Here is a 72,089-nt window from a genome sequence, read left to right on the forward strand (position 1 = left end):
GTAAAAAAGGGAGCACATCGGATTGTCCACAATAAGTAGTAGACATCTTACTTTTGCTAGTAGATGGTCTATCTTCAGCAGATGATAATGGAGCTTTGGCACCTTCCCCACTGACAAAACCTTTTTTGCCTTTTCCACCACGCCTCTTCCCCTTTCCACCAGCATCTGTCATTTTGCCACTCATGTTGATTGCGACAAGATTGTGGACTGAAAATGTGGTAGTAAAAATTGAGAGGTGGTGAAGATTGCAGTGGTGGTCTAGCTTTATTAACAGCAGAATAATAAAGAATAAATATCCCTGACAATGTAACTTAGTTATAATTCGTTGGAGTGTGCAACGCAGGCAGACGTGCTGCAAATGTCTTGGCACTAGTGGGACTATAGCAAAGTCCAATAGCCACGTATAGGATGCCACTAGGTACACTGAGTGTGTGCTAGTATAATGGCTTAGTTATAATTAGTTGGAGTGTGCAACGCAGGCAGACGTGCTGCAAATGTCTTGGCACTAGTGGGACTATAGCAAAGTCCAATAGCCACGTATAGGATGCCACTAGGTACACTGAGTGTGTGCTAGTATAATGGCTTAGTTATAATTAGTTGGAGTGTGCAACGCAGGCAGACGTGCTGCAAATGTCTTGGCACTAGTGGGACTATAGCAAAGTCCAATAGCCACGTATAGGATGCCACTAGGTACACTGAGTGTGTGCTAGTATAATGGCTTAGTTATAATTAGTTGGAGTGTGCAACGCAGGCAGACGTGCTGCAAATGTCTTGGCACTAGTGGGACTATAGCAAAGTCCAATAGCCACGTATAGGATGCCACTAGGTACACTGAGTGTGTGCTAGTATAATGGCTTAGTTATAATTAGTTGGAGTGTGCAACGCAGGCAGACGTGCTGCAAATGTCTTGGCACTAGTGGGACTATAGCAAAGTCCAATAGCCACGTATAGGATGCCACTAGGTACACTGAGTGTGTGCTAGTATAATGGCTTACTTATAATTAGTTGGAGTGTGCAACGCAGGCAGACGTGCTGCAAATGTCTTGGCACTAGTGGGACTATAGCAAAGTCCAATAGCCACGTATAGGATGCCACTAGGTACACTGAGTGTGTGCTAGTATAATGGCTTAGTTATAATTAGTTGGAGTGTGCAACGCAGGCAGACGTGCTGAAAATGTCTTGGCACTAGTGGGACTATAGCAAAGTCCAATAGCCACGTATAGGATGCCACTAGGTACACTGAGTGTGTGCTAGTATAATGGCTTAGTTATAATTAGTTGGAGTGTGCAACGCAGGCAGACGTGCTGCAAATGTCTTGGCACTAGTGGGACTATAGCAAAGTCCAATAGCCACGTATAGGATGCCACTAGGTACACTGAGTGTGTGCTAGTATAATGGCTTAGTTATAATTAGTTGGAGTGTGCAACGCAGGCAGACGTGCTGCAAATGTCTTGGCACTAGTGGGACTATAGCAAAGTCCAATAGCCACGTATAGGATGCCACTAGGTACACTGAGTGTGTGCTAGTATAATGGCTTAGTTATAATTAGTTGGAGTGTGCAACGCAGGCAGACGTGCTGCAAATGTCTTGGCACTAGTGGGACTATAGCAAAGTCCAATAGCCACGTATAGGATGCCACTAGGTACACTGAGTGTGTGCTAGTATAATGGCTTAGTTATAATTAGTTGGAGTGTGCAACGCAGGCAGACGTGCTGCAAATGTCTTGGCACTAGTGGGACTATAGCAAAGTCCAATAGCCACGTATAGGATGCCACTAGGTACACTGAGTGTGTGCTAGTATAATGGCTTAGTTATAATTAGTTGGAGTGTGCAACGCAGGCAGACGTGCTGCAAATGTCTTGGCACTAGTGGGACTATAGCAAAGTCCAATAGCCACGTATAGGATGCCACTAGGTACACTGAGTGTGTGCTAGTATAATGGCTTAGTTATAATTAGTTGGAGTGTGCAACGCAGGCAGACGTGCTGCAAATGTCTTGGCACTAGTGGGACTATAGCAAAGTCCAATAGCCACGTAAAGGATGCCACTAGGTACACTGAGTGTGTGCTAGTATAATGGCTTAGTTATAATTAGTTGGAGTGTGCAACGCAGGCAGACGTGCTGCAAATGTCTTGGCACTAGTGGGACTATAGCAAAGTCCAATAGCCACGTATAGGATGCCACTAGGTACACTGAGTGTGTGCTAGTATAATGGCTTAGTTATAATTAGTTGGAGTGTGCAACGCAGGCAGACGTGCTGCAAATGTCTTGGCACTAGTGGGACTATAGCAAAGTCCAATAGCCACGTATAGGATGCCACTAGGTACACTGAGTGTGTGCTAGTATAATGGCTTAGTTATAATTAGTTGGAGTGTGCAACGCAGGCAGACGTGCTGCAAATGTCTTGGCACTAGTGGGACTATAGCAAAGTCCAATAGCCACGTATAGGATGCCACTAGGTACACTGAGTGTGTGCTAGTATAATGGCTTAGTTATAATTAGTTGGAGTGTGCAACGCAGGCAGACGTGCTGCAAATGTCTTGGCACTAGTGGGACTATAGCAAAGTCCAATAGCCACGTATAGGATGCCACTAGGTACACTGAGTGTGTGCTAGTATAATGGCTTAGTTATAATTAGTTGGAGTGTGCAACGCAGGCAGACGTGCTGCAAATGTCTTGGCACTAGTGGGACTATAGCAAAGTCCAATAGCCACGTATAGGATGCCACTAGGTACACTGAGTGTGTGCTAGTATAATGGCTTAGTTATAATTAGTTGGAGTGTGCAACGCAGGCAGACGTGCTGCAAATGTCTTGGCACTAGTGGGACTATAGCAAAGTCCAATAGCCACGTATAGGATGCCACTAGGTACACTGAGTGTGTGCTAGTATAATGGCTTAGTTATAATTAGTTGGAGTGTGCAACGCAGGCAGACGTGCTGCAAATGTCTTGGCACTAGTGGGACTATAGCAAAGTCCAATAGCCACGTATAGGATGCCACTAGGTACACTGAGTGTGTGCTAGTATAATGGCTTAGTTATAATTAGTTGGAGTGTGCAACGCAGGCAGACGTGCTGCAAATGTCTTGGCACTAGTGGGACTATAGCAAAGTCCAATACCCACGTATAGGATGCCACTAGGTACACTGAGTGTGTGCTAGTATAATGGCTTAGTTATAATTAGTTGGAGTGTGCAACGCAGGCAGACGTGCTGCAAATGTCTTGGCACTAGTGGGACTATAGCAAAGTCCAATAGCCACGTATAGGATGCCACTAGGTACACTGAGTGTGTGCTAGTATAATGGCTTAGTTATAATTAGTTGGAGTGTGCAACGCAGGCAGACGTGCTGCAAATGTCTTGGCACTAGTGGGACTATAGCAAAGTCCAATAGCCACGTATAGGATGCCACTAGGTACACTGAGTGTGTGCTAGTATAATGGCTTAGTTATAATTAGTTGGAGTGTGCAACGCAGGCAGACGTGCTGCAAATGTCTTGGCACTAGTGGGACTATAGCAAAGTCCAATAGCCACGTATAGGATGCCACTAGGTACACTGAGTGTGTGCTAGTATAATGGCTTAGTTATAATTAGTTGGAGTGTGCAACGCAGGCAGATGTGCTGCAAATGTCTTGGCACTAGTGGGACTATAGCAAAGTCCAATAGCCACGTATAGGATGCCACTAGGTACACTGAGTGTGTGCTAGTATAATGGCTTAGTTATAATTAGTTGGAGTGTGCAACGCAGGCAGACGTGCTGCAAATGTCTTGGCACTAGTGGGACTATAGCAAAGTCCAATAGCCACGTATAGGATGCCACTAGGTACACTGAGTGTGTGCTAGTATAATGGCTTAGTTATAATTAGTTGGAGTGTGCAACGCAGGCAGATGCGCTCTGCAAATGTCTTGGCACTAGTAGGACTATAGCAAAGTCCAATAGCCACGTATAGGATGCCACTAAAAAACACTTAGTGTGTGCAAGTATAATGGCTTAGTTATAATTAGTTGGAGTGTGCAACGCAGGCAGACGTGCTGCAAATGTCTTGGCACTAGTGGGACTATAGCAAAGTCCAATAGCCACGTATAGGATGCCACTAGGTACACTGAGTGTTTGCTAGTAAAATTGCTTAGTTTAAAAAAGTTGTAGTGTGCAATGCAGGCAGACGTGCTCTGCAAATGTCTTTGCACTAGTGGGACTATAGCAAAGTCCAATAGCCACGTATAGGATGCCACTAGGTACACTGAGTGTTTGCTAGTAAAATTGCTTAGTTTAAAAAACTTGGAGTGTGCAATGCAGGCAGATGTGCTCTGCTAATGTCTTTGCACTAGTGGGACTATAGCAAAGTCCAATAGCCACGTATAGGATGCCACTAGGTACACTGAGTGTTTGCTAGTAAAATTGCTTAGTTTAAAAAACTTGGAGTGTGCAATGCAGGCAGATGCGCTCTGCTAATGTCTTTGCACTAGTGGGACTATAGCAAAGTCCAATAGCCACGTATAGGATGCCACTAGGTACACTGAGTGTGTGCTAGTGTAATGGCTTAGTTATAATTCGTTGGAGTGTGCAACGCAGGCAGATGCGCTCTGCAAATGTCTTGGCACTAGTGGGACTATAGCAAAGTCCAATAGCCACGTATAGGATGCCACTAGGTACACTGAGTGTTTGCTAGTAAAATTGCTTAGTTTAAAAAAGTTGTAGTGTGCAATGCAGGCAGACGTGCTCTGCAAATGTCTTTGCACTAGTGGGACTATAGCAAAGTCCAATAGCCACGTATAGGATGCCACTAGGTACACTGAGTGTTTGCTAGTAAAATTGCTTAGTTTAAAAAAGTTGTAGTGTGCAATGCAGGCAGACGCGCTATGCTAATGTCTTTGCACTAGTGGGACTATAGCAAAGTCCAATAGCCACGTTTAGGATGCCACTAGGTACACTGAGTGTTTGCTAGTATAATGGCTTACTTAGAATGAGTTGGAGTGTGCAGAGGACAGGAGGGTACAGTGGCAGGATTGTGGTGCTCTGGGTAGAGGAATGGAAGCCTGCCTTTCTATTCCCTCCTAATGGTGAAATGCAGGGAGTAAATCCCTGACCTGGGCTACACAGACGCTGTTGCTGTTTGCAGGACCTGTCACTTATGGCTCTCTGACCCTGCCGCTTTGAGCCCTTAAAAGGACTGCTAGAAAGTGCTCTCCCTATGCTGTCTAACGCTGTGTATGCAGCGCATACAGCTGTATCGGCTATAGGACTCAGGAGGACGGAGCTGCGACACTGATGTCTGACACCAAAGACGCAGAAGGCAGATAATGGCGTTCGTGAAGAAAATGTCCGGTTTTATAATGCAGGGACATGTGACATGCAGATCCTATCACACATGCCGTTGCTTCTCTGGCTCAAAGTCCACTTAGCTGTGTGTGTGTCTGTGATTGGCTGACATGCTGGCCCGCCCCACAAGACGCGCGCGCTTAGGGAAGGAAGACAAGAAAAAAAAAAAAAAAAATGGCGATCGCCATTATAGAAACAGCAGTGATCTGAAGGCGCTGTTCACGCACACTATACACTGAAATGTGATAATAGTTTGATTCACAGAGTGACTTACACTATTACAGCAGAAACCAAGCTAGGATTTAGCTGTTTTTTGGCTGCTAGAACCGTTCTCGAACGTTTCTAGAACTATCGAGCTTTTGCAAAAAGCTCGAGTTCTAGTTCGATCTAGAACATGCCCCAAAATCACTCGAGCCGCGAACTGGAGAACCACGAACCACGAACCGCGCTCAACTCTAATAGTAAGGACATACAGTACAGACCAAAAGTTTGGACACACCTTCTCATTCAAAGAGTTTTCTTTATTTTCAGGACTCTGAAAATTACAGATTCACATTGAAGGCATCAAAACTATGAATTAACACATGTGGAGTGAAATACTTAAAAAAGCGTGAAACAACTGAAAATATGTCTTATATTCTAGCTTCTTCAAAGTAGCCACCTTTTGCTTTCATTACTACTTTGCACATTCTTGGCATTCTCTTGATGAGCTTCAAGAGGTAGTCATCAGAAATGGTCTTCCAACAGTCTTGAAGGAGTTCCCAGAGATACTTAGCACTTGTTCGCCCTTTTGCCTTCACCCTGCGATCCAGCTCACCCCAAACCATCTCGATTGGGTTCAGGTCTAGTGACTGTGGAGGCCAGGTCATCTGGCGTAGCACCCCATCACTCTCCTTCCTAGTCAAATAGCCCTTACACAGCCTGGAGGTGTGTTTGGGGTCATTGTCCTGTTGAAAAATAAATATTGGTCCAACTAAACGCAAACCAGATGGAATAGCATGCCGCTGGAAGATGCAGTGGTAGCCATGCTGGTTCAGTATGCCTTCAATTTTAAATAAATCCCCAACAGTGTCACCAGCAAAGCACCCCCACACCATTGCACCTCCTCCTCCATGCTTCACGGTGGAAACCAGCCATGTAGAGTCCATCCGATTACTTTTTCTACAAAGACACGGTGGTTGGATCCAAAGATCTCAAATTTGGACTCATCAGACCAAAGCACAGATTTCCACTGGTCTAATGTCCATTCCTTGTGTTCTTTAGCCTAAACAAGTCTCTTCTGCTTCTTACTTGTCCTTAACAGTGGTTTCCTAGCAGCTATTTTACCATGAAGGCTGCTGCACAAACTCTCCTCTTAATAGTTGTTCTACAGATGAGAAGGTGTGTCAAAACTTTTGGTCAAAGTTTTTGGTAAAATCGTTTATGTAACATAGCGCCGGTTGTTCATCGTTCCCGTGGCAGCACACGTCACTCCATGTGACACCACGGGAACGATGGACATCGCTTACCTGCGTCCCGCAGCTCCCGCCGGCTAAGTGGAAGGAAGGAGCTGGGCAGGATGTTTACGTCCCGCTCATCTCCGCCCCTCCGCCTCTAGTGGCCGCCCACCGTGTGACGTCGCAGTGACGCTGAACATCCCTTCCACTCCAGGAAGTGGATGTTCGCCACCCTCAGCGACATCGCACGGTAGGTAAGTACGTGTGACGGGGGGTTAATGACTTTGTGCGCCACGGGCAATCAATTGCCCATGACGCACAAACGACGGGGGCGGCTACGATCGATCGTGAAATCGCATGATTGATCGTACCGTGTAAAGCACCCTTTACTCCGACTAGGCCTCTAATGTCACGGTTCACTTTTTGAAGTCACGGGGCACAATATTAATTCATGTGCTTTACCTACAGTCTTATGAGCACTTTGGGCAATGCACATTAAAGCTTTGTAACGTTCCAATGATGTTATAAAATGTGGATGAAAGGTGAGTGACAGGATGAGTATTATTTTTTTAACCCTTTTTCTGGCTCCCTACAACCCAGCAAAATAGCATCTAGATAGCGACCTGAATTTTCAGGTAGCAATATGAAAAAAATCTAATGCAGTAGAACAATTCAAAGAAAATTAAAATGACCTCAAACATTTTTTTCATCTCTAGTAATGAGAGAGCACTTCCATGTTCAGGTGCATCGTACTCAAAACCAGCTGGTCATCTGCTCCGACGGGCGCACTCAAGTACCGAGTTTAATAGAAGATCTTTCAGAAAAAAAGCCTGAGTTTCCCATTGACTTCCATTATACTCGTTTGAGCATCCGACCCATTTGTTGTGAGTACTGAGCACTCGAGCATGGTAGTGCTCGCTCATCACTTGTTACGAGTACCGAGCACTCGAGCATGGCAGTGCCCGCTCATCACTAGTTACCAGTACTTAGCACCCGAGCATGGTAGTGCCCGCTCATTAGTAGCTACGGGTACCGAGCACCTGAGCATGGTCGTGTCCGCTCATCACTAGTTACGAGTACAGACCACTCGAGCATGGTAGTGCCCGCACATCAGTAGTTACGATTATCGAGCACTCGAGCATGGTAGTGCTCACTCATCACTAGTTACCAGTACTGAGCACCTGAGCATGTTAGTGCCCGCTCATCACTAGTTATGAGTACAGAGCACCCGAGCATGGTAGTGCCTCTAATCACTAAATATGACTCGATAGCTGGATTTTATAAAACTATATATAATTAGATTTTGGCTAAAATAATTATTATAATTCTATTTTCATCTTATTTTATGGACAAGTAAAATTGGTGAGAGATTTAAGATTTATTTCTTGCATGGCTTTCTTAACATCTCTGTTTCTAAAACTGTATATTATGGGATTTATCAGTGGAGTAAGTACAATATATAATAATGATAGAAATTTATTAATGTCAGATGTTTTTCCCCTTTTTGGAAGAATATAGACACTGGAAAGACTCAGGTAGAATATGGAGACCACAGTGAGGTGGGAGCTGCAGGTGGAGAAGGCTTTCTGTCTACTGACATTAGATTGTATCTGTAGGACGGCACGGACAATGTTTATATAAGAAATAATAATTATTAGGTTGGGAATACCCACAAGTGGTATGCTTAATAAATATATCTGTACTTTTATAGGAAAAGTATCAGAACAGGCAATGTCCTGTAAGGGAACAAGATCACAGAACAGATGGTCAATGATATTTGTTCCACAGAACTTTAGACCTGATATTATTATTATTATGTAAATAAATGAAACAAAAAAACTGAGTAACCAGAAGGTGACGACCAACTTCACACACAATGTGCCGGTCATGATAGAGACGTAATGGAGGGGATTACAGATGGCCACATATCGGTCATAGGACATCACTGTGAGAAGAAGAGATTCAGAAGCTTCAGCAATACAGAAGAAATACAACTGGGCCATACAGCCGATAAATGTTATGGTTGCCCCATTATTCAGCAGGATATGGAGCAAGTTGGGGACAATGTCTGTGGGCAACAAGATGTCACTTATGGACAGTTGTGAGATGAAGAAGTACATCGGAGTGTGGAGGTTCTCGCTGGTGGACACCAGGGTAATGATCAGGAGGTTCCCACAGATTGTAACGCTGTAAGCCAGAAGGAGCAAAAAGAACAAAAACTTTCTCACATTCTCGCTGCCTTGAAAGCCTAAGAGAAAAAATTCTTTGACCCCTGTGAGATTGTTCTCCATTATCTAGAGAAAAGCACAAATCAGAAGTGAATTAAATTTAGTCTCCAGTCTGGACGAATTCTTACTCGTTACAGACTGTAGCAGGCTATTGTTTTATTAAACCTTTCCTATCTAACCTTTAGACCAACAACTATTTCTCTTTTGAAGTTCAAATGAAGTTATGAATGATTCTGTATTTTATATCATTCTTAAATTAATTCTGTGACATTTCTAGATTAAATTTGAAATTTGAAACATCTTGTCTTACTATTATTGAGTGGCCTGTGCCTCCTGCTTCCGAATATGTCAAATAAAGTAAAAAAAATAATAAAAATATTTATCCAACCAGAAAAAAACAGAAATCAGTTTTACTTGTTCTTTGGATTCTCATTCATTTGTACTATTTAATATACATCTTAAGCAGAACATTAACACTTATCTCCATCTAAAAAGTTTTGCTTGTTTTACTTAAACTCTATCAATCATTGAAAAATCACTTTACGGCTCTGTTCACACGCAGGGCTGTTGCCACATTTATTTTTCTGCAGCATAAACCTGATCTTTCAACAGTAAAAACCCTTTATTCCAAACACCCGTTTTGTGGAATTTTCACTGCATTTTCGCAGCATTTTTGACAGTTTCTCACTGCTTTCTCTGCGTCAAATAAATCCTGTAAAAATGCTGAAAAAACATTGAAGAATTGACAAGATTCAGAATTCAAATTCCGTCAGGAAAATAAAATCAAGAATATGCATCAGATATCAAAAATCTCACAGCTATTGCTGGTATTGGAAAAATAAGCTTCTCATTTGCGTCAAAAACATGCTGCAATAGCGCTGCATGAGAACAAAAGATATTTACTTAGAATACATTGTCTGTAAAGCAGAAGGGAAAGAAAGAATCATACGAAAAGAAAGTGATATAGTCTATAGCTTTTCATCATCTACCATGTACCCCGCCTCATTAATACATTTCAGTGCTTGTTTGTCCGCTGTCTAATGTCCTGTCTTTGTCCTGTCCTCCTTCAGTGAGGCTCTGGAACTCTCTTCCTAAGGCCCCCTTCACACGTCTGTGAAAAAAACCCCCATTTTTTCACGGACGTATTAAAGGGGTGGTTTGCTCCCCGTGTGCCGTGTTTGTGGCACATGCGTGTTTTCTGTGTGTTATATGTAATAACACACGGAGAACGGAAAGTCCCGCCTTACCTGATTCTTCCAGAGCTATCTGTGGTGCTGAATGACAGTGTCCGGCACAGGCCACGCCCCACTAACGCTGCTTCCAGCCCCCAGTGAAGAAGATGCGTTGTTCAAATTCACTGGGAGTCGGATGCCGGTCACAGCCGCGGCAGGGACTCCAAGGACGATGGAGGTGAGTTTGTGTTTTTTTTATTTTTGACACGTGTGTTTCTCCGGTGCGTGTCATACGGGACCGCTTCCACACTACATCCGTGTGGTACAGGTGCGTGCCATGTGACACCCGTGCTACCGGAGAAAAAAGGACATGCCTCTGTATGGAGCACACGGGCACGCATCTGCTCCACATGGAGGCACGGGCGAATGGCTGAACACGTGCGTGCACATACACCCATTGATTTTATTGGGTAGATGTGTGCCCATGTCTCTGGTACATACAGGAATGGACCTAGCACGTACCGGAGGGATGTGCGTGTGAAGGGGGCTTGAGGAAGTGGTGATGGTCAACTCACTGAATGAGTTTAAGGGAGGAATGGATGCTTTTCTTGAAAGCAACCATATAGAAGATTACGAGTAACAAAATATTACAGGTAGATAGGTGACCCAGCTTAGGAGTCTGGAAAGAATATTTTCCCTATGAAGAAAATTGTCTCCTACTTTGTGCGTTTTTACCTTCCCCTGGTTCAATACTGCAGAACAGCGGCATTAAAATAGGCTGAACTAGATGGACATAATGTCTTCCTTCTGCCTTACAAACGCATGTATGCGAACGCATGTACGCAAATGTATGTTACCTAAAACTGAATTTCTCATGTTTCCTCCCTCGGGTAACTTACCGATGCTTGATAAAACAATTTATTTTGGCGAAGGAACCATTACTCCAAACAGCATGCTCTCTGCATTGGGGTCATTTTTGATATATAAGATTCTTTTATTACCTGAATCCAATTATTCTCACACTCATATCCCCAGCATCTAAACATGTCCAGAATCTGACCTTTTCTCTCCTTTAAATATGCAAAAACTCTTAAGGCCATTTTACACGCAGCGATATTGCTAACGATGTCGCTGCTGATCGCACCCACCCCCGTCATTTGTGCGTCACGTGCAAATCGCTACCTGTGGCGCACAAAATCGCTAACACCCATTACATGTACTTACCTTCCTAGCAACGCTGTGGGCAGCGAACAACCTCTTATTTAAGGGGGACGTTCGTGCATTGTCACACAGCGGGCGACCAATAGAGGGGGAGGGGCGGAGACCAACCGCATGAAGGACACACCCACCTTGTTGCCGGTGGACGCAGGAAGGCTGCTGTTTGTTGTTCCCGGGGTTTCACACGTAGCGATGTGTGCTGCCTCAGGATCGACGAACAACCTGCGTCCAGAAGGAGGAACGACATTTGGGAAATAGACGAGGTGTCAACGATCAACGATTTGGTGAGTATTTTTGCTCGTTAACGGACACTCGTAGGTGTCACATGCAATGACGTCGCTAACGAGGCCGGATGTGCGTCATGAATTCCGTGACCCCAGCGATATCTTGTTAGCGATATCGTTGTGTGTAAATCCCCCTTTACTGTCACTCTTATTTATTCTCCTCTGGAATACTGCAACTTTCTACTGATTGGTCTGCCTCTTACCAAACTTTCTTTGTCCTAAATTCCACCTGAAACCAGATAAAAAGGGGAGATGTTGACTCAATCTATGTATTGTGTGTGTGTGTTCCGCACTAAGCATAGAATACAGAAAGAGGAGGAGCGAACTGTCTGAGGACATATGAGGGGCATTCATTAAAGATTTCCCATGACCCACTTCTATTTATTGCAAGATGCTAAAATTGCCCATTTGTAAATGATAAAAGTCTCTATCGGTTATGTGCCAACTCTGCACTGATAACAGTCTTTCTTTTACAGGTGCTGAAGTGGCGTGAGCTATGATAATGGAGCCAATGGAATAAAGAACAGTCATCAAGTGGAGAGGTGTGAGCAGCCGAATGAACAGAACAAGCAGATACTTTATGCATGTGAAGATGGTCATGGATGATATTTTCCATGGACCTCACACTAATTTTGACATTTAGGGCAAGGTGGCGAATAGCTACTCTGCGATTTTCCAAAATGGCAGCCTCCAGTTGTTGGATGGTGTGTTCATCCATAATGGAATGTGTTCACCTTGGAATTGGAGCCGTTTCCACGGAAGCTTGAACACAATTGAAATGATGATGCCAGTTCTTTACTACATCATATAATGGGGAATCATCACCATAAACCTTTTTCCTCTCATAGAACGTCTCCTTTGGTCTGCGGCCTTTCAAGAAAAGTAGCTTGTTGACTGCTCTGTATTCTACTAGGTCCATAATCACACCTCTCACCACTTCACCACCTGTAAAAGAAAAACCATTATTAGTTGAGTTTTGCATGTAGCCTTTAGAGACTTGCATCATTACACATGTGGAGTTTCAGCATCCTGCGATAAATAAAAGTGGATCAGGGAAAATTTTAATGAACGCGCCTCGTAAGAACCAAAATTGTTGAAAAATATTAACGATCTCAAGATTGCAAGTTCATCTTAAAATTGATTTATTCACAGTGCTCAATGTAATCAAGAAGTTCACAACCCATTGCACTGAAGCTAATATGCCTGGATGTGGACGGCAGAGAAAAATTGATGAATGGTTGCAATGCAGGCTAGTCCAGATAATCAAGTTCCAAAAAAATTCAAGCTGTCTTGTAGGCTCAGGGTGCATCAGTGTCAGCGTGAGCTATCCGTCCACATCTGAATAAAATGAACATATGAGACCAAGATAAAGCTTTTTGCTAGAGCACATCATTTTACTGTTTAGCAAAACATATAAACATTTCTTCATAGAAAAGAACACATCACCTACAGTCAAATATGGTGGAGGTTCAAAGAAATGTTTGGGTTGTTTTGCTGCTTTTGGCACTAGGGTCTTAACTATGTGCAAGGCATCATAAAATCTGAAGATTGCCAAAGGATTTTGGGGGCAATGTAGTGCTCAAAGTTACAAATTTGTGTTTGCATCCTAGATCATAGGTCTTCCAGCAGGACAATGACCCTATACATACTTCAAGAAGCCCCCACAAATGGAAGGATAATTGAATGACAACAAAGTATATTATATGCCAACATATCAAATATTTAGAGAAATTCCTTTTAATGATAATACATAATTATTTATATGCAGCGGTGCACTTGTCTGCATAGCGCAAATCTATCTTACCTCCCGAGCTTGCAGCTAGGACAAGTGATCAATCCCCGCCCCATCTGGGATTTTTCATTGCCTCAATTGCTGTTCGGGTAGAGTCACACTTGCCTATAAAAAACAGTCCGATTCTCATGCTAGAGAGTCACACGATTTCTGTCCGAGTAATAATCTGTGTGCAATTCGAGTGCAATGCAAGTCTGCATTTTTTGGGAAAACTGTGGTCCATGAGCAATCCATATGTAATCTGTATATGATGCAATTTTCCTGCAATTTTGTGATTTGAACAATTAATCAAAAAATCCCCCAAAAGATGCATGTATGCCAATATATATATATATATATATATATATATATATATATATATACATATATATATATATATATATATATATATTCTATATCTCAAAAAGACTCCCTAAGGCCATGTGCGCACTAGAACATGGAATTTTCTTAAGAAAATTGCAGACCCTGTGAAAGGACTCTGCACCCACGGCAGAATTTTTGCAAAATTGCTGCGGAATTCCTGCGGAATTGCTGCGGTTTGTCCGCAGGTTGGTCGCTGTGGGTTTTTACCAATGGTAAATCCGCAGGTACCTTCAGAAAAGAAGTGACATGCACATTAATTCCGCAGTGGAAATTCTGCAGGTAAATTTGCAGGTATAAAAAAGTGCAGTGTGCGCACAGAATTTTTTACTACTCATAGGTTTTTCTGGGGAATGACTGCACAAATGTTAGACACATTTTCTGCTGCAAATCCATGGCAAATCCGCAGTTAAATCCGCAGTAAATCCGCAGCATGCGCACAGGGCCTTAGATATGGTAGGCAAAGGAACCCTGAGTCAAACACTATATACAGTAGCTATAAAAGATATAAATTAATTAAAAGGTGACAATTAAACACAATAAGGGAGCAAAAGATGTAAATAGGGTAAATCTTTGGGACAGTATATGCGAAAAAATACCAGAGGGACTACTACAATAATATAAAAGAGTTCTTCGAGAGATTTGAGCTGCCTCATTGATTGATTTGATTAGATTGTCTAGCATTGCACTCTTGTGAGTCATACGCAAATGTGACTCTGCCCTTAGCGTCGTCGTAGTTGCATTTCAAAACACATATTTTGGCAGAATTTGTCTTTGCCAAAGTTTGGTAAGATCACAAAAACGCAGTAAATACGCATGCATTTTTACCGTGTTTTGACCGCGTTTTGACAGCTTTTTACCTGTTTTTTGGTTTCTTTTAGTCAGATGCATTTTGATTACAAAGACACTGGTAAATTAAGTTTCAATATACAAACACTAAAAAAAAATTGGCAAAAAAAGATAAACAATATCATAATTTAAATCATACACAAATTAGCTAAATTGAATTTAATATTAACTATTTGTTAATATTTATGCTAAAAATAAAGGAAACATATGGAATTTCAATCTTATAATTGTTAGACTATGTGTGTGTGTAAAGGGACTTATCATTCCATTAATATTAAGTTTAAAGAACATGCATTTTCAAAGTCCAAAATGCATGTTTTCAGCATCCAAAAAGCATGTAAAACGCTAGAATTTCGAGATTTGATGCGTTTTGACATTTCTCATTGACTTCAATGTTATCAAAGCGCAGCCAAAATGGCAAAAACAGTTGACATGCTGCTTATTTGAACGCTGCGTTTTTGCCCAAATTTATGCAAAGTAAACGCAGCGTTTAGAAAAGCAAAGTGTGCACAAGAAAGCTCAATGTCCCATTGACTTTGCTGGAAAAGCAGAACGCAGCATGAAAACGCTACAGTTCAAAACGCAGCCGAAACGCAGGTAAAAACGCAAAGTGCAGACATAGCCTTAGTGATAAACTGTCAGTATTCCCCTGATGTTCCTCCTGGAAATGTTGTGACAAGCCGGACTTTGATCTTTTAGGTAAGTCCGGGATCTAAATTGAATCCATGACAAGTTCTGATATGCATTACCTTTAATCTGTGTATCGTACTATCAATTAATTGGACTCTGCATATATTACAGCTAGCTAGGTAGACATTTGTAGAATTGTAATTAATAGAGGGCTTAATTATTATAATGATGGTTGTACCATAATGACAAGCACTTCACCACATACCTATTATGTCCCCCTCAGGCATTTCTTTATAGATTGTAGTTTGCTCCATGCCCCTCGCTCCTCCTGTAACTGCTGAACCATCTGTTACTTTACATTGTCTTTACCTGTCCCTATGTAACTATGAAATGCTGCTGAATATGTTGGGGCTATAGAAATAAAATGATCAAACTTGTTATTATTTGTTCTCCATGACATTGCTGAGCCCTATGTTATACCTTTAACATTAGATTTTTATATCAATGACATTATCAGCTCCAGTTATACACAATAAAATGTCTAATGTGTCCTGCAAAACCAAAGGGAAAGGGTCAGCAACCAAAATAATATCCATTGTAGGATAGAAGTCTACATTGTGAAATTTAGTTTTGGACATAAATCCCCAAACACCCGGGTGATATCAGAATGTTTAGGTAATTACTTACATTAGATACTTTCATGTTTTGCAAAAAAAAATTAAAAATATTTTTTCTGTCCTATTAAAAAAATTCTGTCAGACCGGAGGAAATTAACCAGTGTGATTAATTATGAGGTGCGGATGACACGGACACCATCATTACACACAGATAATGTAATGTGTACAGTATATGAAGAGTATACAGTATATATACACAATCCGAAGCTGGGAAATTGTGTGTAGTCATTCCATGGAGACTGTTATTAATTTTCTCTTGTGTCTCATTTATTTCTGGTCATCGCAGAAAAGATAAAGAAAATTGTGTTTAATAAATGTCACGAGCAGCTTCATTACGGCTGTAAATAAAACGATTTCTCAGAAAGTAAAAAAAGAAATTAAAATACTGAATCAACCAGGATTGGACAACAAAAAATAGGAAAAATATTAATATAAAATATAATATAATATCTCTCTCTCCCTTCTCTCTCTCCTATCAAATTCAAATTCAAATATGCTTTATTGGCAGGACCAAAATACAATTAGTGTTGCCAAAGCAAGAGAAATACAGTAAGTGTGGTAGGAGGGGATCAGAGTTATGGGGAGTTGGGGGCACAATTTGGGCTCTGAAAGTCCATTTAGGGGCCTTATGTTCCCCTCAGCTTATCACATGTGGTGACATATTGAGCGGCGATCTCCACCATTGATTCCTCTTCCCCCAGTAGGATGCTGAGTTTCATCTCCTCGTCCATTGACGGAAAGTCCGGGGTATCAGTTGTAAGTTTCTGGAAGTGGGAGGCCCTCACTGCTGAGTAATTGTCACAGTACAGCAGGAAGTGCACCTCATCCAACAGAGCCCCCTGCTGGCAGTGCTGGCACAGTCTGTTCTCCCGCGGCTTGTATGTCTGTCGGTGCTGCCCTGTTTCCACCTCTAGGCTGTGGGCACTCAATCTGTACAGGCTCAGGGTCTGCCTGTCTTTGGGGTGGCATAGCCTTTCCAGATATGGGGCCAGAGTGTAGTCCCTCCGCAGTGACCGGTAGATGGTGAGTTTCTGGGAGTTCTCTAATTCACTCTTCCAGTTCTCTATGTATTGCATCTTGCAGCTCTCTGAGATCTCTTTTATTTGGGCTTTAGTCAGGGTGTGTTGCTGACTTTGGCTGGACTGCCTGCCGGGGTTCCTGGCTTGCTCTGGACTCTGGCTCAGAGGGGCTTTATGATGGTAGGAGCTGGGGTTGCTGTTCTGTATGTGCGCCTGGTGTGATAGTGCCCTCTTGTGAATACTAAGCCATAAGGGAAATCAGCCCAGCTCTGCCCGACAGGCTATGTTTGAGGTGCTGCGATGGACTTGGAGGAGATATTTACAGAACTCCATGTGGAAGACTTCGGTTGGGCTGGAATCCCACTTTGTGTGGTCTGGGTAGGTCACTGGGCCCCATACCTCGCTGCCATAGAGCAGCATAGGGGTGATGATGCTGTCAAATATCTTGAGCCAGACTCTCACAGGTGGTTTGAGGTGGTACAGTTGTCTTCTGATGGCGTTGAAGGTTCTGCACGCTTTTCCTTTCAGGGCTTCTGCTGCTTGCTTGAGGCTCCCATTGTTGCTTAGCTCCAGACCGAGGTAGGTATAGCTGCTGGTTGTCTCCAGCGTGGAGCCATTTAATGTGATGGAGGGAGTGTTTATTTTATTCTGGTTCCTCTTCTGAAGCACCATGACTTTCGTCTTCTTTTGGTTGATGGGGATCACCCATGTGGTGCTGAATGTTTCCAGTACTGCCAGGCTATCTTGGAGGCCTTTCTCGGTTGGGGAGAGTAGCAGGAGGTTGTCTGCGTACAGCAGGAACTTCACCTCTCATGCAGACTAAGGTCTGGTGTGGCACCTATCTCTCTCTCCTCTCTCTCTCCTCTCTCTCCGCCCTCTCTTGTCGCTCTCTCTCTTATCTCTCTCTTCTCTCTCCTCTCTCACTCTCCTCTCTCTTCTCTCTCTTCTCTCTCCTCTATTTCTCTCTCCTCTCTCTATCTCTCCTCTCTCTCTTCTCTCTTTCTCCTCTCTCTCCTCTCTCTTTCTCCTCTCTCTCCTCTCTCTCTCTCTCTCCTCCCTCCTATCTCTCACCTCTCTTTCTCCTCAGTGGCTCAATGGAAAGAGCTGCTGCCTAAGGAGAATTAGTTCACGAGTTTGAGTTCTGGCCATCCCGGTAAAGAATTTAATTTATTAATAATTTTAAATTATAATTATTATTTATTTATAATTATAATTTAATTATGCACTGAGGGGAGGAGCCGGACATGAGCTGTGAGCCGCGGGACACACCTCTAAAATCAGAGCAGTTCACGGACTGAGGCTGTATTGCTCTCTCCTCTCTCTCTTCTCTCTCTCCCTCTCTCCTCTCTCTTTTCTCTCCTCTCTATCTCCTCTCTCTCTCCTCCCTCTCTCCTCTCTCTTTTCTCTCTCTTCTCTCTCTCCTCTCTCTTCTCTCCTCTCTTCTCTCTCTCTTCTTTCTCTTCTCTCTCTTCTCTCTCTCCCCTCTCTCCTTTTTCATTCTCCTCTCTCCTCCCTCTTCTCTCTCTTCTCTTTCTCTCCTTTCTCTTCTCACTCTCTCTGTCCTCTTTCTTTTCTCTCTCTCACTCTTCACTCTCTCTCTCGCTCTTCTCTCTCTCTCATCCTCTCTCTTCTCTCTCTATCTTCTCTCTCTCTTTTTTCTCCTCTTTCTCTCTCTCTTTTTTCTCCTCTTTCTCTCAGACCTGGCGATGATCAGCTGTTGCGGTCATCTGACGGAATCAGCTGACACTATAAGTCGAGCGGTGAGGCCGGATTTTTATTGCCCAGCCGGCTAAACTATCAGCTGATGCTGTCGGACAGGAGTCTGCACTGAAGTGTGTAGTTTTTTTTTTTGCACTGATGCATCAGCTGATTGTATAAAAGCCGTTTATACAATCAGCTGCTGTGTCATGTGATTCAGGCCCTTGAAACTGACAAATCATCTGATTGCTTTGCCTTCCAGCAAACCGTTCAGATGATATTGGATCCGGATTGGACGGCGCAGGACCCTTGACCCAGGATTACTGCGGAGGGGGGTTCTTTATTTCAATAAAGATGCAGTCACTGGTTGTGTTGTGCTTTATTTCTAATAAAAATATTTTTCTCTATGTTGTGTTTTTTTTATCTGTACTAGAAATTCATGGTGGCCATGTCTAATATTGGCATGACACCATGAATTTTGGGCTTTGGGCCAGATTATAATATACAGCTAGCACTAACCCCATTATTACCTACCAGTCACCAGGGCAGCTGGAAGAGTGGGATACAGCTCTATAAGATGGCGCTTCTATGAAAGCGCCATTTTTTGGGGTGGCTGCGGACTACAATTTGCATCAGGAGTTCCCAGAAAGCTTAGGCACCCTGAGCTGCGGATTCCAATCCCCAGCTGCCTAGATGTACCTGGCTGGAAACAAAAATTGGGCGAAGCCCACATCTTTTTTTTTTTAATTATTTCATGAAATTTGTGAAACAATTAAAAAAAAGGGCTTCCCTATATTTTTGGTTCCCAGCCGGGTACAAATAGGCAGCCGGGGGTTGGGGGCAGCCAGTAGCTGACTGCTGTACCTGGCTAGCATACAAAAATATGGCGAAGCCCATGTCATGTTTTGGGGGAGGCAAAAAACTCCTGCATACAGTACTGGATGGAGTATGCTGAGCCTTGTAGTTCTGCAGCTGCTGTCTGCTGTGTGTTACGGGGGGACCGGCAGATTAGGACAAGGGGGTATATATCCCAATTGCCAGTCGGGGCCCACCGTGCTCCAGATGGTAATGGAGCTGCTGGCAACCTGTGGGTTAGGCGGAGACTACAGTGCCGGAAGGCTTTGAGAAAACCCAGGGAACCGGTCACGTGTGAAGTGACACATCAGGCCGGACGACAACCCAGTTAGCGTTTGACTGGAAAGCCGAGGAGGGAAATAGGGTTCACACACCAAATCCAGGAACACCCTGTTAACTCCAGAGGGGTTCTGGAATACGCTGTGCATGCACGTAGAGGGCACAACCGGACCGGTGGCGCAGCAGGTACGCTGTCCGTGTGCGTAGAGGGCACTCTTGGACAGGTGACGCAGCAGGTATGCTGTCCGTGTGCGTAGGAGGCACAAATGGACAAATAACGCAGCAGCCGCAGTCCAGTTGACACCACTGGACTGCTATAGCACAACAGGAATGGTAGCAAGGAAGCACGGCGCCTGACCCTCAGGTGCTGAGCCACGAATCTTGGCGTGACATGCACCGTTCACCTAGCCCTACCTACCGCTTCAAACAAGGCTTATGCCACCATGAATTCTAAGGGAATATGAGTGAAGACTGTGCCCTCCATGTTGTCTCCAGCCCCTTTTATAACCTAGATCTGCCCCAAACCCAGGGTGGAACCACGAAGGTCCAATAGCAGAGTACCATGTCATCAGTGACGTCACCAGCGGCCTATCCGGAACCTCCACGTCATTGATGACCTCATGGCAGCCACGCCCCAAACACTTCACCAGTCATCATCTGACAACCAATGGTGGGGTGCCAGATCATAGGGGTGGGCCTCTGCGAGCCAGTCCGGAGTTGCCGCGTCATCAGGACACCTGACACCCTCTGCCCTATCAGGGCCTGCCACCTCACGGACATGCTCAGTGAGGTCCTTACCGGTCCTAGCCTCTGATGCACTAAGTGCCTGAGCATGCTCCTCAGTAGCCTGAACAACAGACTCAGAAATTAGACTGCCTGAGCATGCTCAGTAGGCACATCCCAGAACTTAGACACAGCATGAAGTCCAAGTACCTGTGCAAAGAGGCTGTTAGGATTAATTGTGGTAGCATGCTCAGTAACCTGAACTGAGGACTTAGTCTCAGAAATGACACAATCAGGCTGAGCATGCTCACTAGGCAAAACACCAGGCTTAGACTCTGGCTGGGGTAAATCGGCACGCTCAAGCGCACTAGCTGCCTCTCCACACTGAGACGTGGTGGAAGGAGCAGCCAACTGGACGACCCGAGGCACGGCCAAGAACAGCAGCCGGCACCTGGGCGCAACTGGAACCGCAGCAGGCTGTTTGTGGCAATGGCGGTGCCGGTTCGTAACACTGTGTTACTGTATGGAGGAGTGCAGATAGCAGCTGCAGAACTACAAGGCTCAGCATCCTCAATCCAGGACTGTATGCTAGAGGGAGAGGCAAGGAGAGCAGAACTGGAAGGCTCAGCATACTTCATCCACTAGTGTATGCAGGAGAGCAGACAGCAGCTGCAGAACTACAATGCTCAGCATGCTGCATCCAGGACTGTATGCTGGAGGGAGAGAATGGGGGAGCAGAACTACAAGGCTCAGCATGCTCCATTCACTAGTGTATGCAAGAGAGCAGACAGAAGCTGCAGAACTACAAGGCTAAGCATACTCCATCAAGGACTGTATGCAGGAGTTTTTTGGCCAACAAAAAAATAACGTGGGCTTTGCCATATTTTTGTATGGTAGCCAGGTACAGCAGGCAGATATGGCTGCCCCCCAACTCCCAGCTGCCTATTTACTAAAAATATAGAGAAGCCCTTTTTTTAATTATTTCATGAATTTTATGAAATAATTAAAAAAAAAGAACAACATGGGCTTCGCCCCATTTTTGTGTCCAACCAGGCAGAACTAGGCAGCTGGGTATTGGAATCCGCAGCACAGGTTGGCCCAAGCTTTCTGGGCCCCTATTGTGCGAATTGAAGTCCGCAGCCACCCCAGAAAATGGCACTTTCATAAAAGCGCCATCATGTGGCGCGGTATCCAACTCTTCCAGCACCCCTGTGCCGGGTAGCTTGCTGGATAATAAAGGGGTTAATACTAGCTTTGTTTTACTAGCTCGTATTAAGCCAGAGATTCTTAATGTCAGGCAAGTTTTACCCGGCCATAAAGAATCTCCAATGAAGGGTTAAAAAAGACACCACAAAGAGAAAAAATACTTTAATAGAAATAAATACGCAGCCACACTTAGAGACTAGAGATGAGCGAGCCTCTAGAGGCTCGAGTTCGGTTCGGTTCGTCAAATGGAAGCCGCGTTCGAGTTTGGTTCGTCGAGCCGTTCGACGAACCTCTCGAACCCCATTGAAAACAATGGGAGGCAATCACAAACACATAAAAAAAATCAGAAAACACCTTTAAAGGTGTCCAAAAGGTGACAAACAACTCCCAAGACAACACAAACACATGGGAACGTGACAAGGACATATACTCATGCGAAAACAAAACAGTTGGACGAGTAAAAAGAGGAGGAGAAACAGATATAGGCATGTCATGCCCTTCTAAAATCATGCAAAACACAGCAAGGGGAATCCAAGCAGAGTCTCCCTCTTCCCCAATAATTGGGCCACACACACTACTTCAGTGGCATCACTTGTGTCTCAGTTGCAAACTTGACAGGTACATTTGCATCAAGCACATTCCAAAATATGCCAGCCTTAACTATCCCCGGGATGACACCGGGGTAGGTAGCAAAGTCTTTGCTGATCCATGATTTGTTCATCTTGGATCATTTTTAAAAGCACAGCAAAGGGAGTCCAAGCAGAATCTCCCTTTTTCCAATAATTGGGCCTCACAGACACCCGTTCTGTGGCATTACTTGTGCCCTAGTTGCAAACTTGACAGGTACATTTGCATCAAGCACATTCCAAAATACGCCAGCCTTAACTGTCCCCAGGATGACATCAGGGTACGTAGCAAAGTCTTTGCTAATCAATGATTTGTTCATCTTGGATCATTTTTAAAAGCACAGCAAAGGGACTCCATGCAGAGTCTCCCTTTTTTCCAAAAATTGGGCCCCACAGACACCATCACTTGTGCCCTAGTTGCCAACTTGACAGCAAAATTTGCATCAAGCACATTCAAAAATATGCCAGCCTTAACTGTCCACAGGATGACACGGGGTTAGCAAAGTCCTTGCTGATCCATGATTTGTTCATCTAAATGTAGAACTGGTGGAGGAAGGTTGAACTAGATGGACCTAGGTCTTTTTTCAACCTAAGTAACTATGTAACTATGTAATTTTTAAAAACACATCAAGCAAGCGAACTCCAAGCAGAGTCTCCCTTTTTTCCTACAATTGGGCCCCACACACACCCACCCCTTCAGTGGCAGCAGTTGTGCCCTAGTTGGAAACTTGACAGGTACATTTGCATCAAGCACATTCCAAAATACGCCAGCCTTTACTCTCCCCAGGATGACACAGGGGTAGTAAATTCCTGGTGGATCCATGACTTGTTCATCTTGTGAACGTTTGTCTGTCCACATTGTCACTGGACAGACGCGTGTGCTTATCAGTCAGCACACACCCAGCAGCACTGAAGACACGTTCAGAGACAACGCTGACAGCTGGACACGACAAGATCTCCAAGGCATAAGTGGCTCAGGCCATTTTTCAAGATTTGAAGCCCAAAATGAGCAAGGCTCCCATTGCAAAGTCATGGCATCGATGTTCATTGGAAGATACTCCTGTATCATCCTCTCCAGCCAAAGACTATGTGTCAGACTTGTCTCTTGTGGCCTTGCAAAGGATGGTCTAAAAAAATTAAGAAACGATTTAATAAAATTGCTGTTACCACCAGATACGGTGCTGCTGGTATGGTTTGACTGTTGATGATGAGACAATCCCCTGTTTGTCACGTTACAACTAGGAGATTCGCTCTGTGCACCACTGGTGTTAGGTGTAAAATCCGAGCTAAGATCGAGTAACAGCTTCTGCTGATACTCCTGTATACGTGCGTCCTTTTCTATGGCTGGAAAAATTTCGCAAAATTTTGACTTGTACCGGGGATCTAAGAGTTGGGAAACCCAGTAGTTATCATTACTTCTAATTCGGACAATCCGAGGGTCATGTTGTAGGTAGTGCAGCAAGAAGGCGCTCATGTGTTTTGCGCATCCAGGAGGACAAAGTCCTTGCTGTGTTTGTGGCGGCGAGGTGATAACCGTGCTTTCTTCCTCTGACATCTCCCCCCAACCTCGTTCAACCGAAATTTGATCAAGGTCTCCCTCATCTGCTGAGTCTTCCATGCCCATCGATAGTTCGTCCTCCATTTCTTCCTGGTTTCCTGCACCTTCCTCAACATTTCGGCTGCTACCATGCGCCCTTGTTAATCCCTCTCCCCACCGTCCCATGCCTGCTGCCTTGGTGATCATGAACTGGACCTTGTAGATGTTGGTATCCCTCACGCATATGAATCCTCCTGTAACTCCTCCCCTTCCTCTTGTCCCACCCCTTTACTCCGAAAAGTGTATACCGTGTGCTCCAGCATGTAAATGACTTGAATTGTCATGCTAATAATGGCATTGTCTGCGCTAAACATATTCGTCGCCATGTCGAAACTGTGCAGAAGGGTGCATAGGTCCTTGATCTGAGACCACTCCATCAGGGTGATCTGCCCCACCTCTGCATCTCGTTGGACCAGGCTATACGTCATAACATATTGCACCAGGGCTAGGCAGTGCTGCCACAGTCGCTGTAACATGTGGAGAGTCGAATTCCAGCATGTCGGCACATCTCATTTCAGGCGATGAACCGGCAGGCCAAAAGACTTCTGGAGCGATGCAAGTCCGTGAGCTGTGGCAGTTGAACGGCGGAAATGAGCATAGAGTGACCGTTCCCTGTGCAGAAGCCCATCTAGGCAGGGATAGTGGGTTAAAAATTGCTGGACAACAAGGTTCAACACGTGAGCCATGCAAGGCACGTGTGTCACCTAGTCCTGGCGTAGGGCCATAACCAGGTTTGCAGCATTGTGGCACTTGGCCTTCCCTGGCTGCAGGTTGAGTGGAGACAACCATTTATGAAACTTGATAGAAAGAGATGACCACAACTCCTCCGCTGTGTGACTCTTATTTCCAAGACATTTCAAGGTAAAGATTGCCTGATACCATTGAGCTGCTGCCAGCATAGTAAGAAGGTGTGTGGGATTCCTTGTGCGCAGTTACAACGCGGGTGGCCTGACCAGGCAGGTTTGGGGCGGAGGTGGAGGATCCAGACGAGGTTGAGGAGGCAGAAGCAGTGGAGGAAGTTCGACATACATCAGTTTGACTCACAAGTCTTGGGGACAGGAAGACTTGATAACCAGACACTTCTCCATCTATCACCATAGTTACTCAGTGCCAAGTCAGCAACATGTAACGCCCCTGGCCATGCTTACTTGTCCAAGTATCGGTGGTGAAATGAACCCTGTCACACACAGAGTTTCTCAAGGAAGCGGTGATGTTGTGTGCGACATGCTGGTGTAGCGCAGGCACACCTTTCTTGGAGAAGTAGTGGTGACTGGGCATCTGGTACTAGGGTACTGCGATGGGGGATGATCAAAAGAAATCGGGTTAAATGCTGGGCTAAAAAACACAATCCAAAGATATATCGTGAATTCCTTTTCTTTATTTTCACAGGTCAACGTGTTTCAAAGGCATCTCCGCCTTCTTCATCAGGACAAAAGTTAGAAAAGAACAGCATAACACATGCTGCATGCAGAGGATACATATATACAACTGAAGTAGCCACGTTTAAAGAGATGACATCAGCTGGCTGATGACTAAGAGTCAAATGGGGAGGCCAGGAACATATAGACAAAAAAAGGGGGAAAAAGAAAAAAAGAAAAGAAAGAGAAAAAAGGGGAGAGAGGGGAGAGAAAAAGAAAAAGAAACAAGAGCAAGGAGAAGAAGGAGAAATCAAAAAGGAAAAAATCTTCTCCTTGCTCTTGTTTCTATTTCTCTCCCCTCTCTCCCTTTTTTTCTCTTTCTTTTCTTTTTTTCTTTTTTCTTTTTCCCCTTTTTTTTTTTGTCTATATGTTCCTGCCCTCCCCATGTTACTCTTAGTCATCAGCAAGCTGATGTCACCTATTTAAACGAGGCTACTTCAGTTGTATATATGTATCATCTGCATGCAGAATGTGTTATGCTTTTCTAATTTTTGTCCTGATGAAGAAGGCGGAGATGCATTTGAAACGTGTTGACCTGTGAAAATAAAGAAAAGGAATCCACGATATATCTTTGGATTGTTTTTTTTAGCGCAGCATTTAACCCGATTTCTTTTGATCATCCCCCATCTTGTTGCAATATCTGGGCTGCAGCTGACCACTTTTGTACTCATTTACCATTTTCCGTGCTGACAAGGAGTTGTGCCTGTCACAACTGAAGCAAGTGAGTACATGTCCTATTCCCTGCACCTATCTCTATCGGTTAAAACCTTATGTGTGCTTTATTTCCACAGTTTTTGCTACTAGGGCACTGCGACAGACATAAGGTCCCTAAAATCCTCTGTGTCTACCAGGCAGAAAGGCAGCATTTGGGTAGCCAAGAGCTTACAGAGGGATAAAGTCAACCTCTTAGCTTTGTCATGGCTCGGAGGAAAATGCCTTTTATTTGTCCACATCTGATGACCGAGATCTGGCTGCTGTGCGGAGATGGTGGTTAGTAGGGTGTCCCTGGAAAAATGCAGGTCTGTGAGGTAAGTGCAGGCGGAGACATGATGTTGCCTTCATCCAAAGTTGGTGCTCTCGATGTCTGAGCGAGCTCTACACCAGCATTTGTTTCCCCTTCCAAATCAACTGATGACCTGCCAAGCAAACTGCCTGTTGCGGTTAAAGTGGTGGAATGTCTGCATGGAAAAACAGGTGTGACAGCTGTCCCCACAGTCATAGAAGATGAAGAGCGTGGGGAGGAACTTGAAGGGGCAGACGGTGTTTGGCCTGCTCCGCTAAGCCGCATTGCAGCATGGTGAGCTTCTTATTGGGACTTATGCTTGTTATTCATGTGACGATTCATGAAAGAAGTTGTCAAACTGGTGAGGTTTTGGCCTCTACTTATAGGGTGCCGACAAATTTTACAGATCACATGATATGGGAGATCCTTTGCAAGGTCAAAAAAGGACCAGGTGTTACGGGGGGCTGTCTGATAATAAAACCTAAAGGAATATCAGACAGTCAGGGTCCACCGTGCAAAGACTCTGCTGCAGACTATGGCAGAGTGCAATACCTCTGTTAATCTCACAGAGGAATATAATTAGTAAATAAGGCAATTCCTCCCTTACTTGGAGGGTGTGTGGAATGGTCTCTGTTAATGATCACAGAGACAAAGGCAGTGAGTGGGAAATGGCACCTACCTAGGTCCGTTCCTCTAGTGGTGCCAGGAGATGGACAGCAGTGTAAGCCGCACAAAGCTCCTACCTGCGTTCGCTCCACTAGTGTGCGAGGACACAAACCACTAGATATGGCACCTGCCTAGGTCCGCTCTTCTAGTGGTGCAAAAGAGACAGACAGCAGCATAAGCCACACAAAGCTCCTACCTCTGTTCGCTCCCCTAGTGTGCGAGGATACGAACAACTGCGAGATGCAGTATAAGGAACGTTACCCTAGCGGCAACGTCCACCTACGAGTAGAATCACAAGGCCCAGCCAGACCATGTGCCTCAGGCACCTGCCTATGTCCACTCCACTAAGAGGTAAGGATACGGACTGCAGCCGAAGCTGTAAGGTATAAGAACGCTACCCTGCCGGTAGCGCTCACCTAACATAGACAGAGAGATGCCTAGAGGGACGTGCACAGGGCGTCTACCCTCATGCATGAACCAAGAGGACTGAGCGCCGGGCGGCGTGCGTCAGGGTCTTATATAGACTCTGTGCCTCATCCAAGATGGAGGACACCAGAGCCAATCCGCTGCCAGAATGACAGCAATGACATCACGCTGGCCTATCACCGAGCAAAGCGTCACAAGCACATGACCAGCGACCAATCGGCATGGAAGGTGTCAGAGACATGTGACCACGTGTCACAAGCACATGACCAAAGGCCAATCAGCTTAGAAGGTGTCAGAGACATGTGACCTCGTGTCAGCGATGATGTCACCCGCACATGTGCAATGGCTCCAAGATAGGACTTAGTCTCCAGCGCTTGCACATGTGCAGTAGCAAGAAATCCGGACATAGTCTCCAGAGCCACAGCAACCGTAACACCAGGCTAGGCAAAGCTTAGAGTCCATGTGACCTGCAGATCCACCCTGACTTGTGCTCAGAGGCAGAGTTGTGGCTGAGGATGCAGATGATGACGTGCTTTCCGTACTCCAACTCTGTCCAGAAAGGTGTAAGGTAACTTCGTCGTCAAATGCATCTTCCTCCACCGCCTTTGGTGATCTCCTCGAGTGCCTGACAGTGGGTGACAGTAAGTGGAATCTAGAACTTCATCATCAAGCGTTGTGTTTGCACTCCCCTCACCCTCAGACCTAACCTCTTCCTGCCCTGACTGAATAGTTAGGTTGTCATCCCAATCTGGTATCTGCGTCTCATCATCATCAGTATGTTCCTCATTGTCTCCACCAACAGATGTTACAGTTTGGGTATGAGGGTCTACATTATGCTCAAAACCTTGGTCATCAGGGCCTGAATCTGACTCACAAAGATTATGGGCATCACTGCAGAACATTTCCTGGTCTGTACTCACTTTAGCTTGGGAAAAGACCTCTGATTCACAGTGTGATTGAACAGCTCTGCAGACTCAGCCATCTCTGTTACACCATACTCTGCAGGGCGGGTAGAGACTTGACAGCTGGGAAAAATAAAGTGCGATTGGGATGACAACTCAGAGGACTGTTGTTTTTTGGATGTTGAAGTTGAGGTGGAGGAGAGGCCACTTGTTGGAGCACTTGAGATCCATTCAAGCATGTTCTTTTTTTGTGCATCATCTACCTTTGTTACAGTTGTTCGAACCCTTAAAAAAGGGAGCACATCGGATTGCCAACGGAAAGTAGTAGACATCTTACTTTTGCTGGAAGATGACCTATCCTCAGCAGATGCTAATGTAGCTTTCCCACCTTCCACACGGACACAATTTTTTTTTTCCCATTTGCAACACGCCTGTTCCCCTTTCCACCACCATCTGTCCTTTTGCCACTCATTTTGTTAGCGACAAGATTGGACACTTAAAATGTGGTAGCAAAAATTGAGAGGTGGTGTAGATTGCAGACGTGGTCTAGCTTTATTGACAGCTGAAGAACCAACACTGACTGTACTAGACAATTTTAGTATGGCCCTAACAGTGGCAGCACAGTTTGCAATTTGAATTGCGTAGCAAAAATGGACAGATGAGCACAATGCAGAGGTGATCTAGCTTTATTGACAGCTGAAGAACCAACACTGACTATCACAGAAAATTTTAGTATGGCCCTAACAGTGGCAGCACAGTTTGCAATTAGAATAGCGTGGCAAAAATGGGCAGGTGGGTACAATGCACGGGTGCTGCGGGTCAGTGGACAACAAAGGAACACTAAGTTAGTATTCCAAACACTTTTTGGAAGGCACAAAAAATGTCAGCCCTTTGGGCACATAAAATAGCGTGGCAAAAGTGGGCAGGTGGGTAGAGTGCCCGGGTTATGTGGGTACCAGGACAGGAAAGGAACACTAACTTAGTATTCCAGACACTTTTAGGATGGCACAAAAAAGTGTCAGCTCTTTGGGCAAAAAAAATAGCGTGGCAAAACTGGGCAGGTGGGTACAGTGCCTGGGTTATGTGGGTACCAGGACAGAAAAGGAACAATAACTTAGTATTCCAGACATTTTTAGGATGGCAGAAAAAGTGTCAGTTCTTTGGGCAAATAAAATAGCGTGACAAAACTGGGCAGGTGGGTAGAGTGCCCGGGTTCTGTGGGTCAGTGGACAGGAAAGGAACACTAACTTAGTATTCCAGACACTTTTAGGATGGCAGAAAAATTGTCAGCTCTTTGGGCAAATAAAATAGCGTGGCAAAACTGGGCAGGTGGGTACAGTGCCCGGGTTCTGTGGGTACCTGGACAGGAAAGGAAAACTAACTTAAGATTCCAGACACTTTTAGGATGGCAGAAAAAGTTTCAGCTCTTTTGGCAAATAAAAAAGCGTGGCAAAACTGGGCAGGTGGGTACAGTGCCCGGGTTCTGTGGGTACCAGGACAGGAAAGGAACACTAACTTAGTATTCCAGACAATTTTAGGATGGCAGAAAAAGTGTCAGCTCTTTGGGCAAATAAAATAGCGTGGCAAAACTGGGAAGGTGGGTACAGTGCCCGGGTTATGTGGGTACCAGGACAGGAAAGGAAAACTAGCTTAGTATTCCAGACACTTTTAGGATGGCTGAAAAATGTTAGCTCTTTGGGTAAATAAAAAAGCGTGGCAAAACTGGGCAGGTGGGTACAGTGCCCGGGTTTGTGGGTTCCAGGACAGGAAAGGAACACTAACTTAGTATTCCAGACACTTTTAGGATGGCAGAAAAAGTTTCAGCTCTTTTGGCAAATAAAAAAGCGTGGCAAAACTGGGCAGGTGGGTAGAGTGACCAGATTCTGTGTGTACTAGGACAGGAAAGGAAGCCTCACTTTCTATCCCTGCTAATGATAAAATGCAGCAAGGAATTCCCTGAGCTGAGGTACACAGACACTGTTATCTAAAGCTGTACACAGCGTTTCAACGGACCTGCCTAGCATCTATGGCTTTGAAAGTCTGAAAATTAGCCCTGAAAAGAGCTGAAATAACCAGCAGTCCCTAATCCCTACAGCGCTGTGTAGCTTGCACTATGTCTATAGTGCACAAAGCAGGAGTGGCAGCAGCAGTGTGACCGGTGACTGTCACCCACACAGAGAAGGCAGATAATGGCGGTGAATTGAAAAATGGACGTGTCTTATAAGGCAAGGACATGTAACATGCACAGCCTATGACACATGGCCTTGCTTGTCTGGAAAGAATTTACTTAGCTGTCTGTGTGTCTGTGATTGGCTGACATGCTGGCCCGCCCCACTGTATGCGCGGTTAGGAAAGAAAAAAAAAGAAATGGCAATCGGCATTCTCTCAGCACTATGCAGCAGCACAGATCTAAATGGCGTCCCCCCAGCACACTTTACGCTGAAATTTGATAGTAGCGTGAATCAGAGTGACTCACACTATTACAGTGAAAAGCCAGCTAGTAACTAGCTAAGCTTTTTGTTGATCAAGCCGTTCTCGAGCGTAACTGGAACTGTTGAGCTTTTAGCAAAAAGCTTGAGTTCAAGTTCGATCTCGAGCACCCCCCAAAATCACTCGAACATGAAATTAGCGAACCTGGAACCTCGAACATTGCTCAACTCTATTAGAGACTCCATGTTTATTACTCCCTCTCACCCCTCCACGATCCTGGTCCTTTGTCTTATTTCTCGTTCAACCAATGCAATTCTGCTACATCAGACAGCACTGCATGGGATGAAGACGCTGCTGCTCCCGTGCAGTCTAATCACTCAGTGAGTGAGCAGAGGCTGCGGTTTGTATTGACATAAGGCGTTAATTGGGTACTAACGTTAAAGAACATTTGTAGGTAGTATCAGATGCGCTCACATCATGCAGTTGTGAAAATAGTCACAACTACTTTTGAAATCGTGCAGGTTACGGCTGCATCAGGCACCATGAGGATGGTTAGCATCAAACAATCAAATAGAAGTGGATTCCCGCTCGGTCATAAGAGGATGGACAGCAGTAATAGGTAAATCGTGATTTTATTATTACACGTTTCGGAGATCACATCTCCTTCCTCAGATAAATCACACAAGTACATGGTTACACTGTACAATGGAGGCTTTATATAGCCATCTAAAACACAAAATAGGGTGCACTAGGTAACAGATAAAAAATAACATGACATGTTTCCTTTACAATACAATATAATAAAAGTTAAAACTATTAGCAGAAATCCTAATAAATAAATCTGATTTACATTACATCAAGATTTTATGTATATCACATTACATTATAATCAAAAAAATAAAAAAAAGGATAAAAATAAAAAATAAAATTGTGTAAAACTCTACATCTGGCAGAATGCGAACTCATAAAGTATAATATAAGAGAAACTCCAGCTTACCATATAGCTCTGTGCAGCAGTACTAGGCGTGCTCGTGATCCATCAGGAGGCCAGGCTGTAGTCAGTCATAGTTAGAGAAAGGGTCAGATCCAACATCACATTCCATGGTTAAAAATTCCACTTTTTTGAAAAATAGGCATAAAAAAAATACAAGAGACGTATGTATTAGCAGAGGGATGGGGAAAAGTGCATGAAACACCTTAGGCGTTTCGGACGGTAAAATTAAAAGCAGTCCTTAGTCATAGGTACTTATGCCAAGAAAGAGCGCATGTTATATGCTCAGGAAGCTGCATGGATAATGTTCATTTAAATGATGTGGGTAGGAAGACTGAGGATATCTACATGGAGTCTGCAAGTCACCGACTAGACAATGGCTACTAAGGTAATTACATTAGCAATACGCAACTACATTACAATGATTACTGGAAGGGTCTGGAGAAACAATAGCTAAGCAAACATAAGTTAATACACAAAAGAACAATACGTCAGGCTGAATGTTAAGAAACTTTAACCCATGAGAGTCCATGTCGTCACACTCAGGGGTAAGATTCACAATAGAGATTTGGGAAATACCTCTCTGTGGAGAGGAACATCACAGCGGTAATACAATACCAATCAGCGGTAATACAATACTACATGCTCATAGTAGTCATACCCCTCAAACTAGACGTAACTTACACGTTGGGGAATTTTTGAGAGCTCGACGACTTTGTTCAACTGAAACAGCATACAATCATGTAAAAGAACGTATACAATCACGTTTATTAAATAGAGGCTACTCCCATACCATATTAAATAGAGCCATCCAAATAACCGATAATAAGAGCAGATCTGACTTACTATCAGGTGATAAAAAAAAACAAAAACCTACCACTTGGAGCAATAAAATTGTATTTTCCACACCATACAGTAAAAATGTTCAAAATATCAAAACAATATTTTATCAATTGACCCCTATGCTTTGCTAAGATCCCATATTATCTGACATTTTCACCAATGGGATTAATGTTGTGGCTCGTCGGTCCACAAACATAGGAAAAATCATATCTCTATCTCTGTACATATCCAGGAAGCCCATAGAAACCTGGCTTAAAACAACAGGTTAATATAAATGTAATAGTAGCCGCTGCCATTTATGCCCATATATGAAAAAAACCTTAACATTCACAGATGATGAACACAAAAAATATAACATTGCTTCATTTATAAACTGTGCTACAATATGTCGTATACCGAGCAACTTGCGGTTGGCTAAGTTAGGTAGCTCAGCAGATGACGAGGAAGAGGAGGAGGAGGCGAGGATGCTAAAGTTGCAATGTGTGCACAAACACATAGTGATGCAAACATGAGATGCACTTCATCCTCTCCACAACTCTGGCTGTGTTTGTATTCAATTCTGGTTACAAAATACGGCACTCCTTTTAAACTTTGTTTGGAGCTCGAATAGGGTCCAACTCCATAAACAATTAAATAAGATCCAGCACTCAAACTTGTGGAATTGCAAAAAAACAAAATTATTGACAGGCGTAGTATTTTGTGTGACAATCAATATAACGTTTCGGTCATATTAGACCTTCTTCAAAATATTTCACACTGTAAACATGATAAACAAAAATAAACAAAATTCACATCATTTTGTAGAAAATTTTCTCACTTGTTAAACGCATGCATACAGAAATCATATATCTCATGAACCTGGTACCAGGGAAGCCGTGTGTGACAATGGTGCAAACCTGCTAGCTGCCCTACGCCTGGGCAACATCCATCAAGTGCCTTGCATGGTGCACTTCTTGAACCTGTTTATACAGAAATTTCTAGCCCACTACCCGGGGCTAGATGCACTGCTGCAGAAGGCACGCTCGGTGTGTGCTCACTTGCACTGTTCGCATCCCACGGCTAGTTGTCTTGCAATGCTACCAAGGACTTTCAGCTTACTAGTTAACCAGTTGATATGTGGAGTGATGACATGATGGAGTTGCACTCTGCACGTGTTGCAGTGACTGTAGCCCTAGCAGCAGCACTGGTGCACTATGCCATGGTGCCTAACCTTGGACAATGCAGTACGGATGTGAGGCAAATCAGGATTGCAGAGTGGGCACAGATGAAGGACCTCTGCAACTTCCTACACAGTTTCAAAATGGCTATAAAGATGTTAGCATTGACAATGCCATGATCAGCATCACTATTATGCTCATCTACAAGTTGGAGCACACTTTGTATAGTCTGCGGGAGGAGGTGGGGGTCACAGAGGAAGAGGAGAAAGCAGAGGAGGATGAGGAAGGGATACCATTCCTGTTAAGTCCGGACAGTCATTGCACAGGCAAATGTCACAATAGGGTAAAGTCCATCAATCAAGGTGGGTTCATAGTAACAGACAAAGTGGAAATGAAGGTGCAGGAGCTGAGATACAAGTGGAGGCGCAAGAGGTGATGAGGCAGAAAACTCCGGAGACGAAGAAGATATTGATCCCGTCGAAGGGTTGTCACTCTGTTAAATCCACAGTACAAGAATCAATTTGGCAAGATGCTTCCACCCCTGGAAAGGGACGCGCAGATGCCTGGGTATCTTTACAAGCTTGTAGATCATCTTAGCATTAGTTTTCCACATTACAGCAGTGAGCCACAGTGCGTGCATCACAGTTCTACAATTCCAACCATGGGAACATTGCGTCATCAACGCAGAAACATTAGCAGCAGAAGTTCAAGTTTTAGAAGCAATTTCTGTGACATGTGCCACAAATGTTTTACACCATTGCATGCACCAGAAGAACAGATTAGAAGTCTGACACATCATGAACGAATGAAGAGGATGGTGCAGGAGTATCTAGAGCTCAACATTGATGCCATAAGGAGGGAATTGGGCTCTTTTGCATTTTGGTATTCAAAAAAGGAAGAGTGGTCTGAGCTTGCTAGTTTTGACCTTGGGAGTTTTTTCCTGCCCGGCAGCCAGATTTCTCTTAGAACGTGTCTTTAGTGCTGCTGCTAGTATATTGACAGATAACCACATTTGGCTGTCTCCTGAAAGTCGTGGATGTCCAGTGACTTTGCCACTTCAGTTCCACACTGTGCAGACTAGACGATAGTGTACTGCCAGGCTTCTGTCACGTATCTCATGATTTTTAAAATCTAAATGCCTGGCCACATCCAGTGTGTTGTATGGACCATACCTTCCTGCTCCTTTAAGACCCTGTTTGGAGAGGGGCAATTGATGCAACTGTACTACTGTCTGCCTGAAAGGCATTTAAATGTTGGGACTCCAAGATCTGTCTCGAAGTTAAGTCTTTTGGGTAGTGCCAGTTTTCTTGGAGCAAGAGGCCTACACCACTCAATCTAGCATATCTTTATTTTTAAAACTGAAATGCTGGGCCACAGCTTGTTTGTTGCATGGACCATGCCTCCTTGCTCTTTTAAATTTCTATGGGGAGGGGGGGCAAAAGATACTACTGTACTGCTGTTCGCTTGAAAGGATTTTGAATTTCGAGACTACTAGATGGTTCTCAAAGTTGTCTCTTTTCTTTACTGGCATGGGCAGGCAGCACCAACCCTATGCCTGTCTCTCATCCACCTCTATATTTCTTATGTCAATAGTCTAGGAAGCTAATCCTTATGCAAAAACAGTGATGCTGCACTGTAAACAAATATTTTTACTGTTTTGGAAGTTTTTCGACCCCTAAATGCATTTTGTCTGCCTTTTGTTTGGCCTCCCATTCAGTCTAATGGGGTTTGAAAAGGTTTGATAAAGGTTTGCAGTACTGCTTGATAAAGATTTAATGAACGTAGTAGTTGTTCGGTTGGGCTCGGCAAACCAAACCTTGAGAGGTTCGCTCATCTTTACTCAGGACTCGATTCACATCTGTCGGCGCCGATGTTCTTTTTGAGTACTGAGCACCCGAGCACAGTAGTGCTCACTCATAACTAATCTCCACATAAATAATTGTTTATAGATAGCTGGATTTATTATAAGTCTAAAATAATTATTCTCATTCTTTTTTCATATTTTTTATGAACAAGTAAAATTGGTTACATATATTTCGGAATGATTTCTTGCACGGCTTTCTTAATATCTCTGTTTCTAAAACTGTATATTATGGGATTTATCAGTGGAGTAAATACAGTATATAATAGTGATAGGAATTTATTAATGTTGGATGCTTGTCCACTTTTTGGAACAGTATACACACTCAAGAGACTCATGTAAAATATGGAGACCACGGTGAGGTGGGAGCTGCAGGTGGAGAAGGCTTTCTGTCTACTGACATTAGATTGTATCTGTAGAATGACACGGACAATCTTTATATAAGAAATAATAATTATTAGGTTGGGAATACCCACGAGTGGTATGCTTAATAAATATATCTGTACTTTTATAGGAAATGTATCAGAACAAGAAATGTCCTGTAAGGGAACAAGATCGCAGAAGAAATGGTCAATAATGTTCGGTCCACAGAATTTTAGCCCTGATATTATTATAACATAAATAAATGAAATTACGAAACTGAGTAACCAGAAGGTGATGACCAACTTCACACACAATGTGCCTGTCATGATAGAGACGTAATGGAGGGGTTTACAGATGGCCACATATCGGTCATAGGACATCACTGTGAGGAGAAGAGATTCGGAAGCTTCAGCAATACAGAAGAAATACAACTGGGCCATACAGCCAATAAATGTTATGGTCGCTCCATTATTCATCAGGATATGGAGCAAGTTGGGGACAATGTCTGTGGGCAACAAGATGTCAGTGATGGACAGTTGTGAGATGAAGAAGTACATCGGAGTGTGGAGGATCTTGCTGGTGGACACCAGGGTGATGATCAGGAGGTTCCCACAGATTGTCACATTGTAAACCATTAGGAGAAGACAGAACAAAAACATTCTCAGATTCTCGCTGCCTTTAAAGCCTAAGAGAAAAAATTCCTTCACTACTGTCAGATTGTTCTCCGGCATCTAGAGAAAAACACAAGCCAAGAATTTAATTTAGTCTCCAGTCTGGATAAATTCTTACTTGTTACAGACTGTACCAGGCTACTGCTTTATTAAATATTTCCTATCTAACCTTTGGACCAACAATTATTTTTCTTTTGAAGTTCAAATGAAGTTATAAATGATTATGTATTTTATATAATTCTTAAAATAATTGTGATTGACATTTCTAGACTAAATTTGAACTATGAAATATCTTGTCCATGAAACAAATATTTTACATACATTTATTAAGTGACCTGTGTGCGTCTCTTACTTCCAACTATGTAAAATAAAGAAAAAAAAATATTTATCCAACCAAAAAAAAAACAGTGTTACTTGTTCTCTGGGTTCTCATTCACTTGTATCATGCAAAATACATCTTAAGCAAAACATTAAAACTTATCTCCATCCAAAACATTTGCTTGTTTGACTCCAACTCTATCTAATATTGAATAATCACTTTACGGCTCTGTTCACACGCAGGGCTGTTGCCACATTTTTTTCAGTAGCATAAACCTGATATTTTAATACTTTATTCTAAAAATACGTTTGGTGGGATTTTCACTGAATTTTTGTAGCACTTTGGTCACTTTCTATGGGTCAATAAATGCTGCAAAAACATGGAAGAATTGACAAAATTCAGAATTCAAATTGAGTCAGGAAAATAAAATCAAGAATACGCATGAGATATCAGAAATGTCACAGCTTTGGCTGGGGTTGGAAAAAGCAACTTTTAATTTGCTTCTAATCATGCTGTAATAGAGCTGCATGGGAACAAAAAACAGTTTACTGAGAATATATTGTTTGTAAAGCAGAAGGGAAAGAAAGAATCATATGAAGCTAAACTGGACTTCTCCTGGTTCCTACCTCTGGTAACTTACCCATACCTGATAAAACTATTTCTTTGGGTGGTTCCATTGTAACTCCAAAGCAGCATTCTCTGTGTCCTGAGGACATTTTTGATGTATAAGATTCTTTTATTCCTTAAATCCCATTATTCTCACACTCTTATCACCGGCATCTAAACACATCCAGAATTTGACCTTTTCTCAACTTTGAAACTGCAAAACTCTTACTTTTCTAGAATACTGCAGCTTTTTACTGACTGATCTCCCTTTTAGGCCTCTTTCACACGTCACGTGATTCTGGTACATATGTTGCATTTTTATACGTACCAGAATCACTGACATATGCAGGTCAACACAATTTTTCGGGCAAAAGGTTTTAAAACATATTTTAAGTCAATTTTGCCTGTTGATTACGAATATGAACTCCGTTTTTGGCTATCACATCAGGATTTCGAGATATTTTAAATTTTTGATGAAAATTACTCATATCGAATGTTTTATGATAAAAACACATGATTTTAGTTACTACATTTTGTATAGTTTTAATCAAGAAATAACACACATTACAAAGTCTATGTACACTAAACGAAATATACTTACAGAGTTAAAATATAAAATATAAAATCACATACCGTATTTTTCGCTTTATAAGACGCACCTGATTATAAGACGCACCACCAAATTTGGTGAAGGAAAAGAGATTTTTTTTTTAATGTTAAATGGGGTCCATCTTATAATGCCAGTGTCCCTCTAACAAATTATATAGGGTATATGTCCCTCATAGCCCCCCATCCTAAAATTAGCCCCCTTAATCTGGATATGGCCCCCTTATATTGAATATAGCCCTCTTGTGATGGCACATGTTCCCCTGTGCTGCTTATGGCCCCCTATGGATTGCATACATTCCCCTGTGCTGGTTATGGCCCCCTATGGATTGAACACATTCCCCTGTGTTAAACAGCGCCCCCATGCTGCTGCCCATGGCCCCTATATATCGCACAAGTCCCCCTGTGTTAGATATCGCCCCCATAGTGCTGCCCAGGGCCCCTATATAGATCGCACAAGTCCCCCTGTGTTAGATATCGCCCCCATAGTGCTGCCCATGGCCCCTATATAGATCGCACAAGTCCCCCTGTGCTGCTCATAATAAAACACTCTTTCCTTACCTCCTCCAGCGCTGAGCTCCCTCCGTGCTTCTGTTCTTCCACTTCCTGGTTCTTGGTGCCGGTCATGTGATCGGCACAGCAGACTGAGATCTCTGCATGCCTGATCACAGTGGAAGCAGGGACACTGGGGAGAAATGCTGGAGGGAGTAAGTAAAGCTTTTTTATTTTAGAATGAGCAGCAGCCTGGGGGCCAAATCTACTACAGGGGGGCATGTGCCATCACAGGGGGGGCAGGGACAAATAATATGCACCACTGCCCCAGCCCCTCACTGCGGTGCGATTTCAGCACCACCGGAGATGGACAGCAGCTGTGCATATTATATGAGCGGGAGCAGGAGATCAAACGCTGCCCCCACCTGCCCCCAGCAGCGCCCCCACCTCCCCTGGACCTTGCAGTGTATATATATATATACATATATATATATATATATATATATACACACCCCCGTATATTCGGTTTATAAGATGCACCCCCTACTTTCCCCCAAAATTTTGTTGAACAAAAGTGCGTCTTATAAAGCGAAAAATACGGTATATATGGCACACAGATGAATGGCAAATGTCAGTTATTTGAACTTTCTTTTCTTGGCTGATCTGTGATGTACAGCTTCTGGGTTGTGTCTCATCAAGCTCCAGCAATAGTCAGTCATCATATATGAGTCCCACCGGCCTTGATACCGTTCTTCCATTATTTTAATGTCCTGATGAAAACGCTCCCTTTGTTCCTCGCTCACATCCCCAAGGTTCTCTGGAGAAAAGTCCAAATGGCTGTGTAAATAGTGAATCTTGATACTCATTTTACATCCAAGATTTCGCAGACTCAGTAGCTCTTCCACAATCTCTTTATAGTTGTCTGCTTTCTTATTCCCTAAAAAATTCTGCACCACATTACAAAATGTATTCCAAGCTCTTTCTTCTGTCTCATTCATTGATGTGATAAAATTTGTGTCTCTCATAAGTGTTCTTATTTGAGGGCCATCAAATATTCAAGCCTTTTTCTTCTCTTCACTAAGACCAGAAAAAGTTGAACATATATAGGTAAAGCATTCTCCACTGTGATTGAGAGCTTTGAAGAACTGCTTCATCAATCCAAGTTTTATGTGCAAGGAAGGAAAGACAATGTTCTTCCTATCCACTAGAGGATCATGGATGACATTCTTATCACCAGATGCCAAACTCTGTCGCTGAGGCCATTCAGTTTTCACCCAGTGGTCTGCTGTAGCTCTACTGTCCCAGTAGCACAGAAAACAAGAATGTTTTGTGTACCCTCCTTGCAGACCCAAAAGAAAGGTAACCATTTTCAAATCAACACAAATTAACCACCCATGAACATTTTATTGTAACCTCTCTAGAACAATCTTGTTGTTTTTATATTCTTCTTTAAGTTTTACAGAATGACCTATTGGTACAGAGCCATACTTATTTCCATTGTGTAACAGAACACATTATAAACTTCTTTTGGAACTATCAATAAAAAGCCTCCAATCCCTTGAATCATATGCTGGAAGTCCCATAAAGAGAAGTAGCCCTTCAACATCAGTACAATAGACAAGCTGGCCATCTGAATGGAAGTACTTACGCAGTTCTGCTTCCCTGTTACAATAAAATGAGACACTTGTACCAGGTTTCAACATCCGATTCTCTTCTAGTCTTGAAGCCAATAGTTCAGCAGACTCTTTTGATAGATAAAGATCTCTAACCAGATCATTCAAAGCAAACTAAGTAAACAGAATTGGTTTGTCACAATTTTCATCACATGGCTGAAAAATATCTGGACTGTCTTCTTCATCAGTATAAAAATGTGAGGAGAGATCAGTGTCAACGTTTTCTGGAAGCGCAGTATATTTTGGAACAGGTATGTCTTCACTATGAGCAACTGGTCGAATAGCTGAAGGGATACTCGGGTATTGCAAATATTGCTTGTTTTTCTTATTGAAACCTTTTACATTGACAAGGCAGAAATAGCAGTCTTCTAAATGATTGCTTGGTTCTTTCCAAACCATAGGAACTCCAAACTGAAGTTTAGCATTCTTTCCTTGAGACCATGATCTCAAGCTCTCAATACAGGTTTTGCACACTTTGGGAGGAGCCCAATGCTTATTTTGGTCTCCAAGTTTTACTTGAAGTATGCAAAATACATTGTCTTAACAAAGTCAGTAATGTTGCACCTCTGAGTCTTCACAGTAAAATATTTGGATCATTTGAGCACTGTCTTCTGCTAGATGTAGATGCCATTGTTAGATCAGCAAAACATCCTGCAGAGATAAAAGTTGTTAGCTACCTGAGTTGTTCATTGAATTTCTGCCCCCCACACACCTTAGGTATTGATTTACAAATAACAAACATAAAAACAGCAGCATAAAACCAATAAATATCAAAATTCATTGAAAATTTCAACAAATAAAACAGTACCTGCACACTGTTGTGTACGTTGAAAACTGTTTGTTTACTTTCTTATCATAACAAATGGGAATTATGCATGTTCAAAGAAAACAAATATATTCTCACATTTATTGGGAGACTAAATGAAAACTAAATTTACCTTAGTGAACCGTATAAACTGGCACTTTTGATACACTACTTATATTTTTCATGGAATTCATGAAAATGGGATATATACCTATAGCGCAAAAACGTGATGTGATAGAGAAATTATAAGATCAGATTTAAATTCAGCACCCTCAAATTAGTCTAAAACTGTTCTTAAAGTCCATGCCAGAAATTTTTTTTTGTTTGTAGACCAGTGTAATCAATGGGTCTGCGCACACATCAGTGATTTCTCACTGACCATGTCTTTGTGTGGCGTACATGCGTGTCCATTATCGCCACATGGAGACATTTCCCATTTTTTTCTGGCATCACTGATGTCCCATGGACCACACTATGGTCTAATCCATGAAACATGTACCAGAAAAACACGGACATTGAAAATTAAAAGCTTTTTAAACTCACCTGCGTTCAGCGATGCTGTGTTCAGCCGCTGCTCTCTGCTTCCCCTCCCTTCTCCCTCAGGCATTTCCTAATAGATTGTATTTTGCTACATGTCCCTCACTCCTCCTGTAACTGCTGAACCATAGGTTACTTTACATTGTCTTTACTTGTCCACATTTCATTGTAAAATGCTTCTGGATATGTTGGAGCTATAGAGATAAGATTATTATAAAAATTTTTTGTTCTCCAAGTCATTGCTGAGCACAATGGTGGACCTTATACACACATTAGGCATCACTGTGCATGAAGGAATTACAGAATTTATTTTTGGATTAGTATTATTAGAACAAAATATGGTGCATTATTCACAATTTTAACATTAGATTTTATATCAATGACATTATCAGCTCCAGTTATACACAATAAAATGTCTAATATGTCCTGCAAAAACCAAAGGGAAAGTAAAGGGTCAACCAGCAAAAAAATATCTTTTGTAGGATAGGAGTCTAAATTGTGAAATTTATCTTTGGACATAAATCCCCAAACGCCCGGGTCATATAAGAATATTTAAATAATGCATTTCCGGTCACATTACTTACATTAGATACTTTCATGTTCTGGAAAAAAAATTCAAAATATTTTTTTTCTGTCCTATTAAGAAAATTCTGCCAGACCGGAGGAAGATCCCCAGTGTAATTAATTATGAGGCGCGGATTACACGGACTCCATCATTACACACTGACTATGTAATGGATGCAGCATGTGAAGAGTATACAGTATATATACACAATCTAAAGCTGGGATATTGTGTAAAGTCATTCCATGGAGATTGTTATCAATTTTCTCTTGTGTCTTATTTATTTCTGGTCATCTCAGAATAGATAAAGATAATTGTGTTTAATAAATGTCACGAGCAGCTCCATTACGGCTGTAAAACAAAGGATTTCTTAGAAAGTAAAAAAGAAATTAAAATACTGAATCAATCAGGATTGGACAACAAAACATAGGAAAAATATTAATATTAAAATTCCCCGGGTGATGTAAAGATGTGGAGGGGTAAGGTCACTAACACTGGTGGTCTATGGTTGGGCTCGTTTCTTGGTGCTCTAGGGTAGAAGATGGGGTAATGAGTAATTCCATATTTGTAAAAGTATATATATAGGAGGGTTGTACCAAAATATTAAAAGGCATTATATACTTTCCCCAACAGTGACATAACAAGGTCCCAATACAGCTTACATTGGTTGTCCTGTACCAATTTTTATAAAGAGCACAAGTCCATTTATTGTGGAATCGGCTCTGTACCGGATGTTCTACATATGTGATATCTTTCATTTCTGCCACTAATCCTCCTTACACACCATTTTGCTAGCTCTAAACTATTTTAGAAATTATTCTAATTTCCACACTATAAAGGATCAGGTAAAGGTAAATATAAATCCATCAAACTCCATGAAAGGACTATAAAAACAGTATTTATTAGTAAAAAATCAAAACATTAAAGTTAAAAAAAAATAAAGAAACTCAGTACACCTATGCATTTTGAGCACTAAGACTCTTACTCAAGATGGCTGGGACCATTAATGCTTGAAACACATCGGTCTAGTGTGTTGATTTTCCTTCTATTTGATTCTTTAATAGTTACTAATAAATAGAGATGATCAAACATCTCACAGTTCGGTTCACTGAGCCTACCAGAACATATGGTACGTTCACTGAACCGTTGCAAGAACTGAATCTGAACCTTTAACAAACTTTTCCGAAGCTTATTGAATTCAGTGGGAGGCCAAACATAAGGCAGACAAAATACCTTCAGGGGGTGGTCGGAATCTTTCAAAACAGCAGAAATACATTTTATAGTGCAGTACCACACTTTTGACATAGCCATTAGCTTCTTTACACAATAAATATTAAGGTTGATGAGAGACAGGTGTATTTGTGCTGCTGTCTACAACTGCCAGTACAGACAAGAGAGAACTTTGAGACCTATCTTTGAGTTTTTACATTTAAAAACCTTTCAAGCAAACAGCCCTACAGTAGCATTAATTGCCCTCCTCTCCATATTGCCTTAGAAGAGCAAGGAGGTATGTTCCATGAAACACACAGGCTGTGGCTCGGCATTTCAATTTTAAAAATGAAGATATGCTTGTGTGACAGATGTAGGCCTCTTGCTCCCAGAAGACTGGCACTATCCACAAGAGAAAACTTGAAGACCCATGTTGTAGCCCTGACATTGAAAATCCTTTCACGCAGACAGCAGTACAGTAGCATCAATTGCCCCATCCCCATAGGGCATTAAAAGAGCAGGGAGGTATGGTCCATGCAACAAACAGGCTGTGGCCTGGCATTTCACTTTTAACCCCTTCACCCCAGGCCACTAAAACACCCTAATGACTGGGCCATTTTTTTGCAATTCTGACCAGTGTCAATTTATAGGTTATAACTCTGGAACGCTTCAACGGATTCCGGCAATTCTGACATTATTTTTTTTGTGACATATTGTACTTCACGATAGTGGTAAATTTAGGCCAATATTTTTTGCATTTATTTGTGAAAATTTTGGAAATTTGGCGAAAATTTTGAACATTTTGCAATTTTTAAACTTTGAAATTTTATGCCCATAAATTTGAGAGATATGTCACACAAAATAGTTACTAAATAACATTTCCCACATGTCTACTTTACACCAGCGCAATTATCGAAACAATTTTTTTTTATTTAGGAAGCTAGAAGGTTCATAAGCAATTTCCCATTTCTCCAACAAAATTTGCAAAACCATTTTTTTTAGGGACCACATCACATTTCAAGTAACTTTGACAGGCTTAAGGGACAGAAAATACCCAAAAGTGACCCCATTCTAAAAACTGCAACCCACACACTGCTCAAATCCAAATCCAAGAAGTTTATTAACCCTTTAGATGCTTCACAGGAGCCAAAGTCATGTGGAAGGAAAAAATGAAAATTTTACTTTTTTTTTACAGAAAAATGTTAATTTAGCCATAAAACTTTGCATTTTCACACGGGAGAAAAAAGACAGTGCACCATAAAATGTATTGTACAATTTCTTCTGAGTACGCCGATACCTCATATGTGGTAAAAATCAATTGTTTTGGCGCACAGCAGAGCTTGGAAGGTAAGGAGCACCATTCGAATTTTTGAACGCAAAATTAGCTGGACTCATTAGCGGACACCATGTTGGGTTTGGAGACCCCTTGAGGTGACTAAACAATGGAGCTCCCCCACAAGTGACCCTATTTTGGAAACTAGACCCCTCAAGTAATTTATATAGATTTTTTTTAGCACTTTGAACCCCTGGGGGCTTCACAGAAGTTTATAATGTTGAGCCACAAAAAGAAAAAAAATTACCACAAAACTGTTGCTTCAACCAGGTAGCCTTTTTTTCACAAGGGTATCAGGAAAAAAATGCACCACAAAATTTATTGTGAAATTTCTCCTGAGTAGAGATGAGCAAACCAGTCGTGGTTCGGCTCGAGTTCGGTTCGCCAAACGGAGGTCTCGTTCGAGTTCGGTTAGGCGAACCACTCGAACCAATAGGAAACAATGGGAGGCAATCACAAACACATAAAAACACATTATAAATGTACATATACAGTTATTAAACATTGCCATAAAACTTACCGGTGCCCGCGAAGCGTCCTAAACTCTGTCTCCTGTCGCTATTCCATCCGATAATTGCTGCGTCCTCCCGATAACCAGCACTAACAGGACCTTCCGTGACGCCGTCAAAATAGCCATGTGACCAGTCACGTGGCTATTATCTCATTGGCTACAGACTAGTCACATGGCTTTCACGTCATGTGCTGTCCTAGGTCCTGTCATTGCACTCTCCGGTACACGGTGTACGTTTGTGTATCACCGTGTACCAGCGACATGCTCTAGGACACGGTCAACTCCCCGTTCTGCTTCTCTGTTCCGTTAGGGACCAGCTGACACAGCCGGTCATTAACGGAGATCACCGTTGCTATAGCAACGCAGTTAGCGGGACGTCACCGCTAACCGCGGCTCCGGGAATCACATGATCGGAGCACCATTGCTATGGTAAAGCGTCTGTCAGCGGTAATGTTACCGCTAACAGCCAGCAGCATTGATCACTCACGGAGTGAAGGCTGCACGGGAAGCAGCGTCTTCCCCTATGCAGCAGTGCTGCTCATGGAGCAGAGCTGAATGTGTTGAACGAGAAAGACAGAAGAGCAGGATCGTGGAGGGCTGAGAGGGGGTAATAAACATGGAGTCTGTAAGTGTGTCTATGTATTTATTTCTATTAAAGTTTTTTTTCTCTGTGTGGTGTCTTTTTTTTAACCCTTTATTGGAGATTCTTAATGGCCGGGTCAAACGTGCCCGACATTAAGAATCTCTGACTTAATACTAGCTAGTAAAACAAAGCCAGTATTAACTCATTATTACCCAGCAAAGCCACCGTCGCTAGGCATTGGAATCCGCAGCACAGGTTGGCCTGAGCTTTCTGGGCCCCTCTGCTGCGAATTGCAGTCTGCAGCCGCCTCAGAAAATGGCACTTTCATAGAAGCGCCATCATCTGGCGCTGTATCCAACTCTTCCAGCTAACCTGGTGAAGGGTGGTTCGCTGGGTAATAATGGGGTTAGGGCTTGCTGTATATTATCAACTGAAATCATTATTACCCAGCAAGCCACCGGCATCAGGGCAGCTGGAAGAGTTAGATACAGCGACAGATGATGGCGCTTCTATGAGAGCGCCATTTTCTGGGGTGGCTGCGGACTGCAATTCGCAGAAACGGGCCCAGAAAGCTCGGGCTAACCTGTGCTGCGGATCCAATCCCCAGCTGCCTAGTTGTACCCGGCTAGAAAAAAATGGGGCGAAGCCTACATCAATTTTTTTTTTTTTATTACTTCATGAAATTCATTAAATAATTAAAAAAAGGGCTTCCCTATATTTGTAGTTCCCAGCCAGGTACAAATAGGCAGCTGGGGGTTTGGGGCAGCCCGTACCTGCCTGCTGTACCTGGCTAGCATACAAAAATATGGCGAAGCTCACGTCATTTTTTTGTAGTTTTTTGGCAAAAAAAGAAAAAAAATGCTTCCCTGGATTTTCCATTGCCAGTGAAGGTAACACCAAGCAGTGGGGGTTAGCAGCCAGTAGCTGCTTGGATTACCCTTAGCTAGCAATACAAAATATGCAGCGGGAGCCCATACATATTTTTTTAATTATTTATTTAAATAACTAAAAACAAAATGGGCTTCCCTGTATTTTGATTGCCTGACATCACAGTGCTGTAAAAATAAATCTTTAAAAAAAATGACGTAGCGCTCCGCGGTATTTTTGATTCTCAGCGCAGATAAAGCAGACAGCTTCGGGTTGCCACCCCTATCTGCCTGGCATTACCTTGGCTGGCAATCAAAATACAGGGAAGCCCATTAATTTTTTTTATCTAAAAAAATAGTTAAAAAAAAAATGACGTTGGGTCCCCCCATTTTTGATAGCCAGCTAGGGTAAAGCAGACATCTGTAGCCTGAAAACGACAGCTGGCAGCTTTACCGTGGTTGGGGATCCAATGTGGAGTTCACCCCAGGCTCTTTTTTTATAATTATGTTATAAATATTAATAATTACAAAAAAAAAGTAGGGTCCCCCCCAAATTGGATCACCAGCCAAGGTAAAGCGGACAGCTGTGGTCTGGTATTCTCAGGGTGGTAAGGTCCATAGTTATTGGGCCTTCACAGCCTAAAAATAGCAGGCCGCAGGCGTCCCAGAAGTTGCGCATGCACTAGATGCGCCACTCCTGGCGCTTCACCCCAGCTCAACCAGTGCCCTGGTGCAGTGGCAAAAAGGGTAAAAAATTGGGTTGATACTAGCTGTAAGGTCACCTGACATCACGCCCAGCAGTTTGTGATGGCATGGCGTCTATCGGATACCCGACATTACAACCTGTCAGTACTAACAAAACAAATAAACGAAAAAAATGTTTTTGAAAAAACACTCCCCAAAACATTCCCTCTTTCACCAATTTATTGTAAGGAAAAAAAATAAAGGGGTCCCACGATGACTCTGGACTGTCTAGAATATGGGGGGATACGCTCAGGGAATGTATCCCCCATTTTCTAGGAGTGCAGACCCTCCATGGGAGGAGTTTGGGTGCAATGAATCTGCACCCACTCTCCCCAGGTCCACAGCAGCACAGTCCATGTTGTAACTCTTGCTACCAAAGCTGCAATGCCCTGCTCATGAGGTAAGGGCATGCCTAATCAGGAGAACTATTCTACATTTCCAAATATTGGTATTTGCTGATATTATTGCTATTCCACCTACTATATATTGGGGATAGGATCTTCGAGATGGAATACCCCTTTAAGTCCAGTTATCCAGCTGAATGAATACTAAACAACAGAGCTCGCTATTTAGATGTGTTTTCTTGTGGTGTATAATGGACTCTCATGTTTGGTAGTCGTTCAGCAGGGCAACTAAAAAATCAAATACCTCCATTTGGAAATGTAGTATAGCTCTCCTGATCAACTATGTTACTTACCTCATGAGCAGGGCATTGCAGTAGCTTACAGATGCATGGTTACCACCACTCACTGTGTCTGAACACAGGAACTTTAGCTGACAGCCACTCTGTGCATGCGGCAGCGTCTATTGTGAAGGAGGGGCCGCGGGGGATCAATGCTGCACAGGTACCGTGGGACACCGGGGAACACCGGTGGGGTTATAGGGGGTGACCTGGCAGGGCCTGGGGAGGAGTTTTCTGTTGCATGTGTCATGGCACATGCCAAAGAAATCAGAGGAGTAGGGTGAATGCGGCCGGCGTGCTGCTGTGCGCGCGGCCATCTTCGATTTTCCGGGAGGGGGTAAGGGGGGGAGGCACTTTGGCGACACCGGGGGACCGGAGGGGACCGGGGAGGAGATTTATCTCCCATCTGAGATGCTTGTTCATGCCAGATGGGAGATAAATAATTTTTCACCGGCGCTGTCATTTACTGTAACGTGATCACCGCTATACGGTGTATACCGGTGATCATGTGAGCAGGGACCGGAGAAACCGGCCTGAATCATGATCTCCAGGGTCTCAGCTACCCCTGAAACCCTGGCGATTTTCTGACGCTGGGGGGCGCTATTCACTTATTTCTGCCTGCTGTTTATAAAGGGCAGATTAGAATAAGGCTACATTCACACGACCGATCCGTTTTTGCAGTTTGCAAAAAACGGTCCGTTTTTTTCACGGGTGCATCCATGTGGCATCTGTTTCCGTTCCGTATTGTTAGGTCCGGGTGGTGGATCCACAAGCCGTGCGCCCCACCGGAGGCCTGGGTGTACGGTAGCCGGAGCACTAGCGTGGCAGGGACTGCGTCCCACAGGGGACGGGTAGAACAGTCACTGGGGCTTCAGAGTTCCTGGAGACAGTGCAGGAATCCGGCACAGGTGCCGTGTAGGAATGTCAGGCAATAGTATTGATCACAGGACACGGCACAAGGGGGACCTGAGCACCTAGCCTTCAAGACAAGGCTTACAAGACACATTGATCAGGCCCCGCCCACATGGAAAGGCCAGTCTTATATACCCAGCACAGCCTCATGTCATATCCTGCTGCAGCAGTGCTGGTCCTATAAGACCAGGTGAGTGGGCAGTGCCCGACCCTATACAGAAGCATGAGTCAGACACCTAAGACTGGGGACAGGACACAGGAAAGCACGAGCGGGAGTGGCAGCCGTGACCGGTGGACACATGGACCGGATCAGTGGGTAAGGAGCAATGCCGTGCAGGTGTGACCGGATCAGTGGGTAAGGAGCAGTTCCGTGCAGGTGTGACCCGATCAGTGGGTAAGGAGTGGTGCTGGGATGGTGCGACCGGATCAGTGGGTAAGGAGCGGTGCCGAGGCATTGGGAGCGTGACACGTATACGGTCCGTATGTCATCCGTTTGTCATCCGTGTGCCTTCCGTTTTTTTTTGTGTACTGCCAAAAAACTGAAGGAGGGAAAATACATAAATTTACCTGTCACGCTCCCCCGTGCACATGCCACGCTCCCCGGTTCTCCTGCCACGCTCCCTGGCTCCCCTGCCACGCTCCCCGGCTCCTCTGCCACGCTTCCCCGCTCCCGGACCTCGCTTCCCCGCTCCCGTGCCACGCTCCCCAGTCCCCCGCTCCTCAGCCTCCATGCTCCCTCACCTGCATCCTCCAGACTACCCGGTCCCCGGTCCCGACGCCCATCTGCTGTCCTGAGCCGGCCCGGCACTCCTGCCTCCTGTACACCGCATCCTGCTCTGGCTTCTGGCACCCGGGCCTCGCGCATATGCATTAGGGCGCGCGGTCATTGACCTTTTCTTAAAGGGCCAGCGTCCTCCAACAGGATATTGAAGATGCAGGTACAGGGTATATAGGGGGTTCCTTTCCAAGTGGGCGGGGCCTGTTCTTCGTGTTTGCTAAGCTAGGAGTCAGGTCTCCCTGTGCCATTGTCTCGTACTCACCTATCTCACTTGTAGAGCCGCTCCTGTCCCGACAACTGGTCCTGACGATTCCAGTACCCCGAACGGTGACTGTCCGCCATCTCGTCAGTCCCTACCATCTCCGATCCCTGGATCCGTGTGGTGACCCACCTCTTCGCTCCGTTGGTTCCGGATTCTGCCTGACATCATCTCGGCCTCCGAACCTGAGCTCCGTCACCCGGACTACCCTCAGAGACTCCGTGGTCCCAGGGACTTTTTCACTCCACTCCTCTGTACGGACTGTCCTGCTACCCGTAGTGCTCTGGCTACCGGGCACCTTGCCCTCGGTGAGGTGTTCAGCCCAGTGGATCCACCTCCTGGGCCTACCCGTCCTCCTGGTCCTAACAGTAAGAACAGGCCATGGATCCCGCCGAAGCACTAGCGGCCCAGCTGGGCAACTTGCAGCAGGAACTCGGACGACAGCGCGAGACTCAGTCCCGCATGCTGGCCTTCATGTCCTCGGTGGATACCCGCCTGAACACGCTGCAAGCAACTGCCACGTCCCTGGCATCTCAGGCTTCAACAGCACAGTCCACGGCCGCAGTTCCAGTGGCGGCTTCCTCGGAAGCCTCTAAACTCCGCTTGGCCTCTCCACCCCGATATGCCGGAGATCCTAAGACCTGCAGAGGATTCTTGAATCAGTGCTCCCTCCACTTTAAGCTGCTTCCGCACCTGTTTGCCTCCGACCAATCCAAGGTGGCGTTTGTGATGTCCCATCTAGAGGGTGAGGCACTGGCCTGGATGAACCCCTTGTGGGAGAGGGAGGACCCTGTAACTACCAACATCCAGGAATTCCTGCAGGCGTTTAGAACCACCTTTGACGAACCCGGACGTGCCGCCGCGTCCGCCTCATCACTCCTCAGGCTACGTCAGGGGACCTTGACGGTGGGCCAATATGCGAACCGCTTTCGCACCTTGGCCTCAGAATTGGGGTGGAACAATGAGGCCCTCACCGCCGCCTTCTGGGAAGGACTCTCCAGTCGTATTAAGGACGAGCTGGCAGGCCGCGATGTTCCTTCCACTCTGGATGCCCTGATTGCACTAGCCACCCACGTTGACCTCCGATTTCAGGAACGATCCAAAGAGGTGTCCCGCGACAGACGTCCGATACGGCATTCCTCTCCTCCGCAGAAGCCCGTCGTACCTCAGTCGGCATCGTCTGGCGTCTCTGTCCACGAACCCATGCAGATTGATCGTGTGCGTCAGTCCGAACAACGCCGAGCAGAACGGCTCGCCAAGGGTCTCTGCTTCTACTGCGGAGAGGGCACACACCTGCTACATTCCTGTCCAGAGAGGCCGGGAAACTCCAAAGCCTAGGGTTGGTAGGAGAGGCCACCCTTGGTGCTGGGTCTCTCTCAGACCCGGTTACGTGGACTGTTCAAGTGACAAATAGAGATGAGCGAACCGGTCCCGGTTCGGCTCGAGGTCGGATCGTCGAACGGAGGTCCCGTTCGAGTTCAGTTCATCGAACGTTCGACGAACCGAACTCGAACCGCATAGGAAACAATGGCAGGCATTCACAAACACATAAAAACACCTAGAAAACACCCTCAAAGGTGTCCAAAAGGTGACAAACAACTCACAACACAACACAAACACATGGGAAAGTGACAAGGACATATACTCATGCGAAAATAAAAGAGCAGGACAAGGAAAAAGAGGACACACAGATATAGGCATGGCACGCCCTTCTAAAATCATGTAAAACACCGCAAGGTGACTCCAAGCGGAGTCTCCCTTTTTTCCAAAAATTGGGCCACACACACACCAACCCATTCAGTGGCAGCAGTTGTGCCCCAGTTGTACACTTCACAGCTAGATTTGCATTAAGCACATTCAAAAATACGCCATAATTAACCGTCCCCAGGATGACACCGGGGTAGGTAGCAAAGTCTTTCCTGATCCCAGCTCTGTTCATCTTGGATCATTTTAAAAAAACACAGCAATCAAGGGTTACTCCAAGCGGAGTCTCCCTTTTTTTCCAAAAATTGGGCCACACACATACCCACCCCTTCAGTGGCAGCAGTTGTGCCCCAGTTGTACACTTCACAGCTAGATTTGCATCAAGCACATTCAAAAATACGTCATAATTAACCATCCCCAGGATGACACCGGGGTAGGTAGCAAAGTCTTTCCTGATCCCAGCTCTGTTCATCTTGGATCATTTTAAAAAAACACAGCAATCAAGGGTTACTCCAAGCGGAGTCTCCCTTTTTTTCCAAAAATTGGGCCACACACACACCCACCCCTTCAGTGGCAGCAGTTGTGCCCCAGTTGTACACTTCACAGCTAGATTTGCATCAAGCACATTCAAAAATACGCCATAATTAACCGTCCCCAGGATGACAACGGGGTAGGTAGATAAAGTCTTTGCTGAACCATGACTTATTCATCTTGGCTCCTTTTAAAAAAACACAGCAATCAAGTGTTACTCCAAGCGGAGTCTCCCTTTTTTTCCAAAAATTGGGCCCCACACACACCCACCCCTTCAGTGGCAGCAGTTGTGCCCCAGTTGTACACTTCACAGCTAGATTTGCATCAAGCACATTAAAAAATACGCCATAATTAACTGTCCCCAGGATGACACCGGGGTAGGTAGCAAAGTCTTTCCTGATCCCAGCTCTGTTCCTCTTGGCTCCTTTTAAAAAACACAGCAAGCAAGGGTTACTCCAAATGGAGTCTCCCTTTTTTCCAAAAATTGGGCCACACACACAACCACCCATTCAGTGGCAGCACTTGTGCCCTAGTTGCAAACAGGATGTCTTGATTTGCATCAAGCACATTCCAATTAAACAAGCATTTACTCTCCCCAGGATGACACAGGGGTAGTAAATTCCTTGTGGATCCATGACTTGTTCATTTTTATGAACATTAGTCTGTCCACATTGTCACTGGATAGACACGTGCGCTTATCTGTCAGCACACACCCAGCAGCACTGAAGACACGTTCAGAGACAACGCTGGCAGCTGGACATGACAAAATCTCCAAGGCGTAAGTTGAGAGCTCTGGCCATTTTTCAAGATTTGAAGCCCAAAATGAGCAAGGCTCCATTTGCAAAGTCATGTCATCGATGTTCATTTGGAGATACTCCTGTATCATCCTCTCCAACCGTTGACTATGTGTCAGACTTGTTGTCTCTGGTGGCCTTGCAAAGGACAGTCTAAAAAAATTATGAAAAGATTCCATAAAATTGCTGTTACCAGCACCAGATACGGTGCTACTGGTACGGGTAGACTGTTGAAGATGACGAGACCGTCCCATGTTTGTCAAGTTACAACTGGGAGATTCACTCCCTGCACCTGCACGGTTGTTTGGTGGAAAAGCCGAGCTAAGATCGAGTAACAGCTTCTGCTGATACTCCTGCATACGTGCGTCCCTTTCTATGGCTGGAATTATGTTACAAAATTTGGACTTGTACCGGGGATCCAATAGTGTGGCAAGCCAGTAGTCATCATCACTTCTAATTTTGACAAGACGAGGGTCATGTTGGAGGTAGTGCAGCAAGAAGGCGCTCATGTGTCTTGTGCGGCCATGCGGACCAAGTCCACGCTGTGTTTGTGGCATAGAGGTGCTAACCGTTCTTTCTTCCTCTGACATCTCCCCCCAACCTCTTTCAACTGAAATTTGACCAAGGTCTCCCTCATCCGCTGAGTCTTCCATGTCCATGGACAGTCCGTCCTCCATTTCTTCATGTTCTCCTGCACCTTCCTCAACATCTCGCCTGCTACCATGCGCCTTTGTTGATCCCTGTCCCCCATGAACCCATGCCTGCCGCGTTGGTGATGATGAACGTCTGGACCTTGGTGATGTTGTTGTGTCTTGCGCATATGAATCCTCCTGTGGTTCCTCCCCTTCCTGTTGTCCCACCCCCTGACTCCGAATAGTGTTTAGCGTGTGCTCCAGCATGTAAATGACTGGAATTGTCATGCTGATAATGGCATTGTCAGCGCTAAACATATTCGTCGCCATGTCGAAATTCTGCAGAAGGGTGCATAGGTCCTTGATCTGAGACCACTCCATCAGGGTGATCTGCCCCACCTCTGCATCTCGTTGGCCCAGGCTATACGTCATGACGTATTGCACCAGGGCTCGACGGTGCTGCCACAGTTGCTGTAACATGTGGAGAGTCGAATTCCAGCTTGTCGGCACATTGCATTTCAGGCGATGAACCGGCAGGCCGAAAGACTTCTGGAGCGATGCAAGTCGCTCAGCTGCGGCGGTTGAACGGCGGAAGTGAGCAGACAGTTTTCGTGCCCTGTTCAGAAGGCCATCTAGGCCAGGATAGTGTGTTAAGAATTGCTGGACAACAAGGTTCAACACGTGAGCCATACAAGGCACGTGTGTCACCTTGCCCAGGAGAAGGGCCGCACCCAGGTTTGCAGCATTGTCGCACATGGCCTTACCAGGCTGCAGGTTGAGTGGAGACAACCATTTATTAAACTCGGACCGCAGAGCTGACCACAACTCCTCAGCTGTGTGACTCCTATTCCCAAGACATGTCAAGCTAAAGACCGCCTGATGCCGTTGCGCTCTGCTGCCAGCATAGTAATGAGGGGTGCGTGATTCCTTCTGCGCAGTGAGAACGCTGGTGGCCTGACCAGGCAGGCTTGGGGCGGAAGTGGAGGACACAGATGAGGTGGAGGAGGCAGAAGCATTGGCGGAACTTGGACAGACAGAGGATTGACACACAAGTCGTGGGGATGGCAAGACTTGTGCAGCAGACCCTTCACCATGTATCACCATAGTTACCCAGTGCCTAGTCAGCGACATGTAACATCCCTGTCCATGCTTACTGATCCAAGTATTGTGGTGAAATGCACCCGTTGACACACAGAGTTTCTCAAGGAAGCGGTGATGTTGTGTGCGACATACTGGTGTAGCGCGGGCACACCTTTCTTAGAGAAGTAGTGGCGACTGGGCATCTGGTACTGGGGCACAGCGACAGACATAAGGTCTCTAAAATCCTGTGTGTCCACTAGGCGGAAAGGCAGCATTTCGGTAGCCAAGAGCTTACAGAGGGATAAAGTCAACCTCTTAGCTTTGTCATGGGTTGCAGGTAATGGCCTTTTATTTGTCCACATCTTAGGGACAGAGATCTGGCTGCTGTGTGTAGACGGTGTTGAGTAGGGTGTCCCTGGAAAAATGCAGCTTTGTGAGGAAAGTGCAGGCGGAGACATGATGTCGCCTTCATCCAACGTTGGTGCTATCGATGTCTGAGAGAGCTGTACACACGCACTTGTTTCCCCTTCCAAACCAATTGACGACCTACCAAGCAAACTGCCTGTTGCGGTTACAGTGGTGGAAGCTGTGCGTGGAAAACAAGGTGTGACAGCTGTCCCCACAGTCCTAGAAGATGAAGAGCGCGCGGATGCACTGGAAGGGGCCGGCGGTGGATGGTTCGCTCCGCTAGGCCGCATTGCAGCACGGTGAGCTTCCCACCGGGACATATGATATTTATTCATGTGACGATTCATGGAAGAAGTTGTCAAACTGCTGAGGTTTTGACCTCTACTAAGAGAACCATAACAAATTTTACAGATCACATAATTTGGGCGATCTTTTGCTATGTCAAAAAAGGACCAGGCTAGGCAAGGCTTAGAGGGCATGCAACCTGTTGATCCACCCCGACTAGTGCTCAGAGGCAGAGTGGTGGCTGAGGATGCAGTTGTAGACGTGCTACCAGTACTCCGACTCTGTCCAGGAAGGCGCAAGGTAACTTCGTCATCAGTTGCATCCTCCTCCACCACCTCTATTGACCTCCTCGAGTGCCTGACAGTGGGTTGACAGTAGGTGGGATCTAGAACTTCCTCATCAATTGTTGTGTTTGCACTCCCCTCCCCCTTAGACCGAGCCTCTTCTTGCCCTGACCGATAATTTAAGTTGTCATCTCAATCTTGTATCTGCGTCTCATCATCATCAGTATGTTCCTCATTGTGTATAACAACAGGTGTTACAGTTGGTGAAAAAGGGTCAACATTATGCTCAGAAACTTGGACCTCACGGCCTGAATCAGAGTCACAAAGGTTCTGGGCATCACTGCAGACCATTTCCTGGTTAGTACTCAATGTAGCTTGGGAGCAGACCTCTGATTCCCTGGCTATAGTGTGACTGAACAGCTCTGCAGACTCAGCCATCTCAGTTCCACCATACTGTGCAGGGCGGATGGAGACTTCAGAGCTGGGAGAAAGCAAGTTTGATTGGGATGACAACTCAGAGGACTGGTGTTTTTTGGATGCGGTAGTTGAGGTGGCGGAGAGGGCATTTGTTGGACCACTTGAGATCCATTCAAGCATTTTCCTTTTTTGCCCATCATCTACCTTTGTTCAAGTTGTCCGTGTCCGTAAAAAAGGGAGCACATCGAATTGTCCACGGAAAGTAGTAGACATCTTACTTTTGCTGGAAGATGGTCTATCTTCAGCAGATGTTAATGGAGCTTTGCCACCTTCACCACGGACAAACCCTTTTTTTCCTTTTCCAACACGCCTCTTCCCCTTTCCACCAGCATCTGTCATTTCGCCACTCATTTTGATTGCGACAAGATTGTGCACTTAAAATGTGGTAGTAAAAATTGAGAGGTGGTGTAGATTACAGCGGTGGTCTAGCTTTATTAACAGCAGAATAATAAAGAATAAATATCCCTGACAATGCAACTACGGCCCTTAAACTGGCAGCAGTGTTTGATAGTATAATGGCTTTGCTACAATGAGTTTGAGTGTGCAATGCAGGCAGACGTGCTGCAAATATCTTTGCACTAGTGGGACTATACAGAAGTCCAATAGCCACGTTTAGGATGCCACTAGGTACACTCAGTGTTTGCTAGTTTAATGGCTTAGCTACAATGAGTTTGAGTGTGCAATGCAGGTAGAGGTGCTGCAAATATCTTTGCACTAGTGGGACTATACAGAAGTCCAATAGCCACGTTTAGGATGCCACTAGGTACACTCAGTGTTTGCTAGTATAATGGCTTAGTAACAATGAGTTGGAGTGTGCAATGCAGGCAGAGGTGCTGCAAATATCTTTGCACTAGTGGGACTATACAGAAGTCCAATAGCCACGTTTAGGATGCCAATAGGTACACTCAGTGTTTGCTAGTATAATGGCTTAGTAACAATGAGTTGGAGTGTGCAATGCAGGCAGAGGTGCTGCAAATATCTTTGCACTAGTGGGACTATACAGAAGTCCAATAGCCACGTTTAGGATGACACTAGGTTTACTCAGTGTTTGCTAGTATAATGGCTTAGCTACAATGAGTTGGACTGTGCAATGCAGGTAGAGGTGCTGCAAATATCTTTCCACTAGTGGGACTATACAGAAGTCCAATAGCCACGTTTAGGATGCCACTAGGTTCACTCAGTGTTTGCTAGTATAATGGCTTAGTAACAATGAGTTTGAGTGTGCAATGCAGGCAGAGGTGCTGCAAATATCTTTGCACTAGTGGGACTATACAGAAGTCCAATAGCCACGTTTAGGATGCCACTAGGTACACTCAGTGTTTGCTAGTATAATGGCTTAGTAACAATGAGTTGGAGTGTGCAATGCAGGCAGAGGTGCTGCAAATATCTTTGCACTAGTGGGACTATACAGAAGTCCAATAGCCACGTTTAGGATGCCAATAGGTACACTCAGTGTTTGCTAGTATAATGGCTTAGTAACAATGAGTTGGAGTGTGCAATGCAGGCAGAGGTGCTGCAAATATCTTTGCACTAGTGGGACTATACAGAAGTCCAATAGCCACGTTTAGGATGACACTAGGTTTACTCAGTGTTTGCTAGTATAATGGCTTAGCTACAATGAGTTGGACTGTGCAATGCAGGTAGAGGTGCTGCAAATATCTTTCCACTAGTGGGACTATACAGAAGTCCAATAGCCACGTTTAGGATGCCACTAGGTTCACTCAGTGTTTGCTAGTATAATGGCTTAGTAACAATGAGTTTGAGTGTGCAATGCAGGCAGAGGTGCTGCAAATATCTTTGCACTAGTGGGACTATACAGAAGTCCAATAGCCACGTTTAGGATGCCACTAGGTACACTCAGTGTTTGCTAGTATAATGGCTTAGTAACAATGAGTTGGAGTGTGCAATGCAGGCAGAGGTGCTGCAAATATCTTTGCACTAGTGGGACTATACAGAAGTCCAATAGCCACGTTTAGGATGCCACTAGGTTCACTCAGTGTTTGCTAGTATAATGGCTTAGTAACAATGAGTTTGAGTGTGCAATGCAGGCAGAGGTGCTGCAAATATCTTTGCACTAGTGGGACTATACAGAAGTCCAATAGCCACGTTTAGGATGCCACTAGGTACGCTCAGTGTTTGCTAGTATAATGGCTTAGTTATAATGAGTTGGAGTGTGCAATGCAGGTAGAGGTGCTGCAAATATCTTTGCACTAGTGGGACTATACAGAAGTCCAATAGCCACGTTTAGGATGCCACTAGGTACACTGAGTGTTTGCTAGTATAATGGCTTAGCTACAATGAGTTTGAGTGTGCAATGCAGGCAGAGGTGCTGCAAATATCTGTGCACTAGTGGGACTATACAGAAGTCCAATAGCCACGTTTAGGATGCCACTAGGTACACTCAGTGTTTGCTAGTATAATGGCTTAGTTATAATGAGTTGGAGTGTGCAATGCAGGTAGAGGTGCTGCAAATATCTTTGCACTAGTGGGACTATACAGAAGTCCAATAGCCACGTTTAGGATGCCACTAGGTTCACTGAGTGTTTGCTAGTATAATGGCTTACTTATAATGAGTTGGAGTGTGCAATGCAGGTAGCGGTGCTGCAAATATCTTTGCACTAGTGGGACTATACAGAAGTCCAATAGCCACGTTTAGGATGCCACTAGGTACACTGAGTGTTTGCTAGTATAATGGCTTAGTAACAATGAGTTGGAGTGTGCAATGCAGGCAGACGTGCTGCAAATATCTTTGCACTAGTGGGACTATACAGAAGTCCAGTAGCCACGTTTAGGATGCCACTAGGTACACTCATTGTTTGCTAGTATAATGGCTTAGTAACAATGAGTTTGAGTGTACAATGCAGGCAGAGGGCTGCAAATATCTTTGCACTAGTGGGACTATTAACAACCACATGTCCCAGAAATATTTAGCATATAGCACTCCAAAACAACATAATTTAGACACCTCCTGGACATCAGTAGATGACCAATTAAAGGAGTGACAAGGATTATAATAAAATAACAATCTTTATTTATATTCATTAAATCACTAAAAGGTTTAGCAAAAAGGGTACCAAATGGATAGGGAGACACAGGCAGTTAAATCTATTACGTCCCACTTAATAATCACAAAATTCATTATATCAGGGACATATACATCAGAAATACATCAGGTGAGTATACATGCCTAAACCACAGAGGTATTCATTATAGACGAGTGAATTTCTATGGTTCTCTTTGCGCTGACATTACATGCAAAACATATGTAATGTAAAACTGCTCATGCAGATATAAATACCTGCAGTATATTACTTATACAGCACAAAGAGAGAGCAGAAAAAAGCGCACGTCATTCAATAGTCACACTGACCAGAAGGCACATGGGAAAGTACAAAAATATATATAGCCTATACCCAAAAGACATTCATTATAAACAAGTGGAGTTCCCTGGTTCCATTAGCGCTGATATCAAGTGTTTAATACATGTGCATACCTCATCCACACTTTTACCCATATAAAGAATAAACCGGGTGAATAGATATGAGGTTATTCATGCAAACACATAGGGCATAGATGCCTGCTGTCAAGTACCCAAACAGCGCAAAAAGAATGCAGAGAAAAACACAAGTCATTTAGGGCAATAGGAAAGTGTAGTGATCATTCAAATTACATCACCTGAGGACTGAAGGACTGCCGTGACCCCCACACTCCGACACATGTTTCGCAATGGCTTTTTCGAGGAGCGTGTCAGAGGTGAGGGGCGGGCTGGTTAAAAAGAATAGAGTGGCCAATGCGAGGGATCAACTCCGGTCACGTGTTCAGATTAGAACAGGAAGCCAAATCGGTCCAATAAGCGGCGCATAGCAACAGTTACCACCGCTGTTGAATGAAACAAGCCTCCACACCGCCGCGATCACGTGACCGTGACGTCATGACCCACATGTTAGTGAGTCATGGCAACCACGGGACGCTGTCTGACGCGGCGTGAGGAAGCCAGCAGTTGACGCTGCAGTCATGCGCACTGGACCCCCGGCTACACATAAAGGAAAAACCAGTAAGAGCAGAGGAAAGCTTTAACCATTTCATGCCTAAAAATGACAGATTCAAAGGCCATCATACCACTACGACTGGATATAGGAATATGCACAGTCACATATACAATAATTCACACTAAACATATACATCCTACTACAGACATGGACATGCAGGAATATATATATAGCTCTCCTAATATATCACAAAAAATAGTTTAATAAGATCAGGGATAGAAAACCCTTCTTGTAAATATTAAAAATGGGAGCTACTCCAGCTATTTCATGCCTGCCATAAACAACATGAGTGTGAATATAGCAAAAGGTAAATATTATAATACCCATGACCATAATAAATATAGCAACCTACTTCAAAAATAGTCATGTATTAACATTAGAAGATACACACAGAGTTACACAATGTATCATAAATAGAATACAATGATATCTTCATATTCAATAGTTGATTTCTCCTTATAGCCATCATAACAGACGTCCCAAGTGAGTAATCTTGTAGATATCCAAGATGACACACTCTACAGATGATATGTAACCAAAATTGGTGACCTAATGAACTAAAAAAAACAAAAATTAAAAACAAATAAAATAAAACCCACCACATCCACCAGACTAAAACCAGATCAGTCAAGTAGAAGAAGCATAGAGACAACTAACGAATCACTACATATCCAAAACGATAGACACAGATATTGTCACTGAGATCATAAGAAAGCTGAAAACCCCATACTTTCATTAAGACCATTAGGGGTCAAAGTGCCCAGTCGGTATATCCACTTACTCTCGACTTGGGCAAGAAGCCTCCCAAGATCACCCCCCCTAGAACCCATAGATATCAAATCAATACCTATGCCCTTCAAAAAAGTGGAATTGCACCCATGATGTTTTTTAAAATGTCTGGGAATGGTTTTTAACAGACTCTCATCAGTAATGCTTTTAGCTTTATCAATGTCCAAACAGTGTTCACGGATTCTGATTTTTAGCTCCCTCGTTGTTAGACCAATATAGACTTTCTTACACGGGCACTGAACCCTGCAGATGACACCTTTTGAAGAGCATGTGATTCGATGTCTAATGTCGAACTCACGTGATCCATCAAAGTTACAGAATTTCTTGGCTTTAACAAGAATGGCACACGCCTTGCATAGACCGCAAGGAAAAAAGCTCACTGGTAACGGCTGACCAAGCATGCCAGCCCGGGATGGTTCATAGTGACTATGCACCAGCACGTCTCTCAGGTTTTTGGCACGCTTGGCCACCATAGATGGTCGCGATGGGAGAATTTTCTTCAAAACAGAATCCGTCAACAAGATGTCCCAATGTTTTTGGATAATAGCTTTCATTTTATCCCACTTGTTGTTAAAAGTGGTGATGAGGCGCACTGTTTGGACGTTTTTTGATTTCACAGTATTGGAGAACAGGAGGGAATTCCTGGAAGACTTTGCCGCTCTCTTAAAGCCATGTTTTATTATTCGACGGCTATAACCCCTAGATTCAAATCTGTGGGCCAGATCCTCAGAGGAAGCCAGGAAACTACTATCATCAGAACAAATCCTCCTGACCCTGAGGAACTGAGCAACAGGGATCCCTTTGATAGTACTTTTGGGGTGGGCAGATGACACCAACAGAAGAGAGTTTGTGGCAGTGGGCTTACGGAAGATTTGTGCAGAGAGGAGGCCATCCGGTAAAGCAACAATCTTAAGATCCAAGAAATTGATTCTGCGGCCATATTCAAAGGTAAGCTTGATGTTAAGATTGTTACAATTCAGACATTGCATAAATTCCTGTAAACCTCCAACATCACCCTCCCAGATGAACCAAACGTCATCGATATATCTAATCCAATTTAAAACCTGATGTGTACATAGGTTGTTGTCACTCACAAAGATCTGCCGTTCCCATGCCCCTAAGAAAAGATTGGCATAGGAAGGCGCGCAACACGCCCCCATGGCAGTACCCTGAGTTTGTAGGTACACCTTACCATTGAACGTAAAGATATTGTGTGTCAGGATATACTCTAATAGTACCAAAATTAGATCTGCCGTTGGTCGCGCAATATTGCTCGATTCCAGGTACCAAGACACCGCTCTCAGACCATCCGGATGCCTGATGGAGGTATACAGGGATTCGATGTCAGCAGACACCATCAACATGTTATCCTCCAGATGGATACCATCCAGACGTCTTAGTGCAGCCGTGGTATCCTGGATATACGATGGCAGCTCACGCACCAACGGTTTCAGGTAGTAATCAATAATCTGGCACACCAGCTCAATTAGGCTACCATTTCCTGATATTATGGGTCTGCCAGGGGGGTTCGTTGGATCCTTGTGTATTTTGGGGATTAGATATAGTGCTGGAAGGCGCGGATGGAGATTTTTGATGTTATCCAGGAATTTTTTTGGTATAATACCTTTTTCATAGGCCTGTTCAAGAATCAAGATTAAGGAACTATGGAAAGATGAGGTAGGATTATATGGCAATTTCCGGTAGCAATTAGCGTCTCCCAATAGTTTATTAGCCTGTTCTTCATATTTTTCACAAGGCCAAATAACGAGGTTGCCGCCTTTATCGGCTGGTTTGATTAATATATCATGCCAAGATTGTAACGCTTTTAAACCAGCCCACTCAGCTTTACTGAGATTTCGGGCTGGTGAAGGTAAGGCGGCTAAATCCTCAATCTCTTTAGAGACAAGTTTAGTAAATACTTCCAAAGCCGGACACAAATTCAGGATTGGAAACTTTTTTGATCTATTCATAAGCTGCAACGGGAAATTACCAACCTCATATCCTGAGTTCTCCTCCTCCAATGACTGCAATACCGCAAGTGCCTCCTGCTCCTCCCTAGTGGTGAAAATATCGGGAGCTTGTGTCTTGTGATGCAATTTTTGAAGGAGTATTTTTCTTGAAAAAAGGTGAACATCTTTCACCGCCGTGAACGCGTCTAAGGGATTGGAAGGGGAAAAGGTTAGTCCTTTCTCCAATAGACAAATTTGAATATCCGAGAGCTTATGTTGAGAGAGATTTATTACCTGTGGCCCATCCTTTCGCTTATCCCTAGGATTGAAAATATCATATCCTTTGCGTTTTCCTTTATATCCGCCAAATGAGGACTCTCTAGGGCCTTCCGAGCCACTGGTAGACCCCATGCTCTCAGATACCGAATTGAGAGATTGATTAGATGTAGATCTAGGAATACCAATTTTGGGTTCTTTTTTGAACTGCCATTTATATATTTTCTTAGTCTCAAAATCCTGAACATCACGTTGGTACTTTTTTAATTTATCGGCACTAATCTCTTTCTCCCAGCGTTCAAAGTCTTTATCCAGACTTGAAAATAACTCCTGCAGATCATCCTTGGATAGATCTTTTTGAAGGACATCCTCCAGCTCCTTTATCTCCTCCTCCAATTTTTGTAGAGTAATTTTATTTTTTTCATTAATGATCTTTATGAATTCAAAAGAGCATCTTGCTGCAGCTTTCTGCCATCTCATAATCAAATCCTCCTGTTCCAACTCAAAGCTCGGATATAGATATATTCTCAAACCTCGGGGGATGATCTCTTGTTCACAATATCGTTCCAGGGCATTATTCGTCCACCATATTTTAGTTTTTTTATGCAAAGCATTTTTATATCTCTTAATGCTGTCTTTACATGATACCTGGGGTATATTCATATTGGTACCCTTGCTAAATAAAGTAGAGGCTTTTGAGAGCCAATTCATTTCTCTGGCTTTGAAATCCATAATAGGTTCGGACCAACTGTTCAAAAAACAGCATAAGCATACAATTAACAACCACATGTCCCAGAAATATTTAGCATATAGCACTCCAAAACAACATAATTTAGACACCACCTGGACATCAGTAGATGACCAATTAAAGGAGTGACAAAGATTATAATAAAATAACAATCTTTATTTATATTCATTAAAACACTAAAAGGTTTAGCAAAAAGGGTACCAAATGGATAGGGAGACACAGGCAGTTAAATCTATTACGTCCCACTTAATAATCACAAAATTCATTATATCAGGGACATATACATCAGAAATACATCAGGTGAGTATACATGCCTAAACCACAGAGGTATTCATTATAGACGAATACCTCTGTGGTTTAGGCATGTATACTCACCTGATGTATTTCTGATGTATATGTCCCTGATATAATGAATTTTGTGATTATTAAGTGGGACGTAATAGATTTAACTGCCTGTGTCTCCCTATCCATTTGGTACCCTTTTTGCTAAACCTTTTAGTGTTTTAATGAATATAAATAAAGATTGTTATTTTATTATAATCCTTGTCACTCCTTTAATTGGTCATCTACTGATGTCCAGGTGGTGTCTAAACTAGTGGGACTATACAGAAGTCCAATAGTCACGTTTAGGATGCCACTAGGTACACTGAGTGTTTGCTATGCTAGTATAATGGCTTAGTTATAATGAGTTTGAGTGTGCAATGCAGGCAGACGTGCTGCAAATATCTTTGCACTAGTGGGACTATACAGAAGTCCAATAGCCACGTTTAGGATGCCACTAGGTACACTCAGTGTTTGCTAGTATAATGGCTTAGTAACTATCAGTTTGAGTGTGCAATGCAGGTAGACGTGCTGCAGATATCTTTGCACTAGTGGGGCTATACAGAAGTCCAATAGCCACGTTTAGGATGCCACTAGGTACACTCAGTGTTTGCTAGTATAATGGCTTAGTAACAATGAGTTGGAGTGTGCAAAGGGCAGGAGGGTACAGTGGCAGGGTTGTGGGTCTGGGGAGAGGAAAGGAAGCCTGCCTTTCTATCCCTCCTTATGGGGAAATGCAGCGAGGAAATCCCTGACTTTAGCTACACAGACGCTGTCATCTTGTGTAGCTGTTAAACTCTGTTTTCAGGACCTGTCACCTATGGCTCTGACCCTGCCGGTATGAGCCCTTAAAAGGACTGATAGAAAGTGCTATCCCTATGCTCTCCAGCGCTGTGTATGGAGCGCATACAGCAGTATCGGCGATAGGACTCAGGACGGAGCTGCGCCAGTGATGTCTGACACCAAGGACGCAGAAGGCAGATAATGGCGTGCTGGAGGAAAATGTCCGTTTTTATAATGCAGGGACATGTGACATGGACATCCTATCACACATGCCGTTGCTTCTCTGGCTAAAAGTCCACTTAGCTGTGTGTGTGTCTGGGATTGGCTGACATGCTGGCCCTCCCCACTACACGCGCGCGCTTAGGGAAGGAAGACAAGGAAAAAGAAAAAAAAATGGCGATCGCCATTATCCAAACAGCAGTGATCTGAATGTGCTGTTCCCGCACACTATACACTGAAATGTCATAATAGTGTGAGTCACAGAGTGACTTACACTATTACAGCGGAAAGCCAGCTAGGAATTAGCTGTTTTTTTTGCTGCTAGAACCGTTCTCGAACGTATCTAGAACTATCGAGCTTTTGCAAAAAGCTCGAGTTCTAGTTTGATCTAGAACAGCCCCCAAAATCCCTCGAGCCTTGAACTGGAGAACCTCGAACCACGAACCGCGCTCAACTCTAGTGACAACGGGAGAGACGCGGTTCACGGCAGAGGCGTACCTCGATTCCGGGGCAGCAGGCAATTTCATCCAGCAGGCTACGGTGGACATGTACCAGGTGCCGGTTACTCCACTCGACAAACCCCTCGTGATTGCCTCTGTAGATGGGAGACCCCTCTCTGACACCATCTCGTGGATCACCAAGCCAGTAGAACTACATATCGGTGCCCTACACACCGAGAACATCACTCTCTACGTCCTCCCACACATGTCTCATCAAATGCTGCTGGGACTCCCTTGGTTACGGACATCCGATCCGTCGGTCAGCTGGCGTACTGGTGAAATTACCCGATGGGGCTCCTCTTGCCACGAGAACTGCCTGAAGTCCATACAACCCATCCGACGACCTCCGGTTCCGGAGTCCCTACCAGGACTGCCTTCGGCCTACTGGTCCTACGCGGACGTCTTTGATAAAAAGGAGTCAGAGGTACTGCCGCCACATCATCCTTACGACTGTGCCATCGACCTACTCCCGGGAACTACACCACCTCGAGGACGGATATATCCTTTGTCCCCTGCTGAAACAAGAGCCATGTCTGCCTACATCACTGAGAACCTGGCAAGGGGATTCATCCGGAGATCCTCCTCTCCTGCTGGAGCAGGCTTCTTCTTCATTAAGAATAAAGAGGGCGACCTGCGCCCATGCATTGACTACCGGGGATTGAACCAAATCACCGTAAAGAATAAATACCCCCTGCCACTCATCCCCAAATTGTTTGATCGGCTTAGAGGAGCTCGTGTGTTTACCAAGTTGGATCTTCGGGGTGCCTACAACCTGGTCCGCATCCGCTCTGGGGACGAATGGCAGACCACATTTAACACTCACGATGGGCACTACGAGTATTGTGTGATGCCCTTCGGCCTGTGTAACGCAGCGGCAGTCTTTCAAGAATTAGTGAACGACGTGTTCCGGGACCTTCCCTACGTCTGTGTGGTGCTATATCTGGATGACATCCTGGTCTTCTCTCCGGACCTCCAGACCCACAGAGAGAACGTGCAGCTGGTACTAGAGTTGAGCGCGGTTCGTGGTTCTCGGTTCTCCAGTTCGCGGTTCAAGTGATTTTGGGGGCTGTTCTAGATTGAACTAGAACTCGAGCTTTTTGCTAAAAGCTCGATAGTTCTAGATACGTTAGAGAATGGTTCTAGCAGCAAAAAGCAGGGCTTTTTACAGCTACAGTGTGCAGGAGCCATCGCTGGCAGCCTGCCAGAAGCTGGTAACCAAGATAAACATCTGGTATCCAACCAAAGCACTTTGGTTAGTAACCCGATGTTTATCCTAGTTACGTGCAGGAAGCCCACACTTCCCCGCTCAGCTCGCTCCGCCCCCTCCTGCCCGCGGCATGTACACACTTACACACACACACACACACTCTGCGCACACACTCTGCACACATGGTCCCGCTCGGCTTACCTGCGGTGATGAAGTCCCGCCATCCCGACCTCAGCGCTGTCACTGTCCTCCATGGCCGCCGCTTGTCACATTACCTTCTCTCGCTTCCGACCCGAGACTGACTAGCGGTGACGTCACGGGCCTCTCGCGATACTTGGTGTGAAGGCGGCGGTCATTGAACTCAGTGACAGGTGCTGTCAGTGTGCTGGAGATCAGCGCAGGTAATGTACCTCGCTGACAGCAGCACTTGTCATGCCCTTCAGTGACCTGGGCCGACCCATTGATGTTAGCTCAGGTCACTGCATTGCTCTCCCAGCCAATGGGGAACATCCTGCTCTTCATTGACTGGGACAGTGTGGATCGTCATGGCAACCCCTTGGATTACACCAGACCTGGATTTGTTTTTCTTTCTAATAAATTGGTTAAAGAGGGAATGTATTGGGGAGTATTTTTTCAAATAAAAATTTGTTTGTCGTCTATTTTTTTTTATTACTGACTGGGTTGGTGATGTCGGGTATCTGATAGATGCCTGACCTCACCAACCCCAGGGCTTGATGCCAGGTGACATTACACATCTGGTATTAACCCCATATATTACCCCAATTTGCCACCGCACCAGGGCGCGGGATAAGCTGGCGCGAAGCACCAGGATTGGCGCATCTAATGGATGCGCCACTTCTGGGGTGGCTGCGGCCTGCTATTTTTAGGCTGGGGAGAGTCCAATAACCATGGACCTCCCTAGTCTGAGAATATCAGACCCCAGCTGTCTGCTTTACCTTGGCTGGTGATCCAATTTTGGGGGGACCCCTACGTGGTTTTTTTTTTAATTATTTATTTAATTTAAAATAACAGCGTGGGGTGCCCTCAGTTTTGGATTACCAGCCAAGGTGAGGTTGCCAGCTGTGGTCTGCAGGATGCAGCCATCTGCTTTACCCTAGCTGGCTAAAAAAATAGGGGGAACCCTACGTCATTTTTTTTTTTCATTTTTTTGGCTAAATACAAAGCTAAGCACCCCTTAGTGCCACATGAAAGGCACAAAAGGGTGCAAAATTACAAAATGGAGGAGAGTGGGACATTATGTGTCTTTCTGCCATTATAATGACAGAAAAGACTGATATGAAGTGCACAAGCACAAGAAAATCACCAGAGCGCTCTACGCTGTGAAAAGCAGTACAAAATGGCACTGGAGTGAACATGTGACCGCCTCATGTAGGATGAAGCTATGGATCCTGGGTAAATTTATGCATTTACCCTCCTTCAGTTTTTTTGCAGTACACAAAAAAAACGGGAGGCACACGGATGACAAACAGATGACATACGGACCGTCTACGGAACGGAAACGGATGCCACACGGATGCACCCGTGAAAAAAAACACAGTTTTTTGCAGACCGCAAAAATGGATCGGTCGTGTGAATGTAGCCTTATTCTGATCTGCCGTTTATAAACAGCAGGCAGAAATAAGTGAAAAACGCCCCCCGGCGTCAGAAAATCTCCGGGGTTTCAGGGCTAGCTGAGACCCTGGAGATCATGATTCAGGACGGTTTTTCCGGTCCCCGCTCACGTGATCACAGGTATACACCGTACACCGATGATCACGTTACAGTAAATGACAGCGATGGTAAAAAATTATTGATCTCCCATCTGGCATGAACAAACACTTCTTCTCTACTTCTTCTCCACTTTTTCTCCACTTTTTCTCCACTTTTTTTTCTCCACTTTTTCTCCACTTTTTCTCCACTTTTTCTCCGTTCTTTTTCTATGGTCGGTCTACCCATTAGTTCTGCCATGCATAGTGTAGCTCTACACCTACTGCACATGTTACTTTATGATTGACATCTCTTTCGTACCAGAGCTGTCTAAGCCTACTCTGACCCCATATTTGTCATTACTATATTGTCCTTGTACTGTATTATGACATTTGTATCATGTGTTTCATTTCTTGCTGTGTTGCAATTTTTTTGCTGCATCCCAATTGTACCTCTACATTGTTCGAGTTTATGTTATTGTTCTCTCACTCTTATGTGATACTGATTATTGTCATTTTTCATGATTACAAGCAGATAAGTCCAATCTGACGAAGGCTCAGGCCGAAACGTCATTTGTAACTTGTTTTGGACAAAAACATATATGCTTATAAAAAAAAAATGTTCTTAATACGGACCAATAAAGAGTGATTTTGCATTACTATCCGTTGTGACTTACTGACTTAGTCTGGGAGATTTAGAGTGCCGAGGTTACTCACTAATTTTATCTATTATTACCTCTGAGCACCTATATACCAGTGAGCAGAGCTTCCTCTACAGTAATTCTCCTGATTAGGCATGCTCTTACCTCATGAGCAGGGCATTGCAGCTTTGGTAGCAACCATTACGACATGGACTCTGCTGCTGTAGACCCGGGGAGAGTGAGTGCAGATTCATTGCACCCACACTCCTCACATGAAGGGTCCGCACTCCAATAAAAAGGGGGATACGTTCCCTGAGTGTCTCCCCCCCATATTCCAGACGGTCCAGAGTCGTCGTGGGACCCCTTTATTTTTTTTCTTACAATAAATTGGTGAAAGAGGAAATGTTTTGGGGTCTGTTTTTTCAAATAAATTTCTTTTGTCGATTTTTTTTTTTTGTTAGTACTGACAGTTTATGATGTTGGGTATCTAATAGACGCCATGACATCACAAACTGCTGGGCTTGATCTCAGGTGACTTTACAGCTAGTATCAACCCGATTTATTACTCCGTTTGCCACTGCACCAGGGCACGGGATGAGCTGGGGTGAAGCGCCAGGATTGGAGCATCTAGTGGATGCGCCACGTCTGGGGTGCCTGCGGCCTGCTATTTTTAGGCTGTGAAGGCCCAATAACTATGGACCTTCCCACCCTGAGAATAACAGACCACAGCTGTCCGCTTTACCTTGGCTGGTGATCCAATTTGGGGGGGACCCTACTTTTATTGTTTAACCCCTTCACGACCTTTGACGGATCTAGCCGTCATGGTGCCCTGGTACTTAAAGACCCATGACGGCTAGATCCGTCATGGCGGAATCGCGGCACCAGAGCACCGGGCACCGCGATCGGTTTTAAAAAACTGTAGATTCGGGAAGGAGAGGACTTGTACCTGACCTCAGGAGGGGTGGTGTCTCCTTCCCGGACCTACGGAGGCTGTGATTGGCTGAACGGCGTTCGTCAGCCAATCACAGCCAGTGTTATGTTTCAGCCATTGAAAATGGCTGAAGCATTGAAATCCAGCTATGTCAGTGCAGCTGCAGCACTGGCCATTGGCTGGAGCTCAGTGAGCTTTACTGCACCCGCCCCCAGCTCTGATTGGAGAGATCGGCCTTGTGACCGATTTCTCCAAGCAGCACCGTGCCTCTGGAACCGGGTGAGCTCGCTGTAGGAGATCGCTCTCCTTAGCTTCTCCCTCCGTGGAATCTGAGGAGAGCGATCCCTGCAGGCGCCCATCTGTGAGTCACAGCCCCCGATCCACCGCTGCCCTGCTCCATGTGCTTCGCCCCCTGCTCTCCCACTGCGCCCCTGCATGTGACGCCGCTACTCAGCAGTAAGAGCAAGCGGCGTCAGATGCAGGGGGTGGCGCAGCGGGAGGAGAGCGTCACGGTGGCCGCTGCACTCTCCCCATCAGCCGCTCCACCGCCCAGCATCTGCCGTCCCCTCTCCCCATCAGTCACTGCTGTCGCCCCATCTGCTGCTCACCGCCCAGCATCTGCCGTCCCCTCTCCCCATCAGTCACTGCTGTCGCCCCATCTGCTGCTCACCGCCCAGCATCTGCCGTCCCCTCTCCCCATCAGTCACTGCTGTCGCCCCATCTGCTGCTCACCGCCCAGCATCTGCCGTCCCCTCTCCCCATCAGTCACTGCTGTCGCCCCATCTGCTGCTCACCGCCCAGCATCTGCCGTCCCCTCTCCCCATCAGTCACTGCTGTCGCCCCATCTGCTGCTCACCGCCCAGCATCTGCCGTCCCCTCTCCCCATCAGTCACTGCTGTCGCCCCATCTGCTGCTCCACCGCCCAGCATCTGCCGCTCCCCTCTCCCCATCAGTCACTGCTGTCGCCCCATCTGCTGCTCCACCGCCCAGCATCTGCCGTCCCCTCTCCCCATCAGTCACTGCTGTCGCCCCATCTGCTGCTCCACCGCCCAGCATCTGCCGTCCCCTCTCCCCATCAGTCACTGCTGTCGCCCCATCTGCTGCTCACCGCCCAGCATCTGCCGTCCCCTCTCCCCATCAGTCACTGCTGTCGCCCCATCTGCTGCTCACCGCCCAGCATCTGCCGTCCCCTCTCCCCATCAGTCACTGCTGTCGCCCCATCTGCTGCTCCACCGCCCAGCATCTGCCGCTCCCCTCTCCCCATCAGTCACTGCTGTCGCCCCATCTGCTGCTCCACCGCCCAGCATCTGCCGTCCCCTCTCCCCATCAGTCACTGCTGTCGCCCCATCTGCTGCTCACCGCCCAGCATCTGCCGTCCCCTCTCCCCATCAGTCACTGCTGTCGCCCCATCTGCTGCTCCACCGCCCAGCATCTGCCGCTCCCCTCTCCCCATCAGTCACTGCTGTCGCCCCATCTGCTGCTCACCGCCCAGCATCTGCCGTCCCCTCTCCCCATCAGTCACTGCTGTCGCCCCATCTGCTGCTCACCGCCCAGCATCTGCCGTCCCCTCTCCCCATCAGTCACTGCTGTCGACCCATCTGCT

At 44.7% G+C, this 72,089-nt stretch overlaps 2 protein-coding genes across 2 annotated transcripts; both read right to left on the reverse strand.

The window, feature by feature from the left end:
• Positions 1–8,094: 8,094 nt before the first annotated feature.
• LOC142302980 (olfactory receptor-like protein I9) lies at positions 8,095–15,598 on the reverse strand. The gene is made up of 5 exons (XM_075344081.1): positions 15,550–15,598; positions 12,388–12,598; positions 11,857–11,882; positions 9,796–9,857; positions 8,095–9,045 (listed from the first exon to the last, which is right to left on the reverse strand). Exons 1-5 carry the CDS (start codon positions 15,596–15,598, stop codon positions 8,095–8,097), a joined length of 1,299 nt encoding a protein of 432 aa, XP_075200196.1.
• Positions 15,599–35,825: 20,227 nt separating this feature from the next.
• Positions 35,826–36,755, reverse strand: LOC142302981 (olfactory receptor-like protein I9). Its single transcript, XM_075344082.1, has one exon. The coding sequence runs from the start codon at positions 36,753–36,755 to the stop codon at positions 35,826–35,828; it is 930 nt and encodes a 309-aa protein (XP_075200197.1).
• Positions 36,756–72,089: the final 35,334 nt, after the last annotated feature.

Source organism: Anomaloglossus baeobatrachus, chromosome 4 (assembly GCF_048569485.1).
Source record: "Anomaloglossus baeobatrachus isolate aAnoBae1 chromosome 4, aAnoBae1.hap1, whole genome shotgun sequence".
Classification (NCBI taxonomy): domain Eukaryota; kingdom Metazoa; phylum Chordata; class Amphibia; order Anura; family Aromobatidae; genus Anomaloglossus; species Anomaloglossus baeobatrachus.

Bases quoted from the DNA above. Each gene is read 5' to 3' on its own strand.
- LOC142302981 (XM_075344082.1), bottom strand. From the start codon at position 36,755: ATGCCGGAGAACAATCTGACAGTAGTGAAGGAATTTTTTCTCTTAGGC.
- LOC142302980 (XM_075344081.1), bottom strand. From the start codon at position 15,598: ATGGAGCAAACTACAATCTATAAAGAAATGCCTGAGGGGGACATAATA. The intron at 11,883-12,387 runs GTGAACACATTC...ATCTGGTTTCAG, and splicing joins GAAACGGCTCCAATTCCAAG to GTGGAATTTAGGACAAAGAA. The intron at 9,858-11,856 runs GTAAGAGGCAGA...GTTCTCATGCAG, and splicing joins TTTAGGACAAAGAAAGTTTG to CGCTATTGCAGCATGTTTTT.